Below are 72,089 nucleotides of genomic sequence, written 5' to 3' on the forward strand. Positions count from 1 at the left end.
ACGAGTGTGTGGCCTATGAGTGGTATAGAGCGAAATCGATTACATGTACGTTTTCGTGAGAGTCCCAGATTTCCATAGAGGGGTCACAGTAGTTTCTAGCTCTAACCATTCAGTCTATACAGATGTTTTTGTTAGAAGTGTTAAAGCCCAACACTGCAAACGTATAGTTAGTACCAATGCTCCACGTTTTTTCAAACGTCCACCACACCAGCTCCTCGTTAGTATAGTGGTGAGTATCCCCACCTGTCACGCGGGAGACCGGGGTTCAATTCCCCGATGGGGAGAAAGGACTGCTTTTTTTTTAGGGTGAACAATGTAGCTGAGCCCACTATGCGAAAAATATGCTTGGAGATAAAGCTTTATGATACGATTTCCAGCATTATCTCAGTATTCCAAGGCATTGGTTGTTCAGTGGTAGAATTCTCGCCTGCCACGCGGGAGGCCTGGGTTCGATTCCCGGCCAATGCAGGATGTTTTGAACATGTAATTTCGAGAAACCCCTGAGGAAGAAATCTGTGCTCGATTGCCAGGCCAACAGAAATCTCAACTGACTCTTGAAAAATCTGACTTTGCTTTCATTTTCAGTTTGGACATTTACTCATTCTCAGAAGACTTTGGTGAATCCATTGTAGATGTCCAGTGTGTGAGGTGATTTACTTTGTGCAAGGCTTTAGTTGTTAAATGGGAAACGAGTAACCAACTAGTCATCGACAACTGTCTTGAGTTTGGCATTTGTGACAATGTCCTGGGACATCCCACAAACGCGTCACCTTCTAACTACGAGTGTGTGGCCTGTGAGTGGTATAGAGCGGAATCGATTACATGTACGTTTTCGTGAGAGTCCCAGCTTTCCATAGAGGGGTCACAGTAGTTTCTAGCTCTAACCATTCAGTCTATACAGATGTTTTTGTTAGAAGTATTAAAGCCCAACACTGCAAACGTATAGTTAGTACCAATGCTCCACGTTTTTTCAAACGTCCACCACACCAGCTCCTCGTTAGTATAGTGGTGAGTATCCCCACCTGTCACGCGGGAGACCGGGGTTCAATTCCCCGATGGGGAGAAAGGACTGCTTTTTTTTTAGGGTGAACAATGTAGCTGAGCCCACTATGCGAAAAATATGCTTGGAGATAAAGCTTTATGATACGATTTCCAGCATTATCTCAGTATTCCAAGGCATTGGTTGTTCAGTGGTAGAATTCTCGCCTGCCACGCGGGAGGCCTGGGTTCGATTCCCGGCCAATGCAGGATGTTTTGAACATGTAATTTCGAGAAACCCCTGAGGAAGAAATCTGTGCTCGATTGCCAGGCCAACAGAAATCTCAACTGACTCTTGAAAAATCTGACTTTGCTTTCATTTTCAGTTTGGACATTTACTCATTCTCAGAAGACTTTGATGAATCCATTGTAGATGTCCAGTGTGTGAGGTGATTTACTTTGTGCAAGGCTTTAGTTGTTAAATGGGAAACGAGTAACCAACTAGTCATCGACAACTGTCTTGAGTTTGGCATTTGTGACAATGTCCTGGGACATCCCACAAACGCGTCACCTTCTAACTACGAGTGTGTGGCCTATGAGTGGTATAGAGCGAAATCGATTACATGTACGTTTTCGTGAGAGTCCCAGATTTCCATAGAGGGGTCACAGTAGTTTCTAGCTCTAACCATTCAGTCTATACAGATGTTTTTGTTAGAAGTGTTAAAGCCCAACACTGCAAACGTATAGTTAGTACCAATGCTCCACGTTTTTTCAAACGTCCACCACACCAGCTCCTCGTTAGTATAGTGGTGAGTATCCCCACCTGTCACGCGGGAGACCGGGGTTCAATTCCCCGATGGGGAGAAAGGACTGCTTTTTTTTTAGGGTGAACAATGTAGCTGAGCCCACTATGCGAAAAATATGCTTGGAGATAAAGCTTTATGATACGATTTCCAGCATTATCTCAGTATTCCAAGGCATTGGTTGTTCAGTGGTAGAATTCTCGCCTGCCACGCGGGAGGCCTGGGTTCGATTCCCGGCCAATGCAGGATGTTTTGAACATGTAATTTCGAGAAACCCCTGAGGAAGAAATCTGTGCTCGATTGCCAGGCCAACAGAAATCTCAACTGACTCTTGAAAAATCTGACTTTGCTTTCATTTTCAGTTTGGACATTTACTCATTCTCAGAAGACTTTGGTGAATCCATTGTAGATGTCCAGTGTGTGAGGTGATTTACTTTGTGCAAGGCTTTAGTTGTTAAATGGGAAACGAGTAACCAACTAGTCATCGACAACTGTCTTGAGTTTGGCATTTGTGACAATGTCCTGGGACATCCCACAAACGCGTCACCTTCTAACTACGAGTGTGTGGCCTGTGAGTGGTATAGAGCGGAATCGATTACATGTACGTTTTCGTGAGAGTCCCAGCTTTCCATAGAGGGGTCACAGTAGTTTCTAGCTCTAACCATTCAGTCTATACAGATGTTTTTGTTAGAAGTATTAAAGCCCAACACTGCAAACGTATAGTTAGTACCAATGCTCCACGTTTTTTCAAACGTCCACCACACCAGCTCCTCGTTAGTATAGTGGTGAGTATCCCCACCTGTCACGCGGGAGACCGGGGTTCAATTCCCCGATGGGGAGAAAGGACTGCTTTTTTTTTAGGGTGAACAATGTAGCTGAGCCCACTATGCGAAAAATATGCTTGGAGATAAAGCTTTATGATACGATTTCCAGCATTATCTCAGTATTCCAAGGCATTGGTTGTTCAGTGGTAGAATTCTCGCCTGCCACGCGGGAGGCCTGGGTTCGATTCCCGGCCAATGCAGGATGTTTTGAACATGTAATTTCGAGAAACCCCTGAGGAAGAAATCTGTGCTCGATTGCCAGGCCAACAGAAATCTCAACTGACTCTTGAAAAATCTGACTTTGCTTTCATTTTCAGTTTGGACATTTACTCATTCTCAGAAGACTTTGGTGAATCCATTGTAGATGTCCAGTGTGTGAGGTGATTTACTTTGTGCAAGGCTTTAGTTGTTAAATGGGAAACGAGTAACCAACTAGTCATCGACAACTGTCTTGAGTTTGGCATTTGTGACAATGTCCTGGGACATCCCACAAACGCGTCACCTTCTAACTACGAGTGTGTGGCCTGTGAGTGGTATAGAGCGGAATCGATTACATGTACGTTTTCGTGAGAGTCCCAGCTTTCCATAGAGGGGTCACAGTAGTTTCTAGCTCTAACCATTCAGTCTATACAGATGTTTTTGTTAGAAGTATTAAAGCCCAACACTGCAAACGTATAGTTAGTACCAATGCTCCACGTTTTTTCAAACGTCCACCACACCAGCTCCTCGTTAGTATAGTGGTGAGTATCCCCACCTGTCACGCGGGAGACCGGGGTTCAATTCCCCGATGGGGAGAAAGGACTGCTTTTTTTTTAGGGTGAACAATGTAGCTGAGCCCACTATGCGAAAAATATGCTTGGAGATAAAGCTTTATGATACGATTTCCAGCATTATCTCAGTATTCCAAGGCATTGGTTGTTCAGTGGTAGAATTCTCGCCTGCCACGCGGGAGGCCTGGGTTCGATTCCCGGCCAATGCAGGATGTTTTGAACATGTAATTTCGAGAAACCCCTGAGGAAGAAATCTGTGCTCGATTGCCAGGCCAACAGAAATCTCAACTGACTCTTGAAAAATCTGACTTTGCTTTCATTTTCAGTTTGGACATTTACTCATTCTCAGAAGACTTTGGTGAATCCATTGTAGATGTCCAGTGTGTGAGGTGATTTACTTTGTGCAAGGCTTTAGTTGTTAAATGGGAAACGAGTAACCAACTAGTCATCGACAACTGTCTTGAGTTTGGCATTTGTGACAATGTCCTGGGACATCCCACAAACGCGTCACCTTCTAACTACGAGTGTGTGGCCTGTGAGTGGTATAGAGCGGAATCGATTACATGTACGTTTTCGTGAGAGTCCCAGCTTTCCATAGAGGGGTCACAGTAGTTTCTAGCTCTAACCATTCAGTCTATACAGATGTTTTTGTTAGAAGTATTAAAGCCCAACACTGCAAACGTATAGTTAGTACCAATGCTCCACGTTTTTTCAAACGTCCACCACACCAGCTCCTCGTTAGTATAGTGGTGAGTATCCCCACCTGTCACGCGGGAGACCGGGGTTCAATTCCCCGATGGGGAGAAAGGACTGCTTTTTTTTTAGGGTGAACAATGTAGCTGAGCCCACTATGCGAAAAATATGCTTGGAGATAAAGCTTTATGATACGATTTCCAGCATTATCTCAGTATTCCAAGGCATTGGTTGTTCAGTGGTAGAATTCTCGCCTGCCACGCGGGAGGCCTGGGTTCGATTCCCGGCCAATGCAGGATGTTTTGAACATGTAATTTCGAGAAACCCCTGAGGAAGAAATCTGTGCTCGATTGCCAGGCCAACAGAAATCTCAACTGACTCTTGAAAAATCTGACTTTGCTTTCATTTTCAGTTTGGACATTTACTCATTCTCAGAAGACTTTGGTGAATCCATTGTAGATGTCCAGTGTGTGAGGTGATTTACTTTGTGCAAGGCTTTAGTTGTTAAATGGGAAACGAGTAACCAACTAGTCATCGACAACTGTCTTGAGTTTGGCATTTGTGACAATGTCCTGGGACATCCCACAAACGCGTCACCTTCTAACTACGAGTGTGTGGCCTGTGAGTGGTATAGAGCGGAATCGATTACATGTACGTTTTCGTGAGAGTCCCAGCTTTCCATAGAGGGGTCACAGTAGTTTCTAGCTCTAACCATTCAGTCTATACAGATGTTTTTGTTAGAAGTATTAAAGCCCAACACTGCAAACGTATAGTTAGTACCAATGCTCCACGTTTTTTCAAACGTCCACCACACCAGCTCCTCGTTAGTATAGTGGTGAGTATCCCCACCTGTCACGCGGGAGACCGGGGTTCAATTCCCCGATGGGGAGAAAGGACTGCTTTTTTTTTAGGGTGAACAATGTAGCTGAGCCCACTATGCGAAAAATATGCTTGGAGATAAAGCTTTATGATACGATTTCCAGCATTATCTCAGTATTCCAAGGCATTGGTTGTTCAGTGGTAGAATTCTCGCCTGCCACGCGGGAGGCCTGGGTTCGATTCCCGGCCAATGCAGGATGTTTTGAACATGTAATTTCGAGAAACCCCTGAGGAAGAAATCTGTGCTCGATTGCCAGGCCAACAGAAATCTCAACTGACTCTTGAAAAATCTGACTTTGCTTTCATTTTCAGTTTGGACATTTACTCATTCTCAGAAGACTTTGGTGAATCCATTGTAGATGTCCAGTGTGTGAGGTGATTTACTTTGTGCAAGGCTTTAGTTGTTAAATGGGAAACGAGTAACCAACTAGTCATCGACAACTGTCTTGAGTTTGGCATTTGTGACAATGTCCTGGGACATCCCACAAACGCGTCACCTTCTAACTACGAGTGTGTGGCCTGTGAGTGGTATAGAGCGGAATCGATTACATGTACGTTTTCGTGAGAGTCCCAGCTTTCCATAGAGGGGTCACAGTAGTTTCTAGCTCTAACCATTCAGTCTATACAGATGTTTTTGTTAGAAGTATTAAAGCCCAACACTGCAAACGTATAGTTAGTACCAATGCTCCACGTTTTTTCAAACGTCCACCACACCAGCTCCTCGTTAGTATAGTGGTGAGTATCCCCACCTGTCACGCGGGAGACCGGGGTTCAATTCCCCGATGGGGAGAAAGGACTGCTTTTTTTTTAGGGTGAACAATGTAGCTGAGCCCACTATGCGAAAAATATGCTTGGAGATAAAGCTTTATGATACGATTTCCAGCATTATCTCAGTATTCCAAGGCATTGGTTGTTCAGTGGTAGAATTCTCGCCTGCCACGCGGGAGGCCTGGGTTCGATTCCCGGCCAATGCAGGATGTTTTGAACATGTAATTTCGAGAAACCCCTGAGGAAGAAATCTGTGCTCGATTGCCAGGCCAACAGAAATCTCAACTGACTCTTGAAAAATCTGACTTTGCTTTCATTTTCAGTTTGGACATTTACTCATTCTCAGAAGACTTTGGTGAATCCATTGTAGATGTCCAGTGTGTGAGGTGATTTACTTTGTGCAAGGCTTTAGTTGTTAAATGGGAAACGAGTAACCAACTAGTCATCGACAACTGTCTTGAGTTTGGCATTTGTGACAATGTCCTGGGACATCCCACAAACGCGTCACCTTCTAACTACGAGTGTGTGGCCTGTGAGTGGTATAGAGCGGAATCGATTACATGTACGTTTTCGTGAGAGTCCCAGCTTTCCATAGAGGGGTCACAGTAGTTTCTAGCTCTAACCATTCAGTCTATACAGATGTTTTTGTTAGAAGTATTAAAGCCCAACACTGCAAACGTATAGTTAGTACCAATGCTCCACGTTTTTTCAAACGTCCACCACACCAGCTCCTCGTTAGTATAGTGGTGAGTATCCCCACCTGTCACGCGGGAGACCGGGGTTCAATTCCCCGATGGGGAGAAAGGACTGCTTTTTTTTTAGGGTGAACAATGTAGCTGAGCCCACTATGCGAAAAATATGCTTGGAGATAAAGCTTTATGATACGATTTCCAGCATTATCTCAGTATTCCAAGGCATTGGTTGTTCAGTGGTAGAATTCTCGCCTGCCACGCGGGAGTCCTGGGTTCGATTCCCGGCCAATGCAGGATGTTTTGAACATGTAATTTCGAGAAACCCCTGAGGAAGAAATCTGTGCTCGATTGCCAGGCCAACAGAAATCTCAACTGACTCTTGAAAAATCTGACTTTGCTTTCATTTTCAGTTTGGACATTTACTCATTCTCAGAAGACTTTGATGAATCCATTGTAGATGTCCAGTGTGTGAGGTGATTTACTTTGTGCAAGGCTTTAGTTGTTAAATGGGAAACGAGTAACCAACTAGTCATCGACAACTGTCTTGAGTTTGGCATTTGTGACAATGTCCTGGGACATCCCACAAACGCGTCACCTTCTAACTACGAGTGTGTGGCCTGTGAGTGGTATAGAGCGGAATCGATTACATGTACGTTTTCGTGAGAGTCCCAGCTTTCCATAGAGGGGTCACAGTAGTTTCTAGCTCTAACCATTCAGTCTATACAGATGTTTTTGTTAGAAGTATTAAAGCCCAACACTGCAAACGTATAGTTAGTACCAATGCTCCACGTTTTTTCAAACGTCCACCACACCAGCTCCTCGTTAGTATAGTGGTGAGTATCCCCACCTGTCACGCGGGAGACCGGGGTTCAATTCCCCGATGGGGAGAAAGGACTGCTTTTTTTTTAGGGTGAACAATGTAGCTGAGCCCACTATGCGAAAAATATGCTTGGAGATAAAGCTTTATGATACGATTTCCAGCATTATCTCAGTATTCCAAGGCATTGGTTGTTCAGTGGTAGAATTCTCGCCTGCCACGCGGGAGGCCTGGGTTCGATTCCCGGCCAATGCAGGATGTTTTGAACATGTAATTTCGAGAAACCCCTGAGGAAGAAATCTGTGCTCGATTGCCAGGCCAACAGAAATCTCAACTGACTCTTGAAAAATCTGACTTTGCTTTCATTTTCAGTTTGGACATTTACTCATTCTCAGAAGACTTTGGTGAATCCATTGTAGATGTCCAGTGTGTGAGGTGATTTACTTTGTGCAAGGCTTTAGTTGTTAAATGGGAAACGAGTAACCAACTAGTCATCGACAACTGTCTTGAGTTTGGCATTTGTGACAATGTCCTGGGACATCCCACAAACGCGTCACCTTCTAACTACGAGTGTGTGGCCTGTGAGTGGTATAGAGCGGAATCGATTACATGTACGTTTTCGTGAGAGTCCCAGCTTTCCATAGAGGGGTCACAGTAGTTTCTAGCTCTAACCATTCAGTCTATACAGATGTTTTTGTTAGAAGTATTAAAGCCCAACACTGCAAACGTATAGTTAGTACCAATGCTCCACGTTTTTTCAAACGTCCACCACACCAGCTCCTCGTTAGTATAGTGGTGAGTATCCCCACCTGTCACGCGGGAGACCGGGGTTCAATTCCCCGATGGGGAGAAAGGACTGCTTTTTTTTTAGGGTGAACAATGTAGCTGAGCCCACTATGCGAAAAATATGCTTGGAGATAAAGCTTTATGATACGATTTCCAGCATTATCTCAGTATTCCAAGGCATTGGTTGTTCAGTGGTAGAATTCTCGCCTGCCACGCGGGAGGCCTGGGTTCGATTCCCGGCCAATGCAGGATGTTTTGAACATGTAATTTCGAGAAACCCCTGAGGAAGAAATCTGTGCTCGATTGCCAGGCCAACAGAAATCTCAACTGACTCTTGAAAAATCTGACTTTGCTTTCATTTTCAGTTTGGACATTTACTCATTCTCAGAAGACTTTGGTGAATCCATTGTAGATGTCCAGTGTGTGAGGTGATTTACTTTGTGCAAGGCTTTAGTTGTTAAATGGGAAACGAGTAACCAACTAGTCATCGACAACTGTCTTGAGTTTGGCATTTGTGACAATGTCCTGGGACATCCCACAAACGCGTCACCTTCTAACTACGAGTGTGTGGCCTGTGAGTGGTATAGAGCGGAATCGATTACATGTACGTTTTCGTGAGAGTCCCAGCTTTCCATAGAGGGGTCACAGTAGTTTCTAGCTCTAACCATTCAGTCTATACAGATGTTTTTGTTAGAAGTATTAAAGCCCAACACTGCAAACGTATAGTTAGTACCAATGCTCCACGTTTTTTCAAACGTCCACCACACCAGCTCCTCGTTAGTATAGTGGTGAGTATCCCCACCTGTCACGCGGGAGACCGGGGTTCAATTCCCCGATGGGGAGAAAGGACTGCTTTTTTTTTAGGGTGAACAATGTAGCTGAGCCCACTATGCGAAAAATATGCTTGGAGATAAAGCTTTATGATACGATTTCCAGCATTATCTCAGTATTCCAAGGCATTGGTTGTTCAGTGGTAGAATTCTCGCCTGCCACGCGGGAGGCCTGGGTTCGATTCCCGGCCAATGCAGGATGTTTTGAACATGTAATTTCGAGAAACCCCTGAGGAAGAAATCTGTGCTCGATTGCCAGGCCAACAGAAATCTCAACTGACTCTTGAAAAATCTGACTTTGCTTTCATTTTCAGTTTGGACATTTACTCATTCTCAGAAGACTTTGGTGAATCCATTGTAGATGTCCAGTGTGTGAGGTGATTTACTTTGTGCAAGGCTTTAGTTGTTAAATGGGAAACGAGTAACCAACTAGTCATCGACAACTGTCTTGAGTTTGGCATTTGTGACAATGTCCTGGGACATCCCACAAACGCGTCACCTTCTAACTACGAGTGTGTGGCCTGTGAGTGGTATAGAGCGGAATCGATTACATGTACGTTTTCGTGAGAGTCCCAGCTTTCCATAGAGGGGTCACAGTAGTTTCTAGCTCTAACCATTCAGTCTATACAGATGTTTTTGTTAGAAGTATTAAAGCCCAACACTGCAAACGTATAGTTAGTACCAATGCTCCACGTTTTTTCAAACGTCCACCACACCAGCTCCTCGTTAGTATAGTGGTGAGTATCCCCACCTGTCACGCGGGAGACCGGGGTTCAATTCCCCGATGGGGAGAAAGGACTGCTTTTTTTTTAGGGTGAACAATGTAGCTGAGCCCACTATGCGAAAAATATGCTTGGAGATAAAGCTTTATGATACGATTTCCAGCATTATCTCAGTATTCCAAGGCATTGGTTGTTCAGTGGTAGAATTCTCGCCTGCCACGCGGGAGGCCTGGGTTCGATTCCCGGCCAATGCAGGATGTTTTGAACATGTAATTTCGAGAAACCCCTGAGGAAGAAATCTGTGCTCGATTGCCAGGCCAACAGAAATCTCAACTGACTCTTGAAAAATCTGACTTTGCTTTCATTTTCAGTTTGGACATTTACTCATTCTCAGAAGACTTTGGTGAATCCATTGTAGATGTCCAGTGTGTGAGGTGATTTACTTTGTGCAAGGCTTTAGTTGTTAAATGGGAAACGAGTAACCAACTAGTCATCGACAACTGTCTTGAGTTTGGCATTTGTGACAATGTCCTGGGACATCCCACAAACGCGTCACCTTCTAACTACGAGTGTGTGGCCTGTGAGTGGTATAGAGCGGAATCGATTACATGTACGTTTTCGTGAGAGTCCCAGCTTTCCATAGAGGGGTCACAGTAGTTTCTAGCTCTAACCATTCAGTCTATACAGATGTTTTTGTTAGAAGTATTAAAGCCCAACACTGCAAACGTATAGTTAGTACCAATGCTCCACGTTTTTTCAAACGTCCACCACACCAGCTCCTCGTTAGTATAGTGGTGAGTATCCCCACCTGTCACGCGGGAGACCGGGGTTCAATTCCCCGATGGGGAGAAAGGACTGCTTTTTTTTTAGGGTGAACAATGTAGCTGAGCCCACTATGCGAAAAATATGCTTGGAGATAAAGCTTTATGATACGATTTCCAGCATTATCTCAGTATTCCAAGGCATTGGTTGTTCAGTGGTAGAATTCTCGCCTGCCACGCGGGAGGCCTGGGTTCGATTCCCGGCCAATGCAGGATGTTTTGAACATGTAATTTCGAGAAACCCCTGAGGAAGAAATCTGTGCTCGATTGCCAGGCCAACAGAAATCTCAACTGACTCTTGAAAAATCTGACTTTGCTTTCATTTTCAGTTTGGACATTTACTCATTCTCAGAAGACTTTGGTGAATCCATTGTAGATGTCCAGTGTGTGAGGTGATTTACTTTGTGCAAGGCTTTAGTTGTTAAATGGGAAACGAGTAACCAACTAGTCATCGACAACTGTCTTGAGTTTGGCATTTGTGACAATGTCCTGGGACATCCCACAAACGCGTCACCTTCTAACTACGAGTGTGTGGCCTGTGAGTGGTATAGAGCGGAATCGATTACATGTACGTTTTCGTGAGAGTCCCAGCTTTCCATAGAGGGGTCACAGTAGTTTCTAGCTCTAACCATTCAGTCTATACAGATGTTTTTGTTAGAAGTATTAAAGCCCAACACTGCAAACGTATAGTTAGTACCAATGCTCCACGTTTTTTCAAACGTCCACCACACCAGCTCCTCGTTAGTATAGTGGTGAGTATCCCCACCTGTCACGCGGGAGACCGGGGTTCAATTCCCCGATGGGGAGAAAGGACTGCTTTTTTTTTAGGGTGAACAATGTAGCTGAGCCCACTATGCGAAAAATATGCTTGGAGATAAAGCTTTATGATACGATTTCCAGCATTATCTCAGTATTCCAAGGCATTGGTTGTTCAGTGGTAGAATTCTCGCCTGCCACGCGGGAGTCCTGGGTTCGATTCCCGGCCAATGCAGGATGTTTTGAACATGTAATTTCGAGAAACCCCTGAGGAAGAAATCTGTGCTCGATTGCCAGGCCAACAGAAATCTCAACTGACTCTTGAAAAATCTGACTTTGCTTTCATTTTCAGTTTGGACATTTACTCATTCTCAGAAGACTTTGATGAATCCATTGTAGATGTCCAGTGTGTGAGGTGATTTACTTTGTGCAAGGCTTTAGTTGTTAAATGGGAAACGAGTAACCAACTAGTCATCGACAACTGTCTTGAGTTTGGCATTTGTGACAATGTCCTGGGACATCCCACAAACGCGTCACCTTCTAACTACGAGTGTGTGGCCTGTGAGTGGTATAGAGCGAAATCGATTACATGTACGTTTTCGTGAGAGTCCCAGATTTCCATAGAGGGGTCACAGTAGTTTCTAGCTCTAACCATTCAGTCTATACAGATGTTTTTGTTAGAAGTGTTAAAGCCCAACACTGCAAACGTATAGTTAGTACCAATGCTCCACGTTTTTTCAAACGTCCACCACACCAGCTCCTCGTTAGTATAGTGGTGAGTATCCCCACCTGTCACGCGGGAGACCGGGGTTCAATTCCCCGATGGGGAGAAAGGACTGCTTTTTTTTTAGGGTGAACAATGTAGCTGAGCCCACTATGCGAAAAATATGCTTGGAGATAAAGCTTTATGATACGATTTCCAGCATTATCTCAGTATTCCAAGGCATTGGTTGTTCAGTGGTAGAATTCTCGCCTGCCACGCGGGAGTCCCGGGTTCGATTCCCGGCCAATGCAGGATGTTTTGAACATGTAATTTCGAGAAGTATGCAAACCCCTGAAGAAGAAATCTGTGCTCGATTGCCAGGCCAACAGAAATCTCAACTGACTCTTGAAAAATCTGACTTTGCTTTCATTTTCAGTTTGGACATTTACTCATTCTCAGAAGACTTTGGTGAATCCATTGTAGATGTCCAGTGTGTGAGGTGATTTACTTTGTGCAAGGCTTTAGTTGTTAAATGGGAAACGAGTAACCAACTAGTCATCGACAACTGTCTTGAGTTTGGCATTTGTGACAATGTCCTGGGACATCCCACAAACGCGTCACCTTCTAACTGCGAGTGTGTGGCCTGTGAGTGGTATAGAGCGAAATCGATTACATGTACGTTTTCGTGAGTCCCAGCTTTCCATAGAGGGGTCACAGTAGTTTCTAGCTCTAACCATTCAGTCTATACAGATGTTTTTGTTAGAAGTGTTAAAGCCCAACACTGCAAACGTATAGTTAGTACCAAAGCTCCACGTTTTTTCAAAAGTCCAACACACCAGCTCCTCGTTAGTATAGTGGTGAGTATCCCCGCCTGTCACGCGGGAGACCGGGGTTCAATTCCCCGACGGGGAGAAAGGACTGCTTTTTTTTTAGGGTGAACAATGTAGCTGAGCCCACTATGCGAAAAATATGCTTGGAGATAAAGCTTTATGATACGATTTCCAGCATTATCTCAGTATTCCAAGGCATTGGTTGTTCAGTGGTAGAATTCTCGCCTGCCACGCGGGAGTCCCGGGTTCGATTCCCGGCCAATGCAGGATGTTTTGAACATGTAATTTCGAGAAGTATGCAAACCCCTGAAGAAGAAATCTGTGCTCGATTGCCAGGCCAACAGAAATCTCAACTGACTCTTGAAAAATCTGACTTTGCTTTCATTTTCAGTTTGGACATTTACTCATTCTCAGAAGACTTTGGTGAATCCATTGTAGATGACCAGTGTGTGAGGTGATTTACTTTGTGCAAGGCTTTAGTTGTTAAATGGGAAACGAGTAACCAACTAGTCATCGACAACTGTCTTGAGTTTGGCATTTGTGACAATGTCCTGGGACATCCCACAAACGCGTCACCTTCTAACTACGAGTGTGTGGCCTGTGAGTGGTATAGAGCGAAATTGATTACATGTACGTTTTCGTGAGAGTCCCAGCTTTCCATAGAGGGGTCACAGTAGTTTCTAGCTCTAACCATTCAGTCTATACAGATGTTTTTGTTAGAAGTATTAAAGCCCAACACTGCAAACGTATAGTTAGTACCAAAGCTCCACGTTTTTTCAAACGTCCACCACACCAGCTCCTCGTTAGTATAGTGGTGAGTATCCCCGCCTGTCACGCGGGAGACCGGGGTTCAATTCCCCGACGGGGAGAAAGGACTGCTTTTTTTTTAGGGTGAACAATGTAGCTGAGCCCACTATGCAAAAAATATGCTTGGAGATAAAGCTTTATGATACGATTTCCAGCATTATCTCAGTATTCCAAGGCATTGGTTGTTCAGTGGTAGAATTCTCGCCTGCCACGCGGGAGTCCCGGGTTCGATTCCCGGCCAATGCAGGATGTTTTGAACATGTAATTTCGAGAAGTATGCAAACCCCTGAAGAAGAAATCTGTGCTCGATTGCCAGGCCAACAGAAATCTCAACTGACTCTTGAAAAATCTGACTTTGCTTTCATTTTCAGTTTGGACATTTACTCATTCTCAGAAGACTTTGGTGAATCCATTGTAGATGTCCAGTGTGTGAGGTGATTTACTTTGTGCAAGGCTTTAGTTGTTAAATGGGAAACGAGTAACCAACTAGTCATCGACAACTGTCTTGAGTTTGGCATTTGTGACAATGTCCTGGGACATCCCACAAACGCGTCACCTTCTAACTGCGAGTGTGTGGCCTGTGAGTGGTATAGAGCGAAATCGATTACATGTACGTTTTCGTGAGTCCCAGCTTTCCATAGAGGGGTCACAGTAGTTTCTAGCTCTAACCATTCAGTCTATACAGATGTTTTTGTTAGAAGTGTTAAAGCCCAACACTGCAAACGTATAGTTAGTACCAAAGCTCCACGTTTTTTCAAAAGTCCAACACACCAGCTCCTCGTTAGTATAGTGGTGAGTATCCCCGCCTGTCACGCGGGAGACCGGGGTTCAATTCCCCGACGGGGAGAAAGGACTGCTTTTTTTTTAGGGTGAACAATGTAGCTGAGCCCACTATGCGAAAAATATGCTTGGAGATAAAGCTTTATGATACGATTTCCAGCATTATCTCAGTATTCCAAGGCATTGGTTGTTCAGTGGTAGAATTCTCGCCTGCCACGCGGGAGTCCCGGGTTCGATTCCCGGCCAATGCAGGATGTTTTGAACATGTAATTTCGAGAAGTATGCAAACCCCTGAAGAAGAAATCTGTGCTCGATTGCCAGGCCAACAGAAATCTCAACTGACTCTTGAAAAATCTGACTTTGCTTTCATTTTCAGTTTGGACATTTACTCATTCTCAGAAGACTTTGGTGAATCCATTGTAGATGACCAGTGTGTGAGGTGATTTACTTTGTGCAAGGCTTTAGTTGTTAAATGGGAAACGAGTAACCAACTAGTCATCGACAACTGTCTTGAGTTTGGCATTTGTGACAATGTCCTGGGACATCCCACAAACGCGTCACCTTCTAACTACGAGTGTGTGGCCTGTGAGTGGTATAGAGCGAAATTGATTACATGTACGTTTTCGTGAGAGTCCCAGCTTTCCATAGAGGGGTCACAGTAGTTTCTAGCTCTAACCATTCAGTCTATACAGATGTTTTTGTTAGAAGTATTAAAGCCCAACACTGCAAACGTATAGTTAGTACCAAAGCTCCACGTTTTTTCAAACGTCCACCACACCAGCTCCTCGTTAGTATAGTGGTGAGTATCCCCGCCTGTCACGCGGGAGACCGGGGTTCAATTCCCCGACGGGGAGAAAGGACTGCTTTTTTTTTAGGGTGAACAATGTAGCTGAGCCCACTATGCAAAAAATATGCTTGGAGATAAAGCTTTATGATACGATTTCCAGCATTATCTCAGTATTCCAAGGCATTGGTTGTTCAGTGGTAGAATTCTCGCCTGCCACGCGGGAGTCCCGGGTTCGATTCCCGGCCAATGCAGGATGTTTTGAACATGTAATTTCGAGAAGTATGCAAACCCCTGAAGAAGAAATCTGTGCTCGATTGCCAGGCCAACAGAAATCTCAACTGACTCTTGAAAAATCTGACTTTGCTTTCATTTTCAGTTTGGACATTTACTCATTCTCAGAAGACTTTGGTGAATCCATTGTAGATGTCCAGTGTGTGAGGTGATTTACTTTGTGCAAGGCTTTAGTTGTTAAATGGGAAACGAGTAACCAACTAGTCATCGACAACTGTCTTGAGTTTGGCATTTGTGACAATGTCCTGGGACATCCCACAAACGCGTCACCTTCTAACTGCGAGTGTGTGGCCTGTGAGTGGTATAGAGCGAAATCGATTACATGTACGTTTTCGTGAGTCCCAGCTTTCCATAGAGGGGTCACAGTAGTTTCTAGCTCTAACCATTCAGTCTATACAGATGTTTTTGTTAGAAGTGTTAAAGCCCAACACTGCAAACGTATAGTTAGTACCAAAGCTCCACGTTTTTTCAAAAGTCCAACACACCAGCTCCTCGTTAGTATAGTGGTGAGTATCCCCGCCTGTCACGCGGGAGACCGGGGTTCAATTCCCCGACGGGGAGAAAGGACTGCTTTTTTTTTAGGGTGAACAATGTAGCTGAGCCCACTATGCGAAAAATATGCTTGGAGATAAAGCTTTATGATACGATTTCCAGCATTATCTCAGTATTCCAAGGCATTGGTTGGTGGTAGAATTCTCGCCTGCCACGCGGGAGGCCTGGGTTCGATTCCCGGCCAATGCAGGATGTTTTGAACATGTAATTTCGAGAAGTATGCAAACCCCTGAGGAAGAAATCTGTGCTCAATTGCCAGGCCAACAGAAATCTCTGGTCTTGGTCGAAATCTCAACTGACTTGAAAAATCTGACTTTGTTTTAATTTTCAGTTTGGACATTTACTCATTCTCAGAAGACTTTGGTGAATCCATTGTAGATGTCCAGTGTGTGAGGTGATTTACTTTGTGCAAGGCTTTAGTTGTTAAATGGGAAACGAGTAACCAACTAGTCATCGACAACTGTCTTGAGTTTGGCATTTGTGACAATGTCCTGGGACATCCCACAAACGCGTCACCTTCTAACTGCGAGTGTGTGGCCTGTGAGTGGTATAGAGCGAAATCGATTACATGTACGTTTTCGTGAGTCCCAGTTTTCCATAGAGGGGTCACAGTAGTTTCTAGCTCTAACCATTCAGTCTATACAGATGTTTTTGTTAGAAGTATTAAAGCCCAACACTGCAAACGTATAGTTAGTACCAATGCTCCACGTTTTTTCAAACGTCCACCACACCAGCTCCTCGTTAGTATAGTGGTGAGTATCCCCGCCTGTCACGCGGGAGACCGGGGTTCAATTCCCCGACGGGGAGAAAGGACTGCTTTTTTTTTAGGGTGAACAATGTAGCTGAGCCCACTATGCGAAAAATATGCTTGGAGATAAAGCTTTATGATACGATTTCCAGCATTATCTCAGTATTCCAAGGCATTGGTTGTTCAGTGGTAGAATTCTCGCCTGCCACGCGGGAGTCCCGGGTTCGATTCCCGGCCAATGCAGGATGTTTTGAACATGTAATTTCGAGAAGTATGCAAACCCCTGAAGAAGAAATCTGTGCTCGATTGCCAGGCCAACAGAAATCTCAACTGACTCTTGAAAAATCTGACTTTGCTTTCATTTTCAGTTTGGACATTTACTCATTCTCAGAAGACTTTGGTGAATCCATTGTAGATGTCCAGTGTGTGAGGTGATTTACTTTGTGCAAGGCTTTAGTTGTTAAATGGGAAACGAGTAACCAACTAGTCATCGACAACTGTCTTGAGTTTGGCATTTGTGACAATGTCCTGGGACATCCCACAAACGCGTCACCTTCTAACTGCGAGTGTGTGGCCTGTGAGTGGTATAGAGCGAAATCGATTACATGTACGTTTTCGTGAGTCCCAGCTTTCCATAGAGGGGTCACAGTAGTTTCTAGCTCTAACCATTCAGTCTATACAGATGTTTTTGTTAGAAGTGTTAAAGCCCAACACTGCAAACGTATAGTTAGTACCAAAGCTCCACGTTTTTTCAAAAGTCCAACACACCAGCTCCTCGTTAGTATAGTGGTGAGTATCCCCGCCTGTCACGCGGGAGACCGGGGTTCAATTCCCCGACGGGGAGAAAGGACTGCTTTTTTTTTAGGGTGAACAATGTAGCTGAGCCCACTATGCGAAAAATATGCTTGGAGATAAAGCTTTATGATACGATTTCCAGCATTATCTCAGTATTCCAAGGCATTGGTTGGTGGTAGAATTCTCGCCTGCCACGCGGGAGGCCTGGGTTCGATTCCCGGCCAATGCAGGATGTTTTGAACATGTAATTTCGAGAAGTATGCAAACCCCTGAGGAAGAAATCTGTGCTCAATTGCCAGGCCAACAGAAATCTCTGGTCTTGGTCGAAATCTCAACTGACTTGAAAAATCTGACTTTGCTTTAATTTTCAGTTTGGACATTTACTCATTCTCAGAAGACTTTGGTGAATCCATTGTAGATGTCCAGTGTGTGAGGTGATTTACTTTGTGCAAGGCTTTAGTTGTTAAATGGGAAACGAGTAACCAACTAGTCATCGACAACTGTCTTGAGTTTGGCATTTGTGACAATGTCCTGGGACATCCCACAAACGCGTCACCTTCTAACTGCGAGTGTGTGGCCTGTGAGTGGTATAGAGCGAAATCGATTACATGTACGTTTTCGTGAGTCCCAGCTTTCCATAGAGGGGTCACAGTAGTTTCTAGCTCTAACCATTCAGTCTATACAGATGTTTTTGTTAGAAGTGTTAAAGCCCAACACTGCAAACGTATAGTTAGTACCAAAGCTCCACGTTTTTTCAAAAGTCCAACACACCAGCTCCTCGTTAGTATAGTGGTGAGTATCCCCGCCTGTCACGCGGGAGACCGGGGTTCAATTCCCCGACGGGGAGAAAGGACTGCTTTTTTTTTAGGGTGAACAATGTAGCTGAGCCCACTATGCGAAAAATATGCTTGGAGATAAAGCTTTATGATACGATTTCCAGCATTATCTCAGTATTCCAAGGCATTGGTTGTTCAGTGGTAGAATTCTCGCCTGCCACGCGGGAGGCCCGGGTTCGATTCCCGGCCAATGCAGGATGTTTTGAACATGTAATTTCGAGAAGTATGCAAACCCCTGAGGAAGAAATCTGTGCTCGATTGCCAGGCCAACAGAAATCTCTGGTCTTGGTCGAAATCTCAACTGACTTGAAAAATCTGACTTTGCTTTAATTTTCAGTTTGGACATTTACTCATTCTCAGAAGACTTTGGTGAATCCATTGTAGATGTCCAGTGTGTGAGGTGATTTACTTTGTGCAAGGCTTTAGTTGTTAAATGGGAAACGAGTAACCAACTAGTCATCGACAACTGTCTTGAGTTTGGCATTTGTGACAATGTCCTGGGACATCCCACAAACGCGTCACCTTCTAACTACGAGTGTGTGGCCTGTGAGTGGTATAGAGCGAAATCGATTACATGTACGTTTTCGTGAGAGTCCCAGCTTTCCATAGAGGGGTCACAGTAGTTTCTAGTAGTTTCTCTAACCATTCAGTCTATACAGATGTTTTTGTTAGAAGTGTTAAAGCCCAACACTGCAAACGTATAGTTAGTACCAATGCTCCACGTTTTTTCAAACGTCCACCACACCAGCTCCTCTTTAGTATAGTGGTGAGTATCCCCGCCTGTCACGCGGGAGACCGGGGTTCAATTCCCCGACGGGGAGAAAGGACTGCTTTTTTTTTAGGGTGAACAATGTAGCTGAGCCCACTATGCGAAAAATATGCTTGGAGATAAAGCTTTATGATACGATTTCCAGCATTATCTCAGTATTCCAAGGCATTGGTTGTTCAGTGGTAGAATTCTTGCCTGCCACGCGGGAGGCCCGGGTTCGATTCCCGGCCAATGCAGGTTGTTTTGAACATGTAATTTCGAGAAGTATGCAAACCCCTGAGGAAGAAATCTGTGCTCGATTGCCAGGCCAACAGAAATCTCTGGTCTTGGTCGAAATCTCAACTGACTTGAAAAATCTGACTTTGCTTTCATTTTCAGTTTGGACATTTACTCATTCTCAGAAGACTTTGGTGAATCCATTGTAGATGTCCAGTGTGTGAGGTGATTTACTTTGTGCAAGGCTTTAGTTGTTAAATGGGAAACGAGTAACCAACTAGTCATCGACAACTGTCTTGAGTTTGGCATTTGTGACAATGTCCTGGGACATCCCACAAACGCGTCACCTTCTAACTGCGAGTGTGTGGCCTGTGAGTGGTATAGAGCGAAATCGATTACATGTACGTTTTCGTGAGTCCCAGCTTTCCATAGAGGGGTCACAGTAGTTTCTAGCTCTAACCATTCAGTCTATACAGATGTTTTTGTTAGAAGTGTTAAAGCCCAACACTGCAAACGTATAGTTAGTACCAAAGCTCCACGTTTTTTCAAAAGTCCAACACACCAGCTCCTCGTTAGTATAGTGGTGAGTATCCCCGCCTGTCACGCGGGAGACCGGGGTTCAATTCCCCGACGGGGAGAAAGGACTGCTTTTTTTTTAGGGTGAACAATGTAGCTGAGCCCACTATGCGAAAAATATGCTTGGAGATAAAGCTTTATGATACGATTTCCAGCATTATCTCAGTATTCCAAGGCATTGGTTGGTGGTAGAATTCTCGCCTGCCACGCGGGAGGCCTGGGTTCGATTCCCGGCCAATGCAGGATGTTTTGAACATGTAATTTCGAGAAGTATGCAAACCCCTGAGGAAGAAATCTGTGCTCAATTGCCAGGCCAACAGAAATCTCTGGTCTTGGTCGAAATCTCAACTGACTTGAAAAATCTGACTTTGTTTTAATTTTCAGTTTGGACATTTACTCATTCTCAGAAGACTTTGGTGAATCCATTGTAGATGTCCAGTGTGTGAGGTGATTTACTTTGTGCAAGGCTTTAGTTGTTAAATGGGAAACGAGTAACCAACTAGTCATCGACAACTGTCTTGAGTTTGGCATTTGTGACAATGTCCTGGGACATCCCACAAACGCGTCACCTTCTAACTGCGAGTGTGTGGCCTGTGAGTGGTATAGAGCGAAATCGATTACATGTACGTTTTCGTGAGTCCCAGTTTTCCATAGAGGGGTCACAGTAGTTTCTAGCTCTAACCATTCAGTCTATACAGATGTTTTTGTTAGAAGTATTAAAGCCCAACACTGCAAACGTATAGTTAGTACCAATGCTCCACGTTTTTTCAAACGTCCACCACACCAGCTCCTCGTTAGTATAGTGGTGAGTATCCCCGCCTGTCACGCGGGAGACCGGGGTTCAATTCCCCGACGGGGAGAAAGGACTGCTTTTTTTTTAGGGTGAACAATGTAGCTGAGCCCACTATGCGAAAAATATGCTTGGAGATAAAGCTTTATGATACGATTTCCAGCATTATCTCAGTATTCCAAGGCATTGGTTGTTCAGTGGTAGAATTCTCGCCTGCCACGCGGGAGTCCCGGGTTCGATTCCCGGCCAATGCAGGATGTTTTGAACATGTAATTTCGAGAAGTATGCAAACCCCTGAAGAAGAAATCTGTGCTCGATTGCCAGGCCAACAGAAATCTCAACTGACTCTTGAAAAATCTGACTTTGCTTTCATTTTCAGTTTGGACATTTACTCATTCTCAGAAGACTTTGGTGAATCCATTGTAGATGTCCAGTGTGTGAGGTGATTTACTTTGTGCAAGGCTTTAGTTGTTAAATGGGAAACGAGTAACCAACTAGTCATCGACAACTGTCTTGAGTTTGGCATTTGTGACAATGTCCTGGGACATCCCACAAACGCGTCACCTTCTAACTGCGAGTGTGTGGCCTGTGAGTGGTATAGAGCGAAATCGATTACATGTACGTTTTCGTGAGTCCCAGCTTTCCATAGAGGGGTCACAGTAGTTTCTAGCTCTAACCATTCAGTCTATACAGATGTTTTTGTTAGAAGTGTTAAAGCCCAACACTGCAAACGTATAGTTAGTACCAAAGCTCCACGTTTTTTCAAAAGTCCAACACACCAGCTCCTCGTTAGTATAGTGGTGAGTATCCCCGCCTGTCACGCGGGAGACCGGGGTTCAATTCCCCGACGGGGAGAAAGGACTGCTTTTTTTTTAGGGTGAACAATGTAGCTGAGCCCACTATGCGAAAAATATGCTTGGAGATAAAGCTTTATGATACGATTTCCAGCATTATCTCAGTATTCCAAGGCATTGGTTGTTCAGTGGTAGAATTCTCGCCTGCCACGCGGGAGGCCCGGGTTCGATTCCCGGCCAATGCAGGATGTTTTGAACATGTAATTTCGAGAAGTATGCAAACCCCTGAGGAAGAAATCTGTGCTCGATTGCCAGGCCAACAGAAATCTCTGGTCTTGGTCGAAATCTCAACTGACTTGAAAAATCTGACTTTGCTTTAATTTTCAGTTTGGACATTTACTCATTCTCAGAAGACTTTGGTGAATCCATTGTAGATGTCCAGTGTGTGAGGTGATTTACTTTGTGCAAGGCTTTAGTTGTTAAATGGGAAACGAGTAACCAACTAGTCATCGACAACTGTCTTGAGTTTGGCATTTGTGACAATGTCCTGGGACATCCCACAAACGCGTCACCTTCTAACTACGAGTGTGTGGCCTGTGAGTGGTATAGAGCGAAATCGATTACATGTACGTTTTCGTGAGAGTCCCAGCTTTCCATAGAGGGGTCACAGTAGTTTCTAGTAGTTTCTCTAACCATTCAGTCTATACAGATGTTTTTGTTAGAAGTGTTAAAGCCCAACACTGCAAACGTATAGTTAGTACCAATGCTCCACGTTTTTTCAAACGTCCACCACACCAGCTCCTCTTTAGTATAGTGGTGAGTATCCCCGCCTGTCACGCGGGAGACCGGGGTTCAATTCCCCGACGGGGAGAAAGGACTGCTTTTTTTTTAGGGTGAACAATGTAGCTGAGCCCACTATGCGAAAAATATGCTTGGAGATAAAGCTTTATGATACGATTTCCAGCATTATCTCAGTATTCCAAGGCATTGGTTGTTCAGTGGTAGAATTCTTGCCTGCCACGCGGGAGGCCCGGGTTCGATTCCCGGCCAATGCAGGTTGTTTTGAACATGTAATTTCGAGAAGTATGCAAACCCCTGAGGAAGAAATCTGTGCTCGATTGCCAGGCCAACAGAAATCTCTGGTCTTGGTCGAAATCTCAACTGACTTGAAAAATCTGACTTTGCTTTCATTTTCAGTTTGGACATTTACTCATTCTCAGAAGACTTTGGTGAATCCATTGTAGATGTCCAGTGTGTGAGGTGATTTACTTTGTGCAAGGCTTTAGTTGTTAAATGGGAAACGAGTAACCAACTAGTCATCGACAACTGTCTTGAGTTTGGCATTTGTGACAATGTCCTGGGACATCCCACAAACGCGTCACCTTCTAACTGCGAGTGTGTGGCCTGTGAGTGGTATAGAGCGAAATCGATTACATGTACGTTTTCGTGAGTCCCAGCTTTCCATAGAGGGGTCACAGTAGTTTCTAGCTCTAACCATTCAGTCTATACAGATGTTTTTGTTAGAAGTGTTAAAGCCCAACACTGCAAACGTATAGTTAGTACCAAAGCTCCACGTTTTTTCAAACGTCCACCACACCAGCTCCTCGTTAGTATAGTGGTGAGTATCCCTCCTGTCACGCGGGAGACCGGGGTTCAATTCCCCGACGGGGAGAAAGGACTGCTTTTTTTTTAGGGTGAACAATGTAGCTGAGCCCACTATGCGAAAAATATGCTTGGAGATAAAGCTTTATGATACGATTTCCAGCATTATCTCAGTATTCCAAGGCATTGGTTGGTGGTAGAATTCTCGCCTGCCACGCGGGAGGCCCAGGTTCGATTCCCGGCCAATGCAGGATGTTTTGAACATGTAATTTCGAGAAGTATGCAAACCCCTGAGGAAGAAATCTGTGCTCGATTGCCAGGCCAACAGAAATCTCTGGTCTTGGTCGAAATCTCAACTGACTTGAAAAATCTGACTTTGCTTTAATTTTCAGTTTGGACATCTACTCATTCTCAGAAGACTTTGGTGAATCCATTGTAGATGTCCCGTGTGTGAGGTGATTTACTTTGTGCAAGGCTTTAGTTGTTAAATGGGAAACGAGTAACCAACTAGTCATCGACAACTGTCTTGAGTTTGGCATTTGTGACAATGTCCTGGGACATCCCACAAACGCGTCACCTTCTAACTACGAGTGTGTGGCCTGTGAGTGGTATAGAGCGAAATCGATTACATGTACGTTTTCGTGACAGTCCCAGCTTTCCATAGAGGGGTCACAGTAGTTTCTAGTAGTTTCTCTAACCATTCAGTCTATACAGATGTTTTTGTTAGAAGTGTTAAAGCCCAACACTGCAAACGTATAGTTAGTACCAATGCTCCACGTTTTCTCAAAGGTCCAAATCACCAGCTCCTCACTAGTATAGTGGTGAGTATGCCTGCCTGTCATGCGGGAGTCTGGGTTTCAATTCCCTGACGGGGAACAATGTAGCTGACCCCACAAAGCAAAAAAATGCTTGGAGATAAAGCTTTATGATATGATTTCCAGCCTTATCTCAGTATTCTAAGGCATTGGTTGTTTGGTGGTAGAATTCTTGCCTGCCATGCGGGAGTCCTGTGTTTGATTCCCGGGTAATTAATGCAGGATGTTTTGAACATGTAATTTCGAGAAGTATGCAAACCCCTGAGGAAGAAATCTGTGTTCGATTGCCAGGCTAACAGAAATCTTTTTTTATGGTGAACAATGTACAATGCGAAAAATATGCTTGGAGATAAAGCTTTATGATACGATTTCCAGCCTTATCTCAGTATTCCAAGGCATTGGTTGTTCAGTGGTATAATGTCAGTTGTGTCAGTTTGTATCAGTTTGGTGTCAGAATGACATCTAATTGACTGATGGACGGTGACTTGCTGGAAGACTTTTGTCCATTTGCAATATGATTCAACAGTGAAAAACATCACCAAATGGACATGATGAAATCAACACAATGAGCGATGGAGAGGAACCACTATCACTGCCTGGCCATCCCGAGTTCATCAGACCAGTCAATTTTGCATTTGTGCAGTATTTTTGAGCATGCCAAATTTGTGATGGTAAATGCCCATTGAAACATATTGCAAATGCACGTGCATTTGCAATATGATTCCACAGTGAAAAACATCACCAAATGGACATGATGAAATCAACACAACGAGAGATGGAGAGGAATCACTATCACTGCCCGGCCATCCCGAGTGCATCAGGCCAGTCAATTTTGCATTTGTGCAGTATTTTTGAGCATGTCAAATTCGTGATGGGACATGGCAAATGGACATGACATCCTGATTTTGCACTTTCAAATCTTTCATATTGCATTTGGACATTTCTTATGGCATTTTGCCCCCAAAAATAGTGACTTTGACTTTTGACTTCCTTTGAAATCATATTGCAAAACATATGCCTTATGCACAAGTAAAAAAATAAATAATAATTTGACAAACGTATATTCATACAGTTCTTACACATGTGTAATTGACAGAAGAAATCGAAATAATTTCGAAAAACAGTCCAGAAAGCACTTTTTTAAGTTTTAGAATTTTTTTTCACATTTTCGACTTTTGACTTCGTATGAAATCATATTGCAAATGGACAAAACATATGCCTTACTCACAAGTTTTTTTTAAATGATGATAATAAAATATGACTCAAGTATTTTGAAACAGTTCTTATACATGTGTAATTGACACAAAAATCGAAAGAATTTCAAAAAACGGTCCAGAAAGCACTTTTTTAAGGGGGTGATACGTTTTTTCAATTTCTTTGCTATTTTGGACTTTTGACTTTTGACTTCCTATGAAATCATATTGCAAATGGACAAAACATATGCCTTATGCACAAGTAAAAATAAAATAAAAATGATGATAATAAAATATGACTAAAGTATGTTGATACAGTTCTTATACCTGTGCAATTGACACAAAAATATAAAGAATTTCGAAAAACGGTGCAGAAAGCACTTTTTTAACCTGTCTTGGACACAGGTTCAGCTAACGGAACCCCTCCCAACATTCCGCTAAAAAGGCAGTGCGGGAAATTCAAAAATATTTTTTAGAAATATTTAACTTTCACACATTAACAAGTCCAATACAGTAAATTAAAGCTAAACATCTTGTTAATCTACCCATCGTGTCCGATTTTTTACATGTTTTACAGTGAAAACACAACATATATTTATGTACAAAAATGAATGGGAAGTCATTGGCACTGTACAAACCATATACACGGTGTCCAATACCACTCAATTTGACGTCGTTTTATTCAAAGTTGATTACAAATGCCATATGGCAAATGCCAAGTGTAACACTGCAAAAATCCAACAGATGGCGAGTGCGCTCCACTGTGATTTTTCATATTGCAAATGTAACACAAGTCAAGACCCAAAAGTAAAATTTTGAAAAACTGAACACCCCCTTAAAAGAGTGCTTTCTGGACCGTTTTTCAAAATTATTTCGATTTTTTTTGTCAATTACACATGTGTAAGAACTGTATGAATATACTTTTGTCCAATTTTATTATCATTATTATTAATTGTTTTTACTTGTGCATAAGGCAAGTCCATTTGGTTTTGCCCATTTGCAATATGATTTCATAAGTCAAAAGTCAAAAATAGCAAAACATTTGAAAAAACTTATCACCCCCTTAATGCAACCGCTGTGTCATATTTTGAAAAAGCTTTACGGAAAAGCAAACCATGCAATAATCTGAGTACGGCGCTCAGAGACCAAACAAGCCAAAAAGTTATTTTGTGCAGTCAACAGAAGTCAGAAATAACATAATAAATATTCACTTACTTTTGATGATCTTCATCAGAATGCACTCCCAGGAATCCCAGTTCCACAATAAATGTTTGTTTTGTTCGATAATGTCCATCATTTATGTCCAAATAGCTACTTTTGTTAGCGCGTTTTGTAAACAAATCCAAACTCATGAAGCGCGTTCACTAGGAGCAGACAAAATGTCAAAAAGTTCCGTTACAGTCCGTAGAAACATGTCGAACAATGTATAGAATCAATCTTTAGGATGTTTTTAACATAAATCTTCAATAATGTTCCAACCGGAGAATTCCTTTGTCTTCGGAAATGCAATGGAACGCGAGCTACCTCTCACGTGAACGAGCGTCACGAGCTTGTGGCACTCTGCCAGACCACTGACTCAAAGAGACCTTATTTTGTATTTTTTTATTTCACCTTTATTTAACCAGGTAGGAAGTTGAGAACAAGTTCTCATTTACAATTGTGACCTGGCCAAGATAAAGCAAAGCAGTTCGACACATACAACAACACAGAGTTACACATGGAGTAAAACAAACATACAGTCAATAATACAGAAGAAAAATAAGTCTATATACAATGTGAGCAAATGAGGTGAGATAAGGGAGGTAAAGATAAACATGAAAGAAACGGAAAGGCTCTGGAGCAACAAACCGCCTCTGCCTGGCCGGTTCCCCTCTTTCCACTGGGATTCTCTGCCTCTAACCCTATTACAGGGGCTGAGTCACTGGCTTACTGGGGCTCTTTCATACCGTCCCTGGGAGGGGTGTGTCACCTGAGTGTGTTGAATCACTGATGTGATCTTCCTGTCCCTTGGGTTGTGCCGTGACGGAGATCTTTGTGGGCTATACTCGGCCTTGTCTCAGGATGGTAAGTTGGTGGTTGAAGATATCCCTCTAGTGGTGTGGGGGCTGTGCTTTGGCAAAGTGGGTGGGGTTATATCCTTCCTGTTTGGCCCTGTCCGGAGGTGTCCTCGGATGGGGCCACAGTGTCTCCTGACCCTTCCTGTCTCAGCCTCCAGTGTTTATGCTGCAGTAGTTTATGTGTCGGAGGGCTAGGGTCAGTTTGTTACATCTGGAGTACTTCTCCTGTCCTATTCGGTGTCCTGTGTGAATTTAAGTGTGCTCTCTCTAATTCTCTCTTTCTCTCTTTCTTTCTCTCTCTCGGAGGACCTGAGCCCTAGGACCATGCCTCAGGACTACCTGACATGATGACTCCTTGCTGTCCCCAGTCCACCTGGCCATGCTGCTGCTCCAGTTTCAACTGTTCTGCCTTATTATTATTGGACCATGCTGGTCATTTATGAACATTTGAACATCTTGGCCATGTTCTGTTATAATCTCCACCCGGCACAGCCAGAAGAGGACTGGCCACCCCACATAGCCTGGTTCCTCTCTAGGTTTCTTCCTATGTTTTGGCCTTTCTAGGGAGTTTTTCCTAGCCACCGTGCTTCTACACCTGCATTGCTTTCTCTTTGGGGTTTTAGGCTGGGTTTCTGTACAGCACTTTGAGATATCAGCTGATGTACGAAGGGCTATATAAATACATTTGATCTGATTTGATTTAAAGGCAAAAAAAGGCCATGGTGGCGAAGTAAATACAATATAGCAAGTAAAACACTGGAATGGTAAATTTGCAGTGGAAGAATGTGCAAAGTAGAGATAGAATAAATGGGGTGCAAAGGAGCAAAATAAATAAATAAATACAGAGGGGGGAGAGGTAGTTGTTTGGGCTAAATTATAGATGGGCTATGTACAGGTGCAGTAATATGTGAGCTGCTCTGACAGCTGGTGCTTAAAGCTAGTGAGGGAGATAAGTGTTTCCAGTTTCAGAGATTTTTGTAGTTGTGGCAGCAGAGAACTGGAAGGAGAGGCGGCCAAAGGAAGAATTGATTTTGGGGGTGACCAGAGAGATATACCTGCTGGAGCGCGTGCTACAGGTGGGTGCTGCTATGTTGACCAGCGAGCTGAGATAAGGGGGGACTTTACCTAGTAGGGTCTTGTAGATGACCTGGAGCCAGTGGGTTTGGCAACGAGTATGAAGCGATGGCCATAGTTTTGGCCATAGATGGCCATAGTTTTACTTTTATTTAAGAGCAATTGGAGGCCACGAAAGGAGAGTTGTATGGCATTGAAGCTCGTCTGGAGGGTTGTTAACCTCTCTGATCTCCCAAACCCGGATCCGGTATCGTGACTACAGCCTCAAGCTCATTACCATAACGCAACGTTAACTATTCATGAAAATCGCAAATGAAATGAAATAAATATGCCATCTCGCAAGCTTAGCCTTTTGTAAACAACACTGTCATCTCAGATTTTCAAAATATGCTTCTCAACCATAGGAAAACAATCATTTGTGTAAAAGTAGCTAGCCAGCAAAGCATTTAGCGTTAGCATTAGCGTTAGCATCCAGCACGCAACATTTCAACAAAAACCTATAAGCCTTCAAATAAAATAATTTACCTTTGAAGAACTTCTGATGTTTTCAATGAGGATACTCTCAGTTAGATAGCAGATGCTCAGTTTTTCCAAAAAGATTATTTGTGTATTAGAAATAGCTCCGTTTTATACATCACATTTGGCTACCAAAAAAAAAACGAAAATTCAGTCCTCAAAACGCGAACTTTTTTCCAAATTAACTCCATAATATCGACTGAAAACATGGCAAACGTTGTTTAGAATCAATCATCAAGGTGTTTTTCACATATCTCTTCATTGATACATCGTTCTTGGACACATGGTTTCTCCCCTGAATCAAATGGTAAAGTACAAGCAGCTGGCAATTGCGCACCGAATTCCACGCAGGACACCAGGCGGACACTTGGAAAATGTAGTCTCTTATGGTCAATCTTCCAATGATATGCCTACAAATACGTCACAATGCTGCTAAGACCTTGGGCGAACGACAGAAAGTGTAGGCTCATTCCTTGCGCAATCACAGCCATATAAGGAGACAATGGAAAACAGAGCTTCAGAAATTCTGCTAATTCCTGGTTGATGCATCATCTTGGTTTCGCCTGTAGAATGAGTTCTGGGGCACTTACAGACAAAATCTTTGCATATTCTGAAACTTCAGAGTGTTTTCTTTCCAAAACGGTCAATAATATGCATAGTCGAGCATCTTTTCGTGACAAAATATTGCGCTTAAAACGGGAACGTTTTTTATCCAAAAATGAAATAGCGCCCCTAGAGATCTAACAGTGTCCAAAGAAGGGCCAGAAGTATACAGAATGGTGTCGTCTGCGTAGAGGTGGATCAGAGACTCACCAGCAGCAAGAGCGACATCATTGATGTATACAGAGAAAAGAGTCGGTCCAAGAATTGAACCCTGAGGCACCCCCATAGAGACTGCCAGAGGCCCGGACAACAGGTTTGACACACTGAACTCAATCAGAGAAGTAGTTGGTGAACCAGGCGAGGCAATCATTTGAGAAACCAAGGCTATCGAGTCTGCCGATGAGGATGTGGTGATTGACAGAGTCAAAAGCCTTGGCCAGATCAATGAATACAGCTGCACAGTATTGTTTCTTATCGATGGCGGTTAAGATATCGTTTAGGACCATGAACGTGGCTGAGGTGCACCCATGACCAGATTGCATAGCGGAGAAGGTATGGTGGGATTCGAAATGGTCGGTAATCTGTTTGTTGACTTGGCTTTCAAAGACCTTAGAATGGCAGGGTAGGATAGATATAGGTCTGTAGCAGTTTGGGTCAAGAGTCCCTACCCTTTGAAGAGGAGGAGGACCGCAGCTGTTTTCCAATCTTTGGGAATCTCAGACGACACAAAAGAGAGGTTGAACAGGCTAGTAATAGGGGTTGGAACAATTTCGGCAGATCATTTTAGAAAGAAAGGGTCCAGATTGTCTAACCCGGCTGATTTGTAGGGGTCCAGATTTTGCAGCTCTTTCAGAACATCAGCTGGCTGGATTTGGGAGAAGGAGAAATGGGGCAGGCTTGGGCGAGTTGCTGTGGGGGGTGCAGTGCTGTTGACTGGGGTAGTGGTAGCCAGGTGGAAAGCATGGACAGCCATAGAAAAATGCTTATTGAGGAGTTGTTCTTATTCTCCATGGACTTTACAGTGTCCCAGAACTTTTTTGAGTTTGTGTTGCAGGAAGCAAATTTCTGCTTGACAAAGCTAGCCTTGGCTTTCTAACTGCCTGTGTATATTGGTTTCTAGCCTCCCTGAAAAGTTGCATATCTGCATATCACGGGGGCTGTTCAATGCTAATGCAGAACGCCATAGGATGTTTTTGTGTTGGTTAAGGGCAGTCAGGTCTGGAGAGAACCAAGGGCTATATCTGTTCCTGGTTCTACATTTCTTGAATGGGGCATGCTGTCACGTTCGTTGTATGGATGAGACCAAGGCGCAGCGTGAGATGAATACATCTTCTTATTTAATGAAACGAAGAACACAAACAAACTTACAAAACAACAAAACCAACGTGAAGCTAGACAAGAACAAAAACACATACATCACCCATGTCACACCCTGACCAAACCAAAATAATAAAGAAAACAAAGAATACTAAGTTCAGGGCATGCTTATTTAAGATGGTGAGGAAGGCATTTAAAAAAAATAACCAGACATCCTCTACTGACGGGATGAGGTCAATATCCTTCCAGGATACCCCGGCCAGGTCGATTAGAAAGGCCTGCTCGCTGAAGTGTTTCAGGGAGTGTTTGATAGTGATGAGTGGAGATAGTACGGATGCAGGCAATGAGGCAGTGATCGCTGAGATCTTGGTTGAAAACAGCAGAGGTGTATTTAGAGGGCAAGTTGGTTAGGATGATATCTATGAGGGTGCCCGTGTTTATGGCTTTGGGGTGGTACCTGGTAGGTTCATCGATAATGTGTGTGAGATTGAGGGCATCAAGCTTAGATTGTAGGATGGCTGGCGTGTTAAGCATGTTCCAGTTTAGGTTGCCTAGCAGCACAAACTCTGAAGATAGATAGGGGGCAATCAGTTCACATATGGTCTCCAGAGAACAGCTGGGGGCAGAGGGTGGTCTATAGCAGGCGGCAACGGTGAGAGACTTGTTTTTAGAGAGGTGGATTTTTAAAAGTAGAAGTTCAAATTGTTTGGGTACAGACCTGGATAGTAGGACAGAACTCTACAGGCTATCTCTGCAGTAGATTCCAACACTATCTTGTCTGAAAATGTTGTAGTTAGGGATGAAGATTTCAGAATTTTTGGTGGTCTTCCTAAGCCAGGATTCAGACACGGCTAGAACATTATAAGTCCCTCCTTTACAGTAGAAGCATCAAACAAGGTTCTAAAGACTGTTGACATCTAGTGGAAGCCTTAGGAAGTGCAACATGACCAATATCCCACTGTATCTTCAATAGGGAATGAGTTGAAAAACGACCAACCTTAGATTTCCCACTTCCTTGTTGGAGTTTTTTTCTATCCAAATATACTAATAATATGCATATATTACTGGGACTGAGTAGCAGGCAGTTTACTCTGGGCACCTCTGGGCACCTTATTCATCCAAGCTACTCAATACTGTCATAAGCCACAAGCCCAGCCATAAAAAGTTAATTTAAGAAGTTATTTATGTAATTTTAGTTGTGATACAAATGTTCTGCTATATGTTTAGATTTTAATACATTCTAAGCCTGCATGATGTGACTCTAATGATGATTTGAAAAAAGTTGCATTAAAGGCATGAGCTCTGCTTTGTTTTTTTGAGCAGGCTGTACACACTTCATCAGTCTCTCATTCACAATTTGACAAGCACTTGATAATGCCTCGAATTTCCCGGCTGAATCTCTTTTGTGTGGCTGTAATGCCCCCTGAAAAAATATGCCTTTTGTGGCCAGTGGTCATATAATAACTATAATTCCCTACTCCCGGTTGTGTGCCGAAGCATCTCTCACTCACATGGCTAAAAGTCACCTGATCAGGCCAGTAATCGAAAGGTCGCTGGTTCAAATCGAATAGGTGAAAAATAAACTCAGCAAGAAAAGTAACGTCCCTTTTTCAGGATCCTGTCTTCAAAGATAATTAGTAAAAATCCAAATACCTTCACAGATCTTCATTGTAAAGGGTTTAAACACTGTTTCCCATGCTTGTTCAATGAAACATAAACAATGAATGAACATGCACCTGTGGAATGGTCGTTAAGACACTAACAGCTTAAAGACGGTAGGCAATTAAGGTCAGAGTTATGAAAACCTAGGACACTAAAGAGGCCTTTCTACTGACTCTGAAAAACACCCAAATAAAGATGCCCAGGGTCCCTGCTCATCTGCGTGAACGTGCCTTAGGCATGCTGCATGGAGGCATGAGGACTGCAGCTGTGGCCAGGGCAATAAATTGTAATGTCCATCCTGTGAGAGACATCTAAGACGGAGCTACAGGGAGACAGGACAGACAGCTGATCGTCCTTGCAGTGGCAGACCACGTGTAACAACACCTGCACAGGGTCGGTACATCCAAACATCACACCTGCGGGACAAGTACAGGATGGCAACAACAACTGCCCGAGTTACACTAGGAACGCACAATCCCTACATCAGTGCTCAGACTGTCCGCAATAGGCTGAGAGAGGCTGGACTGAGGGCTTGTAGGCCTTTTGTAAGGCAGGTCCTCACCAGACATCACCGGCAACAACGTTGCCTATGGGCGCAAACCCACCGTCGCTGGACCAGATAGGACTGGCAAAAAGTGCTCTACGCTTACGAGTCACAGTTTTGTCTCACAAGGGTGATGGTCGGATTCGCATTTATCGTCTGAGCATTACAACGAGGCCTGTACTCTGGAGCGGGATCAATTTGGAGGTGGAGGGTCCGTCATGGTCTGGGGCGGTGTGTCACAGCATCATCGGACTGAGCTTGTTGTCATTGCAGGCAATCTCAACGCTGTGCGTTACAGGGAAGACATCCTCCTCCCTCATGTGGTACCCTTCCTGCAGGCTCATCCAGACATGACCCTCCAGCATGACAATGCCACCAGCCATACTGCTCGTTCTGTGCGTGATTTCCAAGACAGGAATGTCAGTGTACTGCCATGGCCAGCGAAGAGCCCGGATCTCAATCCCCCCAGAAATATCTGGGAACCTGCAGGTGCCTTGGTGGAAGAGTGGGTAACATCTCACAGCAAGAACCGGAAAATCTGGTACAGTCCATGAGGAGAAGATGCACTGCAGTACTTAATGCAACTGGTGGCCACACCAGATACTGACTGTTACTTTGATTTTGACTCCCCCCTTTGTTCAGGGACACATTATTCCAATTCTGTTAGTCACATGTCTGTGGAACTTGTTCAGTTTATGTCTCAGTTGTTGAATCTTGTTATGTTCATACAAATATTTACACATGTTAAGCTGCTGAAAATAAACGCAGTTGACAGTGAGAGGACGTTTCTTTTTTTGTTGAGTTCATGTTGATGTTCCCTTGAGCGAGGCAATTATCCCTAATTGCTCCTATAAATTGCTCTGGATATGAACGTCTATATTACTAAAATGTCATGTTTGACCAATGCGAACTTGACCAAAGACTTGATTGAAACAGGAAGCAATTTGCAGTGATTTATGTGTGCAGTGGATATACTGTATACACATTAAGATGATATTTGAGGCCTTCTCTCAATAATTGATTCTACAATGTGTACACACGTACTATTATATTATGATTTCAGTTTGAGTATGTGATATGGGGGTTAGATACATGTTCATTTCGACATTATAAAGAACATATTTTATAAACAATGGCAACACTGCCGTGTTGACCTGAGCCTTTCTGTTGGAAAACCATATTAGTATCCGACTTTCAGCTGTCGCAGAGGCACCTTCCCCGACTTCACGTCTCGACTTTCAGCTGTCGCAGAGGCACCTTCCCCGACTTCACGTCTCGACTTTCAGCTGTCGCAGAGGCACCTTCCCCGACTTCACGTCTCGACTTTCAGCTGTCGCAGAGGCACCTTCCCCGACTTCACGTCTCGACTTTCAGCTGTCGCAGAGGCACCTTCCCCGACTTCACGTCTCGACTTTCAGCTGTCGCAGAGGCACCTTCCCCGACTTCACGTCTCGACTTTCAGCTGTCGCAGAGGCACCTTCCCCGACTTCACGTCTCGACTTTCAGCTGTCGCAGAGGCACCTTCCCCGACTTCACGTCTCGACTTTTAGTCTACCTTTTAATTATAAAGTAAATCTCAATGTGATCTGTGAGATTCAGAAGCCATTTGATTTTTGCCTCCAAAAACACTCAAACTGAACATAAGTATGATGGTTTTAATTACCTTTTTGTTTGTTTTGGAGTCAAAGATAAAAGTTTTAGTTTTTCAAAAGGGTTTTTCATTATTTTATCTCAGTTAAAGGGACATTTCACTGTATTTGTCCATTAAGATGTTATTAACGTATAATATGTGTCATAAATATTGATAATTTCGTCACTAAATACAAATACGAGCCTTTCTACAATTCATAGCGATTTCAGGATGTAGTACCACCGCTGTCTAGGTTGATCCATTTGAGAATGGGTGTCAACAGGTAGCTAACGTTACTCACTGGACCAGCAACTCATTCATCGAACATCAGCGTGCAAATAACTATTTATTTTTATTTTTTGTGTTGACAACAACTGTACTGTTTAGTCATGGTATTGTGCCTGAATGTGCAAACTACAAGCAAGCACAGGCTGCTGGTGTAACATTGCATCGGTTACCTTATTAAGATGTCAAGCATAGGTAACATATCAAACCTAGCTAGCTAACTAGTTATTGAACTACATTTCCATTCATAATATGCTACCTAGACATTTCAAAGCAAATCAATGTAATTAGCCAGCCGCTATCTGTTGATGTGATTTGTAACTTTGCAAGTTAACTTTAGCAATGTTAGCTACAGCCTACCGGACTAACTACTAACTAACTACTGCAGAGGCTAAGATGACTGGCCTATGTGTTCTATTTACAGAGTTTGAACCCATCAACGTCTGCAGCGGAATCAACATCAAGCTCAACACCAGGAGCTTGTCACCTAAATCTTTCCATGACTCCATGATGAGCAAATACATATACTGGAGCTAGGCATAAACAAGGTCCGTGTCTTGTCATCAGAGTTGGTAGGCTACAGCTTCTACTGCACACTGAGTGTACAAAACATTAAGGACACTTGCTCTTTCCATGACATAGACTGTCCAGGTGAATCCAAGTGATGTCACTTGTTGAATCCACTTAAATCAGGGTAGATGAAGGGGAGGAGACAGGTTAAAGAAGGATTTTTAAGCCTTGAGACAATTTCACGCTCAACAGTTTCCCTCGTGTGTCAATAATGGTCCACCACTCAAAGGACTTGACACAACTGTGAGAAACATTGGAGTCAACATTTTTATTTTATTTTTTTATTTTACCTTTATTTAACTAGGCAAGTCAGTTAAGAACAAATTATTATTTTCAATGACGGCCCAGGAACAGTGGGTTAACTGCCTGTTCAGGGGCAGAACGACAGATTTGTACCTTGTCAGCTCGGGGATTTGAACTTGGGCCAGCATCCCTGTGGAACACAATATGACTTTCACCAGCTGAAGAACATTCAGGACCCTGCCTGGAACATTCAGCCTACACAACATCTATATTCAGTTAGACTGATGTTGTAGTATAATATAGAATGCCTAGTATACTCACAACTGGATTGTAGTATAGATATTGCTAGCTGTTGTACATATGTACTGTATATAATGGAGTTTGATATAAAATGTTTTATATAATAGTTGTTAAAAGTATACTGACATGTGACTAAATGATTACAGCTACATCAGAAAGAAATAAAATGTTGACTTCAACTTCTGGATCCATTCCTTGTGATATTCATGAAATGGATTTGGAAGTAACTAGCTACAATCTTACAGCTAAAAGAAATAATGAAGGGAGTTGGTGTATTATTTCAACTTTAATTTGTTGGCAAGTAAACATGTTTTAATGAAACAATAGATTAATCTGTCAATGTTGCAAATAGCTAGACATATTCAAGACAAAGTTTATTTGCTCTGGAGACCGAGCTGAGTTTACACAACAGTGTGCATGAACAGTTATGGCAATGTATGACATACTATATATACAGTAGAATAAAAATATACTGCTAACACCTATGATAAATACTGCAGTTCTACAAAGGGAATACTTGCATATGGTGTGTTTTGGGGGTGCAGTCGGGTGTTCGTAGTCACTATGATACAAGGGCAGATTGTTGTTATGGAACTTTCACATCTCCTCGTGAATTGATCAAAGGGCCCCAGCAAGACACACAGGCAAGGGGACTTTGAGGGGCAAATATATTGGAGAAAGAATGCCAATTAAATACTGTTATCAGTTAAAATAATATCTAACACTCAGCCTCTCTCTCGCACACACACACACACACACACACACACACACACACACACACACACACACACACACACTGTATATTATTCCGATCCAACATCCCACCCGTATCCCATCTGCCACTCTTAACTGTCTCTCCACCCTGCTCAGTACTGTCTCTGCTCTCTCTGACTGTAATGTATGAAGTTAACCTTGGAGGCACCCTGTGGCGCTCCAGCTAAGGAGAGCAGCGCTGGCATTGATGTTTGCTGTGCATCCTCCTCTGATTTGCAGGGTATTTAAAGAGAGAGAAAAGAAAAGAGGCAGCCACCAAAACTCTAACTGCTTTCAGATAGAGAATGGGGGTTAGGAGAAGTGGGCCCATATTGGAGAGAATAGTGATTGTGTGCGCATATTGTTTTCATTTGATTTAATTTGTCGCCAGTGGCAACTACAAGTCTCATTGGGGTCTGACACAACAAAAATACATTACAGACAAAAGACTGAACATGTAGTGTGTGTGTGTGTGTGTCTGTGTGCATCTATCAGTAACACATACATGTCAGTACATACACACAACAAGTAGGTCAGATGTGGGAGAGGCGATGTGCGGTGAGGTGTTGCTCTATTAGTGTTTTAAAGCTAGATTTGATCTTCACTTGCGCTCTATAAGATGGAATGGAGTTCCATGCACTCATGGCTCTATTATACTGTATATAAGATGGAAGGGAGTTCCATGCACTCATGGCTCTGTATTATACTGTGTATGAGATGGAAGGGATTCCCATGCTCTCATGGCTCTGTATTATACTGTATATGAGATGGAAGGGAGTTACATGCACTCATGGCTCTGTGTCATACTGAATATAAGATGGAAGGGAGTTTCATGCACTCATTGTTCTGTATTATACTGTACATAAGATGAAAGGGAATTCCAGATGGAAGGCAGTTCTATGCACTCATGGCTCTGTATTACACTGAATGTAAGTCTGTATTATACTGTAAATAAGATTGAATGGAGTTCCATGTACTCATGGCTCTGTATTATACTGTATATGAGATGGAAGGGAGTTCCATGGACTCATGGCTCTGTATTATACTGTATATAAGAAAGAAGGGAGTTCCATGCACTCATGGCTCTGTATTATACTGTATATAAGAAAGAAGGGAGTTCCATGCACTCATGGCTCTGTATTATACTGTATATAAGAAAGAAGGGAGTTCCATGCACTCATGGCTCTGTATTATACTGTATATAAGAAAGAAGGGAGTTCCATGCACTCATGGCTCTGTATTATACTGTATACAGTATAAGATGGAAGGGAGTTCCATGCACTCGTGGCTCTGTATTATACTGTATATAAGATGGAAGGGAGTTCCATGCCCTCGTGGCTCTGTATTATACTGTATATAAGTCTGTATTATACTGTATATAAGATTGAATGGAGTTCCATGTACTCATGGCTCTGTATTATACTGTATAATAGATGGAAGGGAGTTCCATGGACTCATGGCTCTATATTATACTGTATGTAAGATGGAAGGGAGTTCCATGCACTCATGGCTCTGTATTATACTGTGTATGAGATGGAAGGGATTCCCATGCTCTCATGGCTCTGTATTATACTGTATATGAGATGGAAGGGAGTTCCATGCACTCATGGCTCTGAATTACACTGTATATACGTCTGTATTATACTGTATAAAAGATTGAATGGAGTTCCATGCACTCATGGCTCTGTATTATACTGTATATGAGATGGAAGGCAGTTCCACACACTCATGGCTCTGTATTATACTGTATATGAGATGGAAGGCAGTTCCATGCACTCATGGCTCTGTATTATACTGTTTATACGTCTGTATTATACTGTATATGAGATAGAAGGGCGCTCCATGCACTCATGGCTCTGTATTATACTGTATAGAAGATGGAAGGGAGTTCCATGCACTCATGGCTCTGTATTATACTGTATAGAAGATGGAAGGGAGTTCCATGCACTCATGGCTCTGTATTATACTGTATATAAGATAGAAGGGAGTTCCATGCACTCATGCCTCTGTATTATACTGTGTATGAGATGGAAGGGATTCCCATGCTCTCATGGCTCTGTATTATACTGTATATGAGATGGAAGGGAGTTCCATGCACTCATGGCTCTGTATTATACTGTATATAAGATGGAAGGGAGTTCCATGCCCTTGTGGCTCTGTATTATACTGTATATAAGATAGAAGGGAGTTCCATGCACTCATGGCTCTGTATTATACTGTATATGAGATGGAAGGGAGTTCCATGCACTCATTGCTCTGTATTATACTGTACATAAGATGAAAGGGAATTCCAGATGGAAGGCAGTTCCATGCACTCATGGCTCTGTATTACACTGAATGTAAGTCTGTATTATACTGTATATAAGATCGAATGGAGTTCCATGCACTCATGGCTCTGTATTACACTGTATAATAGATGGAAGGGAGTTCCATGCACTCATGGCTCTGTATTATACTGTATATAAGATGGAAGGGAGTTCCATGCACACATGGCTCTGAATTACACTGTATATACGTCTGTATTATACTGTATAAAAGATTGAATGGAGTTCCATGCACTCATGGCTCTGTATTATACTGTATATGTTACGGTGAGTGAATGAGGACCCAAAAGCGAACTAACTTAAACAGAGCTTCTTTAATAACCAAACATAGGTAGGCTCAGATAGACCGGCAGATTCGGACAGGACAGGACAAGGTTACAGCAAACATGACGATAGTCTGGCTCAGGCATGAAACACAACAAACAAGAATCCGACAAGGACAGGAACAAAAACAGAGAGAGATATAGGGGACTAATCAGAGGGAAAAGGGGAACAGGTGGGAGAAGGGGTGACGAGGTAGTCAAGAGGAGACAAGGAACAGCTGGGGGAAAGCGGGGGAGAAAAGGTAACCTAATACGACCAGCAGAGGGAGACAGGGTGAAAGGAAAGGACAGAAAGACACAACATGACAATACATGACAGTATATGAGATGGAAGGCAGTTCCATGCACTCATGGCTCTGTATTATACTGTATATGAGATGGAAGGCAGTTCCATGCACTCATGGCTCTGTATTATACTGTTTATACGTCTGTATTATACTGTATATGAGATAGAAGGGCGCTCCATGCACTCATGGCTCTGTATTATACTGTATAGAAGATGGAAGGGAGTTCCATGCACTCATGGCTCTGTATTATACTGTATATAAGATGGAAGGGAGTTCCATGCCCTTGTGGCTCTGTATTATACTGTATATAAGATAGAAGGGAGTTCCATGCACTCATGGCTCTGTATTATACTGTGTATGAGATGGAAGGGATTCCCATGCTCTCATGGCTCTGTATTATACTGTATATGAGATGGAAGGGAGTTCCATGCACTCATGGCTCTGTGTCATACTGAATATAAGATGGAAGGGAGTTTCATGCACTCATTGCTCTGTATTATACTGTACATAAGATGAAAGGGAATTCCAGATGGAAGGCAGTTCCATGCACTCATGGCTCTGTATTACACTGAATGTAAGTCTGTATTATACTGTATATAAGATTGAATGGAGTTCCATGCACTCATTGCTCTGTATTATACTGTATAATAGATGGAAGGGAGTTCCATGCACTCATGGCTCTGTATTATACTGTATATAAGATGGAAGGGAGTTCCATGCACACATGGCTCTGAAATACACTGTATATACGTCTGTATTATACTGTATAAAAGATTGAATGGAGTTCCATGCACTCATGGCTCTGTATTATACTGTATATGAGATGGAAGGCAGTTCCATGCACTCATGGCTCTGTATTATACTGTATATGAGATGGAAGGCAGTTCCATGCACTCATGGCTCTGTATTATACTGTTTATACGTCTGTATTATACTGTATATGAGATAGAAGGGCGCTCCATGCACTCATGGCTCTGTATTATACTGTATATAAGATGGAAGGGAGTTCCGTGCACTCATGGCTCTGTATTATACTGTATACAAGATAGGAGTTCCATGCACTCATTGCTCTGTATTATACTGTATATGAGATGGAAGCGAGTTCCGTGCACTCATGGCTCTGTATTATACTGTATATAAGATGGAAGGGAGTTCCATGCACTCATGGCTCTGTATTATACTGTATATAAGATGGAAGGGAGTTCCATGCCCTCGTGGCTCTGTATTATACTGTATAATAGATGGAAGGGAGTTCCATGCACTCATGGCTCTGTATTATACTGTATATAAGATGGAAGGCAGTTCCATGCACTCATGGCTCTGTATTATACTGTTTATACGTCTGTATTATACTGTATATGAGATAGAAGGGCGCTCCATGCACTCATGGCTCTGTATTATACTGTATAGAAGATGGAAGGGAGTTCCATGCACTCATGGCTCTGTATTATACTGTATATAAGATGGAAGGGAGTTCCATGCACTCATGGCTCTGTATTATACTGTGTATGAGATGGAAGGGAGTTCCATGCACTCATGGCTCTGTATTACACTGTATATACGTCTAAATATACTGTCTATAAGATGGAAGGGAGTTCCATGCACTCATGGCTCTGTATTATACTGTATATAAGATGGAAGGGAGTTCCATGCAGACATGGTTCTGAATTACACTGTATATACGTCTGTATTATACTGTATATAAGATGGAAGGGAGTTCCATGCACTCATGGCTCTGTATTATACTGTATATAAGATGGAAGGGAGTTCCATGCACTCATGGCTCTGTATTATACTGTATATAAGATAGAAGGGAGTTCCATGCACTCATGGCTCTGTATTATACTGTATATAAGATGGGAGTTCCATGCCCTCGTGGCTCTATATTATACTGTATATAAGATGGAATGGAGTTCCATGCCCTCGTGGCTCTGTATTATACTGTATATAAGATGGAAGGGAGTTCCATGCACTCATGGCTCTGTATTATACTGTATATAAGATGGAAGGCAGTTCTATGCACTCATGGCTCTGTATTATACTGTGTATGAGATGGAAGGGAGTTCCATGCACTCATTGCTCTGTATTACACTGTATATACGTCTAAATTGTACTGTATATAAGATGGAAGGGAGTTCCATGCACTCATGGCTCTGTATTATACTGTATATAAGATGGAAGGGAGTTCCATGCACTCATGGCTCTGTATTATACTGTATATAAGATGGAAGGGAGTTCCATGCACTCATGGCTCTGTATTATACTGTATATAAGATAGAAGGGAGTTCCATGCACTCATGGCTCTGTATTATACTGTATATAAGATGGGAGTTCCATGCCCTCGTGGCTCTATATTATACTGTATATAAGATGGAATGGAGTTCCATGCCCTCGTGGCTCTGTATTATACTGTATATAAGATGGAAGGGAGTTCCATGCACTCATGGCTCTGTATTATACTGTATATAAGATGGAAGGCAGTTCTATGCACTCATGGCTCTGTATTATACTGTGTATGAGATGGAAGGGAGTTCCATGCACTCATTGCTCTGTATTACACTGTATATACGTCTAAATTGTACTGTATATAAGATGGAAGGGAGTTCCATGCACTCATGGCTCTGTATTATACTGTATATAAGATGGAAGGGAGTTCCATGCACTCATGGCTCTGTATTATACTGTATATAAGATGGAAGGGAGTTCCATGCACTCATGGCTCTGTATTATACTGTCTATAAGATAGAAGGGGATTTTATGCCCTCATGGCTCTGTATTATACTGTATATAAGATAGAAGGGAGTTCCATGCACTCATGGCTCTGTATTATACTGTATATAAGATGGAAGGGAGTTCCATGCCCTCGTGGCTCTGTATTATACTGTATATAAGATGGAAGGGAGTTACATGCACTCATGGCTCTGTATTATACTGTTTATAAGATGGAAGGGAGTTCCATGCCCTCGTGGCTCTGTATTATACTGTATATAAGATGGAAGGGAGTTCCATGCACTCATGGCTCTGTATTATACTGTATATAAGATGGAAGGGAGTTCCATGCACTCATGGCTCTGTATTATACTGTATATAAGATGGAAGGGAGTTCCATGCACTCATGGCTCTGTATTATACTGTATATAAGATGGAAGGGAGTTCCATGCACTCATGGCTCTGTATTATACTGTATATAAGATGGAAGGGAGTTCCATGCCCTTGTGGCTCTGTATTATACTGTATATAAGATAGAAGGGAGTTCCATGCACTCATGGCTCTGTATTATACTGTGTATGAGATGGAAGGGATTCCCATGCTCTCATGGCTCTGTATTATACTATATATGAGATGGAAGGGAGTTCCATGCACTCATGGCTCTGTGTCATACTGAATATAAGATGGAAGGGAGTTTCATGCACTCAATGCTCTGTATTACACTGTACATAAGATGAAAGGGAATTCCAGATGGAAGGCAGTTCCATGCACTCATGGCTCTGTATTTCACTGAATGTAAGTCTGTATTATACTGTATATAAGATTGAATGGAGTTCCATGCACTCATGGCTCTGTATTACACTGAATGTAAGTCTGTATTATACTGTATATAAGATCGAATGGAGTTCCATGCACTCATGGCTCTGTATTATACTGTATATAAGATGGAAGGGAGTTCCATGCACACATGGCTCTGAATTACACTGTATATATGTCTGTATTATACTGTATATAAGATGGAAGGGAGTTCCATGCACTCATGGCTCTGTATTATACTGTATATAAGAAAGAAGGGAGTTTTATGCCCTCATGGCTCTGTATTATACTGTATATAAGATAGAAGGGAGTTCCATTCACTCATGGCTCTGTATTATACTGTATATGAGATGGAAGGCAGTTCTATGCACTCATGGCTCTGTATTATACTGTGTATGAGATGGAAAGGAGTTCCATGCACTCATGGCTCTGTATTACACTGTATATACGTCTAAATTGTACTGTATATAAGATGGAAGGGAGTTCCATGCACTCATGGCTCTGTATTATACTGTATATAAGATGGAAGGGAGTTCCATGCACTCATGGCTCTGTATTATACTGTATATAAGATGGAAGGCAGTTCTATGCACTCATGGCTCTGTATTATACTGTGTATGAGATGGAAGGGAGTTCCATGCACTCATGGCTCTGTATTACACTGTATATACGTCTAAATATACTGTCTATAAGATGGAAGGGGGTTCCATGCACTCATGGCTCTGTATTATACTGTATATAAGATGGAAGGGAGTTCCATGCACTCATGGCTCTGTATTATACTGTATATAAGATAGAATGGAGTTCCATGCACTCATGGCTCTGTATTATACTGTATATAAGATGGGAGTTCCATGCCCTCGTGGCTCTGTATTATACTGTATATAAGATGGAATGGAGTTCCATGCCCTCGTGGCTCTGTATTATACTGTATATAAGATGGAAGGGAGTTCCATGCACTCATGACTCTGTATTATACTGTATATAAGATGGAAGGCAGTTCTATGCACTCATGGCTCTGTATTATACTGTGTATGAGATGGAAGGGAGTTCCATGCACTCATTGCTCTGTATTACACTGTATATACGTCTAAATTGTACTGTATATAAGATGGAAGGGAGTTCCATGCACTCATGGCTCTGTATTATACTGTATATAAGATGGAAGGGAGTTCCATGCACTCATGGCTCTGTATTATACTGTATATAAGATGGAAGGGAGTTCCATGCACTCATGGCTCTGTATTATACTGTCTATAAGATAGAAGTGTTAAGGTGCGTGAATGAGGACCCAAAAGCGAACTAACGTAAACAGGGCTTCTTTAATAACAAAACATACGTAGGCTCAGATGGACCGGCAGATTCCGACAGGACAGGACAAGGTTGCAGCAAACATGACGATAGTCTGGTTCAGGCATGAATAACACAAACAAGAATCCGACAAAGACAGAAACAAAAACAGAGAGAGATATAGAGGACTAATCAGAGGGAAAAAGGGAACAGGTGGGAAAAGGGGTGACGAGGTAGTTAGGAGGAGACAAGGAACAGCTGGGGGAAAGAGGGGGAGAAAAGGTAACCTAATAACGACCAGCAGAGGGAGACAGGGTGAAGGGAAAGGACAGAAACAAGACACAACATGACAATACATGACAGTACCCCCCCACTCACCGAGCGCCTCCTGGAGCACTCGAGGAGGAAACCTGGCGGCAACGGAGGAAATCATCGATCAGCGCACGGTCCAGCACGTCCCGAGAGGGAACCCAACTCCTCTCCTCAGGACCGTACCCCTCCCAATCTACTAGGTACTGATGACCACGGGCCCGAGGACGCATGTCCAAAATCCTACGGACCCTGTAGATGGGTGCGCCCTCGACAAGGATGGGGGGGGGGGGGGAGACGAGCGGGGGCGCGAAGAACGGGCTTGACACAGGAGACATGGAAGACCGGGTGGACGCGACGAAGATATCGCGGAAGAAGAAGTCGGACTGCGACAGGATTAATGATCTGAGCAATACGGAACGGACCAATGAACCGCGGGGTCAACTTGCGAGAAGCGGTCTTAAGGGGAAGGTTCTGAGTGGAGAGCCAAACTCTCTGACCGCGACAATATCTAGGACTCTTAGTTCTGCGCTTATTAGCAGCACTCACAGTCTGCGCCCTATAACGGCAAAGTGCAGACCTGACCCTCTTCCAGGTGCGCTCGCAACGTTGGACAAAAGCCTGAGCGGAGGGGACGCTGGACTCGGCGAACTGAGATGAGAACAGCGGAGGCTGATACCCGAGGCTACTCTGAAAAGGAGATAGCCCGGTCGCAGACGAAGGAAGCGAGTTGTGGGCGTATTCTGCCCAGGGGAGCTGTTCTGACCAAGACGCAGGGTTGCGAAAAGAAAGACTGCGTAAGATGCGACCAATAGTCTGATTGGCCCGTTCTGCTTGACCGTTAGACTGGGGGTGAAAGCCGGAAGAGAGACTGACGGAAGCCCCAATCAAACGGCAAAACTCCCTCCAAAATTGAGACGTGAATTGCGGACCTCTGTCCGAAACGACGTCTGATGGAAGGCCATGAATTCTGAAAACATTCTCGATGATGATTTGTGCCGTCTCTTTAGCAGAAGGAAGCTTAGCAAGGGGAATAAAATGAGCCGCCTTAGAGAACCTGTCGACAACCGTAAGAATAACAGTCTTCCCCGCTGACGAAGGCAGTCCGGTGACAAAATCTAAGGCGATGTGAGACCACGGTCGAGAGGGAATGGGAAGCGGCCTGAGACGGCCGGCAGGAGGGGAGTTACCGGACTTAGTCTGCGCGCAGACCGAACAAGCAGCCACGAAGCGACGCGTGTCATGCTCCCGGGTGGGCCACCAAAAACGCTGGCGAATGGAAGCAAGCGTACCCCGAACGCCAGGATGGCCGGCTAACTTGGCAGAGTGAGCCCACTGAAGAACGGCCAGACGAGTAGGAACGGGAACGAAAAGAAGGTTCCTAGGACAAGCGCGCGGCGACGGAGTTTGAGTGAGTGCTTGCTTTACCTGCCTCTCAATTCCCCAGACAGTCAACCCGACAACACGCCCCTCAGGGAGAATCCCCTCGGGGTCAGTGGAGGCTACTGAAGAACTGAAGAGACGAGATAAAGCATCAGGCTTGGTGTTCTTAGAGCCCGGACGATAAGAAATCACGAACTCGAAACGAGCGAAAAACAGCGCCCAGTGCGCCTGACGCGCATTAAGTCGTTTGGCAGAACGGATGTACTCAAGGTTCCTATGGTCAGTCCAAACGACAAAAGGAACGGTTGCCCCCTCCAACCACTGTCGCCATTCGCCTAGGGCTAAGCGGATGGCGAGCAGTTCGCGGTTTCCCACATCATAGTTACGTTCCGACGGCGACAGGCGATGAGAAAAATACGCGCAAGGGTGGACCTTGTCGTCAGAGAGGGAGCGCTGAGAAAGAATGGCTCCCACGCCCACCTCTGACGCGTCAACCTCGACAACGAACTGTCTAGTGACGTCAGGTGTAACAAGGATAGGTGCGGATGTAAAACGATTCTTGAGGAGATCAAAAGCTCCCTGGGCGGAAACGGACCACTTAAAGCATGTCTTGACAGAAGTAAGGGCTGTGAGAGGAGCTGCCACCTGACCGAAATTACGGATGAAACGACGATAGAAGTTCGCGAAGCCGAGAAAGCGCTGCAGCTCGACGCGTGACTTAGGGACGGGCCAATCAATGACAGCTTGGACCTTAGCGGGATCCATCTTAATGCCTTCAGCGGAAATAACAGAACCGAGAAATGTGACGGAGGAGGCATGAAAAGAGCACTTCTCAGCCTTCACAAAAAGACAATTCTCTAAAAGGCGCTGGAGGACACGTCGAACGTGCTGAACATGAATCTGGAGTGACGGTGAAAAAATCAGGATATCGTCAAGGTAAACGAAAACAAAGATGTTCAGCATGTCTCTCAGGACATCATTGACTAATGCCTGAAAGACAGCTGGAGCGTTAGCGAGGCCGAAAGGAAGAACCCGGTATTCAAAGTGCCCTAACGGAGTGTTAAACGCCGTCTTCCACTCGTCCCCCTCCCTGATGCGCACGAGATGGTAAGCGTTACGAAGGTCCAACTTAGTGAAAAACCTGGCTCCCTGCAGGATCTCGAAGGCTGAAGACATAAGAGGAAGCGGATAACGATTCTTCACTGTTATGTCATTCAGCCCTCGATAATCTATGCAGGGGCGCAGGGACCCGTCCTTCTTCTTAACAAAAAAAAACCCCGCTCCGGCGGGAGAGGAGGAGGGGACTATGGTACCGGCGGCAAGAGCTACAGACAAATAATCTTCGAGAGCCTTACGTTCGGGAGCCGACAGAGAGTATAGTCTACCCCGGGGGGGAGTGGTTCCCGGAAGGAGATCAATACTACAATCATACGACCGGTGTGGAGGAAGAGAGGTGGCCCTGGACCGACTGAACACCGTGCGCAGATCGTGATATTCCTCCGGCACCCCTGTCAAATCACCAGGCTCCTCCTGTGAAGAAGAGACAGAGGAAACAGGAGGGATAGCAGACATTAAACATTTCACATGACAAGAGACGTTCCAGGAGAGGATAGAATTACTAGACCAATTAATGGAAGGATTATGACAAACTAGCCAGGGATGGCCCAAAACAACAGGTGTAAAAAGTGAACGAAAAATAAAAAAATAAATGGTTTCGCTATGATTACCAGAAACAGTGAGGGTTAAAGGTAGCGTCTCACGCTGAATCCTGGGGAGAGGACTACCATCCAGGGCGAACAAGGCCGTGGACTCCCTTAACTGTCTGAGAGGAATGTCATGTTCCCGAGCCCAGGTCTCGTCCATAAAACAGCCCTCCGCCCCAGAGTCTATTAAGGCACTGCAGGAAGCTGACGAACCGGTCCAGCGTAGATGGACCGACAAGGTAGTGCAGGATCTTGAAGGAGAGACAGGAGTAGTAGCGCTCACCAGTAGCCCTCCGCTTACTGATGAGCTCTGGCTTTTACTGGACATGAAGTGACAAAATGACCAGCAGAACCGCAATAGAGACAGAGGCGGTTGGTGATTCTCCGTTCCCTCTCCTTAGTCGAGATGCGGATACCTCCCAGCTGCATAGGCTCAGCACCCGAGCCGGCAGAGGAAGATGGTAGTGATGCGGAGAGGGGGGCAACGGAGAACGCAAGCTCCTTTCCACGAGCTCGGTGACGAAGATCAACCCGTCGCTCAATGCGAACAGCGAGTTCAATCAAGGAATCCACGCTGGAAGGAACCTCCCGGGAGAGAATCTCATCCTTTACCTCTGCGCGGAGACCCTCCAGAAAACGAGCGAGCAAAGCCGGCTCGTTCCAGCCACTGGAGGCAGCAAGAGTGCGAAACTCAATAGAGTAGTCTGTTATGGATCGATTACCTTGACATAGGGAAGACAGGACCCTGGAAGCCTCCTCCCCAAAAACAGATCGATCAAAAACCCGTATCATCTCCTCCTTAAAGTCCTGATACTGGTTAGTACACTCAGCCCTTGCCTCCCAGATTGCCGTGCCCCACTCACGAGCCCGTCCAGTAAGGAGAGATATGACGTAGGCGACACGAGCAGTGCTCCTGGAGTAAGTGTTGGGCTGGAGAGAAAACACAATATCACACTGGGTGAGGAACGAGCGGCATTCAGTGGGCTCCCCAGAGTAACACGGCGGGTTATTGATTCTGGGCTCCGGAGATTCGAAAGCCCTGGAAGTGGCCGGTGGATCGAGGCGGAGATGGTGAACCTGTTCTGTGAGGTTGGAGACTTGGGTGGCCAGGGTCTCAACGGCATGTCGAGCAGCAGACAATTCCTGCTCGTGTCTGCCTAGCATCGCTCCCTGGATCTCGACGGCTGAGTGGAGAGGATCCGAAGTCGCTGGGTCCATTCTTGGTCGGATTCTTCTGTTAAGGTGCGTGAATGAGGACCCAAAAGCGAACTAACGTAAACAGGGCTTCTTTAATAACAAAACATACGTAGGCTCAGATGGACCGGCAGATTCCGACAGGACAGGACAAGGTTGCAGCAAACATGACGATAGTCTGGTTCAGGCATGAATAACACAAACAAGAATCCGACAAAGACAGAAACAAAAACAGAGAGAGATATAGAGGACTAATCAGAGGGAAAAAGGGAACAGGTGGGAAAAGGGGTGACGAGGTAGTTAGGAGGAGACAAGGAACAGCTGGGGGAAAGAGGGGGAGAAAAGGTAACCTAATAACGACCAGCAGAGGGAGACAGGGTGAAGGGAAAGGACAGAAACAAGACACAACATGACAATACATGACAAGAAGGGGATTTTATGCCCTCATGGCTCTGTATTATACTGTATATAAGATAGAAGGGAGTTCCATGCACTCATGGCTCTGTATTATACTGTATATAAGATGGAAGGGAGTTCCATGCCCTCGTGGCTCTGTATTATACTGTATATAAGATGGAAGGGAGTTACATGCACTCATGGCTCTGTATTATACTGTTTATAAGATGGAAGGGAGTTCCATGCCCTCGTGGCTCTGTATTATACTGTATATAAGATGGAAGGGAGTTCCATGCACTCATGGCTCTGTATTATACTGTATATAAGATGGAAGGGAGTTCCATGCACTCATGGCTCTGTATTATACTGTATATGAGATGGAAGGGAGTTCCATGCATTCATGGCTCTGTATTATACTGTATACAAGATGGAAGGGAGTTCTATGCACTCATGGCTCTGTATTATACTGCACGTTTCCTTGAATTTTTGTGTGTGTGTATGTGTGTGTGTACACTCCTGTCTGCGTGCGTGTGTGTGTATCAAGGTAGTTAGTTACATTATAAAGCCAGAGAACTGCCTGATCGGCTATGTAAAGAAATGCAAATATGAGAGGTGGGTTGGGACAGGGGGCTGCCCTCTGCGACTGTAGAAAGGGCTGTGGTGGGCCCTGTGGATAGGTCGGGGGGAAGTGGGGGGTCAATGACAAGTGTTCAGTGATTTCCTTTTCATGGCAGAAATATTGTGCTTGTTAATCCATTTCAGTCGTTGTGTCATGGTGGCTGGGAGGAGGCGTTGGGAGAGAGGAGGGAGGAGGGAGAGAAGAGAGTGGGTGGCTAAAATGGGTAGGTGGAGAGGGGATGAGGTGGGGGAAGGTGGGGAGAGTGCAGGTCAATGCTGACGGGATACGAATAAGCCTGCGCTAATCCATGTGTGCTTAATCAGACATTCAGCACGGTGCGGCTAGGGGAGGAGAGGGACTGGGATGGAGGGATGGGGTGAGGAAGAGGGAGTAGAGAGGAGAAGTTCATGAGAATTCAGTATGAGTAATTCTTGTCTTTGTTGAGAATGTTCGTTCCTCAAGCCCCCACAGAGCCCCTTCCCTCTCCCGCTTGCCCGTGAGTGCAGGTTTCTTATGACTTGATGATAGATTGATTGATGACTCATCCCATTAGTGATACTCTAGGCCAGGCTTTCCCAAACTCAGTCCTGGAGCACCCTTGGGTGCACGTTTTGGTTTTTAACCTAGAACTACACAGCTGTTTCAAATGAACAAAGCTTGATAATGAGTTGGTTATTTGAATCAGCTCTTTAGTGCTAGGTCAAAGCACAACCAAAACATGCGTTCAGGGGGGACCTCAGGACAGAGTTCTAAGTGGCACCCTATTCCCTATATACTGCTTTACTTTTGACCAGGGCCCATGTAGGGTCATAGGGCGCCATTTGGGAGAGATCCCTATTGAAACTAATGCAATCCGACATAATTGACTAATGACGTCATTATTGGTCAATAAACATGTAAATCAATAGTCATTAAACAATAGATTGTCTGGGCCAGCATAAATTAAGAGTTGAGTGATGTTTTTGAAAAAAGGTAACACACACCTCCGTCTCTGCGATTCCTCCTCTCTCCCATTCAGTCGTTTCCCTCTATTCCATGGCTTTATCTCCTGAACGTCCCATTTAGGAGGCTGAAAAAGCTAAGCCAATAGATGAATGGAGGGCTCCAGTGATAAAGTCGTATCTTAATCATATGTCACCCAGTATCTGGCACTGGTGCCTTATGGGGGGACTTGAGTGAGTGTGAGTTTAGTCCTGGCAGACACCGTTTCAGTTAAATGTGGGTTGGAGTGATGTGTAGAAGGCTGCATCGAACTTGTCGCTCTTTGTCCCTGTCTAATCAGATCTTCCTCGAGGTACAGCAACGCAATTGCGCAATATAGTCATCATTAACCTTCAAGTTAATTGGTATTTGCAAAATCAGTAATTTAAAAGACCTTTTTTAAAGTTATTTTCGACATGAAAGAAACAACTCTGTATCACTTCTCATCAGTTTTTTGGGGGTTAATCTTTGACACACACACACACACACACACACACACACACACACACACACACAGTAAAGGGTACACACAATACATCAGACTCCTGACCTATTCTAAAGTAACTCCTTTTGTTTATAAACTATTCTTATTTGTTTTGCCTGTAGGGCCTGTTTTACCCCGCTGTATTGTCCTGGGGGTTCTGGGGGTTGTACATTAATCCCGTTTTTACCCATTCAGAAAAAGGCCACAACTCAATCAGTCTCCTGTCCTCAGGAACAGCGACCTGTAAAAAATGACTACGAACCCAGAGTTGACAGCCTAGAGATGGGAAGAGAGGAATGAATCTTGCAGAAAGATCTCTAAGATTAAAAAATAATAATAAACTAAAAACCAAAAGGGGGACAGCCATACTGCTATGTGTATCAAGTGCTACTATGTGTTTCAAATACACACCCGCATGCGTTCGCATGCACATACGCATAAACATGTGCATACACACACAAACATGTGCATACACGCACGCACACACAAACATACACAGTGACAGACACACTCATACACAGTCTTGCACACTCTCTCTCTCTCTCTCACACACACACACACACACACACACACACACACACACACACACACACTCACGCACACACAAACATACACAGTGACAGACACACTCATACACAATATTGCACACTCTCTCTCTCTCGCTCACACACACACACACACAAACATACAGTGACAGACACACTCATACACAGTCTTGCACTCTCTCTCTCTCTCTCTCTCTCTCTCACACACACACACACACACACCGGTAACCCTGTGTGTGTGGAGATGAGTGCACTGCAGTGAGCAGTAGGGTTCTATCACGGCCGGGCCTGTGAGGGAGAGAGTGGAGATCAGTCCACATTACGTTCTAATCTGTTATCGCCCCGGGAAACCAGAGAACAGGGGGCAGGGAAGTTTATGATCCCAGGACAGCCGTATAAATACTCCTGGTGTGTTCAGGTGTTAATATTCTATAGCTGGTAAACATACCGTTTTTTACAATCACTTTGGCACTAATTTTAGAACCTTGTGGTCATTTTTCAAAACTCTAGACACAAAACTCAAAATGGTCATCACTTGTAACACAGGCTGTCCAATGTTCAAAACATTGGATTGTGCATTCATATCTTTAAAGAAACCTTGCACTTGCAGAATCATTGGTTCAAATAACTCATTTATCATGAAGTACCATAGGAACATTCATTTAGATCACCCACACACAAGATACCGATAGTTTCACTGTGTAGTTGTTTGAACTGTCACGAACCTCGCCGAAGATGGTGCCTCTTCCTGTTCGGGCGGTGCTCGGCGGTCGTCGTCTATTAGCTGCCATCGATTCCCTTTCCGTTTGTTTTGGGTTATTGGGTAATTGGGTACACCTGTTTTGTAATTAGGATTTGTTTGTAGGTTATTTAAGGGCACTAGGCCCGCTGGGTATTTGTGCGGGCTTGTTTCTTGTTACTCTGTGTTGGATGGTGTTATATGTTTGTGTCTTTATTCTCCGGACTATTTTTGTCCTGTTGTTTGGACTGGTAACTTGTATACGCCCTGTGTGTTGGCGTGACCGTTTTTGTTGCGCCGGTGAATAAATTTGACAAACGACTGAACCCTGCGCCTGATTCCACCCACCACTCCTAGTCTATCGTAACATGAACAATCATTACTTTTTTCCAAACACAAGTTTTCAAAACTGTCTCCTTTTTTCAAAACTCTACACACAATTCCCCAAACTGCACACACAAAATGCAAAATGCCTCACATCTCCTTCAAAATGTAACACCGCATTCAAAATGCCATGAACACATGTCAGAATGAAGCCTTTGCATCAAATGGCAAACACTGCTTTCATAATAGTACATTTCTGGATATACCATGTAAACACTGTTGTTCTAAATCTAAAGCTCTTTCATAGGCTTATATCTACATTTCAATACAATGTTCTACAGTGAAAGTAATCTGCTGTGAGGGGTAACAAGTACACTGTAAACACCAATACAATGTTCTACAGTCAAAGTAATCTGCTGAGAGGGGTAACAAGTACACTGTAAACACCAATACAATGTTCTACAGTGAAAGTAATCTGCTGAGAGGGGTAACAAGTACACTGTAAACACCAATACAATGTTCTACAGTGAAAGTAATCTGCTGAGAGGGGTAACAAGTACACTGTAAACACAATGCAATGTAGAAAGAGAAAATATTTATTAGGCCAAACATTACTGTTGTATACAGTAGCATACAACAAAACCATAAACATATGTAAACCAAAAATATATTATTTAGAATACAGAAAATAACACAATTGTGTGTGGGAGGTCCCGGGGGGGCAGGGGCAATCACCAGTGCTAAGCTACGCTTCATCTCTTCTCCGGCCTGGGTCTGGCCACAATACTTCGTCTACATCACAAGATACGTTTTCTCTTGCCAAACATCGAGGAAAGTATCTCCTAGCATGGCGTATCCAACCTTGGGCAGAGGCAACCTCTGTGTCCCCACATGGAGGGAAGTATCTCCTAGCATGGTGTATCCAACCTTGGACAGAGGCAACCTCTATGTCCCCACATGCGTCCACATTCGTCCTCCATTGCCTGGAGAAGCGGCATGAGGGCATAGGGTTGGCGATCATACACTTTCCAGCGCCAGGCTGAGAAGAATTCCTCTATGGGATTTAGAAAAGGTGAATATGGGGGTAGGTACAAAACTACAAATTGTGGATGGGTGGAAAACCAGTTTTGGACCAGAACAGCCTGGTGAAAACTAACATTGTCACATAAGACCACAAATCTAGCAGGCTCCTGATCTGGATCAGGGACAAGCATTGTGTAAATTGCATCCAGAAAAGTGAGCATATGGCCGGTGTTGTACGGACCCAGTGTGACATTGTGATGGAGGACTCCGTTTTGAGTGATGGCAGCACACATAGTTATATTACCCCCACGCTGTCCAGGGACATTGGTAATGGCCCTCTGTCCTATTACATTTCTTCCGCTGCGCCTGGTTTTGGTGAGGTTGAAGTCAACCTCTTCCACATAAATACATTAATGGCGAATTACATGGGCATCCAGCTCCAATACTCTCTGTAACAGACAAAAGGATATACAGATGTATGGTATGTCTGAAGTACTGGAAGTAGTGTTGCATACATACCTCTACAAAGTCATGTCGCATATTCTTGACTGTCAGAGTTTCTCTCAAATGACACCTTGTAAAGTTGTTTCATCGTCACTCGGTGCCGTTGGAGGATGTGTTGTGTGGTCGACAGGCTTACAGCATTGATGTTGTTAAATATGGTGTCATTATTCATGATATGCTCTCTTATCTCTCGAATCCTAATTGCATTGTTGGCCAAAACCATATTTATAATTGCCGTCTCTTGTACATCTGTAAACAAGCGTCCTCGTCCTCCATGATGTCTTTGCCTTTCCACTCTGTACAGAATTCAAACACAGTATGTGTTCAGCATAGGAACTGTAAACAATGTACAAAAAAATGTAGTACAGCATGATAACCAACCTCATTCATTCAATGCAGTGCAGTAAATGGATGGCTTAGAGTTACAAATCGTTATGCAATACTATGCACTCATTCGTATTTTACAGTACTTTACTGTAATGCTAAAAGAGTCATTAGATAGTTGCATACCTTTCTCATTTCTGAAGGTTCGAAATATGGACGCCACTGTAAATCTACACAAGTTGGGCTGGCCTCTCTCATGGTCAAACCGTGGTTGATCACATGATCAACAAGTGTTGCCCTAATCTCACCAGAGATGGCTCTCCTTCCTTTTCTTCTTTGCCCTCATCCTCTTCTTCCTCTTCCTCTCCCTCCTACTCCCCTTGCTCTCTGTCCATTGTTGGAATCCATTGTACAAAACATGTAATCTGACATTGGACCTATTTATAGGCCTATACTACAGCAAAGCAGTGATTGGTTAGTGATCAGTTAAGCCATTAGTGTTTGCACATGTGAGGAGTGTGTGTGTGACCTGGTGAATAAGTGTAGCATTTTGATTAGTTGTGTTTGGAAAAGGAAAGCAAGTCACTTCCTGTTAGATTTTTGTGTTTTAGGTAGAGAATTGTCAGACACTGAATAGTGTTTTGAATAGTGTTTTGAAAAAAGTGTTTTATGCAATTGACAACTGAGTCAAAGGCTGAGAAATAGCTTATGGTTTTGGATATTTGGTGTGTAGTTTTGCACTTTGAGTGAGAGGTTTCAAAAATGGTGTGACATGAAAAGATTTTGTGTGTAAGCAGTTGGAGAAAACTGTAAATATTGTAGTACAAAATATGTGACACATGTTTCATTATGCCACTACATGTAAATACATCACTGTAAAAGGACTAGTAGAGAGAATACTACAGACACAGTGGAATCATTGAACAAAATATTAAATGTATTGATGAAATTCAATAAAATCACAACAGGTTTCTTTGAATCAAAGCAAAAATAATTAGCCACAAAAAAAGAAAAAAACTACAGTAAAACTTCAACTGCAGTGTTCCGCACCTGGCTTACTGTAAAACATCACTGCAGTGTTCCTCACCTGGCTTACTGTAAAACATCACTGCAGTGTTCCTCACCTGGCTTACTGTAAAACATCACTGCAGTGTTCCTCACCTGGCTTACTGTAAAACATCACTGCAGTGTTCCTCACCTGGTTTACTGTAAAACATCACTGCAGTGTTCCTCACCTGGCTTACTGTAAAACATCACTGCAGTGTTCCTCACCTGGCTTACTGTAAAACATCACTGCAGTGTTCCTCACCTGGCTTACTGTAAAACATCACTGCAGTGTTCCTCACCTGGCTTACTGTAAAACATCACTGCAGTGTTCCTCACCTGGCTTACTGTAAAACATCACTGCAGTGTTCCGCACCTGGCTTACTGTAAAAAGCAAAACAAAGGATTGATTACTGTACTTCTATGTTTCCCTCAACCCTGTCATGTGGATTTGGCCACAGCTTCTCATCCGCATCACAATGGATGTTTTCATTAGCCAAACATCTTGGGAAGAATCTTTGGGCATGGCGAATCCAGGCCCGACACTGGTCTGCCGTGATGTCATTGCATGGCGAATCCAGGCCCGACACTGGTCTGCCGTGATGTCATTGCATGCATCATCCATGGCCTCGAGAAGGGCGGCTTGTTCGTGAGGGCGCCTTTCATATACCTTCCACCTCCACGTGGAGAAAAATTCCTCAATCGGGTTAAGGAAAGGAAGGAATGGGGGTAAGTATAGGGTGGTAAATTGTGGTTGGGCCTGAAACCATGCTTGCACCAATTGAGCATGGTGGAACCTGACATTATCCCACGAAATGACATAGGTCATGCTATCAGCTCTACAGACATGATTTAGCTCATCAAGGAAGGTTACATTCGAACAGCGAATCATGTGGCTGCCTCCAACTCAATATATAGAGTATATAGAGTAGAAGAGCTTTAGATGTTGTTCGACCAAACATTAGAACGGGCAAGATGAGTAGTCTAAGCAACTTTGACCGTGGTCTGATTGTTGATGCCACACATGGTGATTCGAGCATCTCAGAAACAGCTGCCCTCCTGGGATTTTTACGCACTACAGTCTCTAGAGTTTACAGAGAATGGTGCGATAAACAAAACACATTCAGTGAGCGGCAGTTCTGTGGGCAAAAACACCTTGTTAATGAGAGACGTCAGAGAAGAATGTCCAGACTCATTCAAGCTAACAGAAAGGCCACACATGCTCAAATAACAGCTGTTTAAAACAGTGGTGTGCAGAAGGGCATATCTTAACGTACAACACCGTGAATAATTCAGGCTGTTGTTGAGGCAAAAGGCGGTCCTACCCAGTACTAGATAGGTGTACCTAATAAAGTGTGTACAGTAATGTCAAATCTGAAAACATGGTCTGGAAAAGTGGTACATGGGACCATAGAAAACAGTGTCTGATAAAGAATGATGATGAAATATTACATCCATAGATAATGTAGTCCAATTGGTTCATGTTCCACGGTAATTGGTGTCAATGGATCTTATTATCCTGAAACGTTCATGATCTGAAATATTCTTTGTCAGTTACCATAAAACTATGCATTAAGAGTAACGCAACAGTTTCTTATCATTTTGAGCAGTTGTATCAATTGATAGTTAGATAATTGTAATGAAATGAATAGACAGTCATCTCAGATGTAATGTGTTAATTGCATTTTGAAATGGTAATACTTTGATGTCAAGTTGTGTCATTTTGAACAGGTGATTTTAGTTCAATGAACAAATGATCTTAGCTTTATGTGTTTTGTATCCAAGCAATTGGAAAGTGTTAGAGTTTGGAAAAAATGGCGTTTTGATCACTGGTTGTGAGTTTTGTGTCTAGAGTTTTGAAAAATGACATCAAGGTTCCAAAATGAGTGCCAAGGTGATTGTAAAAAACTGTAATCACCTTAATGAAGGTGAGTGGTTCAACATTGATACATTTGTAATGGAATCCATTATTTGGTACCTCGATCTCCCCTGCTTAATTGGAGATGACCTGGAGTGATGGTGGAGAGCAAAAGCTGTGGGTGGGGTTGGTGGCCAGTGTGTGTGTGTGTGTGTGTGTGTGTGTGTGTGTGTGTGTGTGTGTGTGTGTGTGTGTGTGTGTGTGTGTGTGTGTGTGTGTGTGTGTGTGTGTTTCTGTGTGTTTCTGTGTGTCCATTGTGAATCATGAATGACAATAAAACTATTAACTCATAGCCGTCAATGCTGCAATGTCAATTTGTTACTCATTAAACATATATCACATACACACAGAACCCCTAAATAAACACTCACACCAGTCTATCATCATTTGGATCTTTAATCATTTCACACTATGGATCTTTAATCATTTCCTCACATAACACCACATAATGTTGTGACATTTGTCATGTCCATTGTCTCTAACTAAGCCCTGCCTGATTAAAATATCAAACACTCTATTTGTGTTAAGAACATCTGATGAGAGAACATCGTTAATGAGGGACTGACGGCTGTGTGAAGTACTAAAGGAGCCAAGCTCTGGGGTGTTTTGGAGAAAGAGAGAGAGCCTGCCTAACCATTAACAAATGTCCATACACACACACACAGGCATACACACACGCACGCACGCACACAAACACACTCACACACACATTCTGACACACCAGGATAAAAGCGCACACACTGACACACGTCAGGATACATAAACTCAGTAAAAAAAAGAAACGTTAACATAACAAGATTCAACAACAGACAAAAACTGAACAAGTTCCACAGACTAACAGAAATTGAAAAATGTGTCCCTGAACAAAGGGGGGGGGTTAAAAGTAAAAGTAACAGTCAGTATCTGGTGTGGCCACCAGCTGCATTAAATACTGCAGTGCATCTTCTCATGGACTGTACCAGATTTGCCAGTTCTTGCTGTGAGATGTTACCCCGCTCTTCCACCAAGGCACCTGCAAGTTCCCGGACATTTCTGGGGGAAATGACCCTAGCCCTCACCCTCCGATCCAACAGGTACCAGATGTGCTCAATGGGATTGAGATCCGGGCTTTTCGCTGGCCGTGGCAGAACACTGACATTTCTGTCTTGCACGAAATCACGCACAGAACGAGCAGTATGGCTGGTGGCAGTGTCTTGCTGGAGGGTCATGTCAGGATGAGCCTGCAGGAAGAGTACCACATGAGGGAGGAGGATGTCTTCCCTGTAACACACAGCGTTGAGATGGCCTGCAATGACAACAAGCTCAGTCCGATGATGCCCCAGACCATGACGGACCCTCCACCTCCAAATCGATCCCGCTCCAGAGTACAGGCCTCGGTGTAACGCTCATTCCTTCGACGAAGGAGGTGTGTAGGTGTTGATACATGTGGTCTGCCACTGCGAGGACAATCAGCTGTCCATCCTGTCTCCCTGTAGCACTGTCTTAGGCGTCTCTCACAGGACGGACATTGCAATTTATTGCCCTGGCCACATCTGCAGTCCTCATGCCTCCGTGCAGCATGCCTAAGGCACGTTCACGCAGATGAGCAGGGACTCTGGGCATCTTTCTTTTGGTGTTTTTCAGAGTCAGTAGAAAGGCCTCTTTAGTGTCCTTAGTTTTCATAACTGTGACCTTAATTGCCTACCGTCTGTAAGCTGTTAGTGTCTTAACGACCATTCCACAGGTGCATGTTCATTCATTGTTTATGTTTCATTGAACAAGCATGGGAAACAGTGTTTAAACCCTTTACAATGAAGATCTGTGAAGTTATTTGGATTTATATAAATTATCTTTGAAAGACATTGTCCTGAAAAAGGGACATTTCTTTTTTTGCTGAGTTTTCATACACTCACACACATGCACACACACACACACACGCTGACACATGCACATACACGACTCCTTCCTCTAATGACACTTTCTGTCCAGGCTACACACACACACACACACACACACACACACACACACACACACACACACACACACACACACACACACACACACACACACACACACACACACACACAAACTGCCTGAGTCATTTGAAGACCAAGAAAAAATATATTTGAATGAGTGTATGGAGTGTTTGAAGGAGGATTTGAGGTCCTGTGTGGCTCAGTTGGGACGTGTCTCGGAATCTGAACAAAGGGGAACGCATTAAATATTCCTTTTGAGTGGAACTCCAGCCACATATTTTCAGATAGAGGGATTTTGCTTTGCTACATTTAACTCAATGTGCTGTACACAAGGACTTTGAATGTTCATTTGGAGCAGTCGCAGAGATTAAAGACTAGGACAGTTTGGCCTGTGAATTGGGAAACTGTGGGGCCATTTACGTTTATTTATCACTTACGGCTACCATTTTGGCTCCATATTTAATCCCCCCTGCTCTCTCTGTGAGGCTGCCATTTTGGGGAATGCCTGCAGTAGTGGCACTGTCTGGTTGCAGTGAGTGTTTTCATTGATTCAATGTCCAATTTGATGGGATGCTGGGCTGGACATTAAGAGTTGACCCACCTTTTGGGGCCACAAAAAACTCAGTTGCTGGCACTCACCATCCTGACTGGGTGAGACTGGTGAAACCGTAGTGGGTATTGACTGTGGTGGGTTATTTGTATATTGCTGTAAAGTTGGGTTGACTTACAGTGAAGTGTGTTAAAAGATGAAAATATGGATGCTCCCACTGTGAAGATATGCATATAGTCCAGTGGTACAAGCAACTGTGGTCCTAGAGTGTTTCTGCCGTAAGTTCCAACCAGTTTCAGGAATAAATCAATATCAGAGAATAACTAAACTACACTAGAGCCCCTGGTCTAAAACAAATCATGACCAACTCAGAAACATACGCTTTGTGTTGAGTACTACTGATATAGTCTATGCATGTACTGTATGTACATACAGTAACTGTCACCCTGTTGTCTCCTTTGCTGAACACCCCAGAAATATCACAACTCCCACTGTATTATTTGTAGACTTACCAAGATGATTCAAAATACCGGCATTACGATTACTGCACATTTATATTCCAGCTGTTCATCCTTCTCTATTCCTGTTTTCTATCACTCCTGGTGATAATCTGCCTTTGTTCCAGTGGGTGGATGGAGTGTTCATCGGATTAATGCTAGATTACTTTTAACCTCTGCTACTATCTAGTTTCGACTCATTCTGTAATACCCTTTTCACACTATTGTGTTGACCTGAACCATACTGTGCTGGCTCGGATCATTTATCTTGACATAAAGAACCAGGCCAGCGCAGCCCAGCTCGGCTTGACTCAGTAGTGTGAAGAGTACATGAGAGCATTCGTATGACCACAGGAATGCAGGCATGAAGCAACAGGTCATGTTTTTTTAAATGTGTCAACAACACACACAATGTCCCAGGGCTGTGACCTCAATCTAAGTAAACCGCAAACATACACACACAAGCTAGCACAGATCTGTCTTCAGCCCTGGACTTTGGGCTATTTATGACAGTTTTTTTTAGAGACGGAGACAGAAAGAGACAGAGCCTCTGATGTCTACCAGTATGTGTGTGTTTGTCCATGAGTATCGCTTTGGTTGGATCCCCTGTTTCATGTTTCTTATAGCAGGATTTGTTTTTGACAGTTTTACAAACAACAGTATCCAGTTCAATACCTTGGCTGTTACGTGAAACATTGGGGCCTTTCTCCTACAGAGTGTGAACTGGGTTACTCCGTGTGCATACAAAAAACCTGGGGGGTTCACACTAGAACATCACAGTGAAAAAGCTGCCCAAATGACACCGTGGTTGTCACAGTCTGTCATGGCTCAACAGATGTACCTTCCATTGCAAAATCCGCTCCTGGAAAGTTGTCAACACAGCGCTGCCTGCCAGACTGACTCCTACTGTTCCAGAGTGACAAATGCCTCCTGAGTGGAGCAGAGGTCTAAAGCACTGCATCACAGAGCTATAGGTGTCATTACAGACCTGGGTTTGATTCTGGGCTGTATCACAACCGGCCGTGATCGGGATTCCCATATGGTGGCACACAATTGGCCCAGTGTCGTCCGGGTTAGAGGAGGGTTTGGCCGGGGTGGCATTACAAGTAGAACGTCATTGTAAATAAGAATTTGCTCTTAACGGACTTTTCTAGTTTTTAAAAAAGTTTAACAAAAACAAATGTACTGTTTGTGTCCCCTGGAGTTTGGTGTCTCTGGTGGGTGTGTGTGTGTGTCAGCTCGACATTAATAATGGCCTGCCAGTGTGTGTTTTTGCCCGGCAGTGAGAGCGATTAGGTCTGACTTGCTCTGCATGTGACAGTCTGAGCAACACATGATATACGTCAAAGAAAAGGCTCTGCTTTCATTTTTCCACCGTAACACGTAATTCACTCATAAATGCACTCATCCACAGCAGGACCATTTTTCCACCGTAACACGTAATTCACTCATAAATGCACTCATCCACAGCAGGACCATTTTTCCACCGTAACACGTAATTCACTCATAAATGCACTCATCCACAGCAGGACCATTTTTCCACCGTAACACGTAATTCACTCATAAATGCACTCATCCACAGCAGGACCATTTTTCCACCGTAACACTTAATTCACTCATAAATGCACTCATCCACAGCAGGACCATTTTTCCACCGTAACACGTAATTCACTCATAAATGCACTCATCCACAGCAGGACCATTTTTCCACCGTAACACGTAATTCACTCATAAATGCACTCATCCACAGCAGGACCATTTTTCCACCGTAACACGTAATTCACTCATAAATGCACTCATCCACAGCAGGACCATTTTTCCAACGTAACACGTAATTCACTCATAAATGCACTCATCCACAGCAGGACCATTTTTCCACCGTAACACTTAATTCACTCATAAATGCACTCATCCACAGCAGGACCATTTTTCCACCGTAACACGTAATTCACTCATAAATGCACTCATCCACAGCAGGACCATTTTTCCACCGTAACACGTAATTCACTCATAAATGCACTCATCCACAGCAGGACCATTTTTCCACCGTAACACGTAATTCACTCATAAATGCACTCATCCACAGCAGGACCATTTTTCCACCGTAACACTTAATTCACTCATAAATGCACTCATCCACAGCAGGACCATTTTTCCACCGTAACACGTAATTCACTCATAAATGCACTCATCCACAGCAGGACCATTTTTCCACCGTAACACGTAATTCACTCATAAATGCACTCATCCACAGCAGGACCATTTTTCCACCGTAACACGTAATTCACTCATAAATGCACTCATCCACAGCAGGACCATTTTTCCACCTTAACACGTAATTCACTCATAAATGCACTCATCCACAGCAGGACCATTTTTCCACCGTAACACGTAATTCACTCATAAATGCACTCATCCACAGCAGGACCATTTTTCCACCGTAACACGTAATTCACTCATAAATGCACTCATCCACAGCAGGACCATTTTTCCACCGTAACACGTAATTCACTCATAAATGCACTCATCCACAGCAGGACCATTTTTCCACCGTAACACGTAATTCACTCATAAATGCACTCATCCACAGCAGGACCATTTTTCCACCGTAACACGTAATTCACTCATAAATGCACTCATCCACAGCAGGACCATTTTTCCACCGTAACACGTAATTCACTCATAAATGCACTCATCCACAGCAGGACCATTTTTCCACCGTAACACGTAATTCACTCATAAATGCACTCATCCACAGCAGGACCATTTTTCCACCGTAACACGTAATTCACTCATAAATGCACTCATCCACAGCAGGACCATTTTTCCACCGTAACACGTAATTCACTCATAAATGCACTCATCCACAGCAGGACCATTTTTCCACCGTAACACGTAATTCACTCATAAATGCACTCATCCACAGCAGGACCATTTTTCCACCGTAACACTTAATTCACTCATAAATGCACTCATCCACAGCAGGACCATTTTTCCACCGTAACACGTAATTCACTCATAAATGCACTCATCCACAGCAGGACCATTTTTCCACCGTAACACGTAATTCACTCATAAATGCACTCATCCACAGCAGGACCATTTTTCCACCGTAACACGTAATTCACTCATAAATGCACTCATCCACAGCAGGACCATTTTTCCAACGTAACACGTAATTCACTCATAAATGCACTCATCCACAGCAGGACCATTTTTCCACCGTAACACTTAATTCACTCATAAATGCACTCATCCACAGCAGGACCATTTTTCCACCGTAACACGTAATTCACTCATAAATGCACTCATCCACAGCAGGACCATTTTTCCACCGTAACACGTAATTCACTCATAAATGCACTCATCCACAGCAGGACCATTTTTCCACCGTAACACGTAATTCACTCATAAATGCACTCATCCACAGCAGGACCATTTTTCCACCGTAACACTTAATTCACTCATAAATGCACTCATCCACAGCAGGACCATTTTTCCACCGTAACACGTAATTCACTCATAAATGCACTCATCCACAGCAGGACCATTTTTCCACCGTAACACGTAATTCACTCATAAATGCACTCATCCACAGCAGGACCATTTTTCCACCGTAACACGTAATTCACTCATAAATGCACTCATCCACAGCAGGACCATTTTTCCACCTTAACACGTAATTCACTCATAAATGCACTCATCCACAGCAGGACCATTTTTCCACCGTAACACGTAATTCACTCATAAATGCACTCATCCACAGCAGGACCATTTTTCCACCGTAACACGTAATTCACTCATAAATGCACTCATCCACAGCAGGACCATTTTTCCACCGTAACACGTAATTCACTCATAAATGCACTCATCCACAGCAGGACCATTTTTCCACCGTAACACGTAATTCACTCATAAATGCACTCATCCACAGCAGGACCATTTTTCCACCGTAACACGTAATTCACTCATAAATGCACTCATCCACAGCAGGACCATTTTTCCACCGTAACACGTAATTCACTCATAAATGCACTCATCCACAGCAGGACCATTTTTCCACCGTAACACGTAATTCACTCATAAATGCACTCATCCACAGCAGGACCATTTTTCCACCGTAACACGTAATTCACTCATAAATGCACTCATCCACAGCAGGACCATTTTTCCACCGTAACACGTAATTCACTCATAAATGCACTCATCCACAGCAGGACCATTTTTCCACCGTAACACGTAATTCACTCATAAATGCACTCATCCACAGCAGGACCATTTTTCCACCGTAACACGTAATTCACTCATAAATGCACTCATCCACAGCAGGACCATTTTTCCACCGTAACACGTAATTCACTCATAAATGCACTCATCCACAGCAGGACCATTTTTCCACCGTAACACGTAATTCACTCATAAATGCACTCATCCACAGCAGGACCATTTTTCCACCGTAACACGTAATTCACTCATAAATGCACTCATCCACAGCAGGACCATTTTTCCACCGTAACACGTAATTCACTCATAAATGCACTCATCCACAGCAGGACCATTTTTCCACCGTAACACGTAATTCACTCATAAATGCACTCATCCACAGCAGGACCATTTTTCCACCGTAACACGTAATTCACTCATAAATGCACTCATCCACAGCAGGACCATTTTTCCACCGTAACACGTAATTCACTCATAAATGCACTCATCCACAGCAGGACCATTTTTCCACCGTAACACGTAATTCACTCATAAATGCACTCATCCACAGCAGGACCATTTTTCCACCGTAACACGTAATTCACTCATAAATGCACTCATCCACAGCAGGACCATTTTTCCACCGTAACACGTAATTCACTCATAAATGCACTCATCCACAGCAGGACCATTTTTCCACCGTAACACGTAATTCACTCATAAATGCACTCATCCACAGCAGGACCATTTTTCCACCGTAACACGTAATTCACTCATAAATGCACTCATCCACAGCAGGACCATTTTTCCACCGTAACACGTAATTCACTCATAAATGCACTCATCCACAGCAGGACCATTTCTCCACCGTAACACGTAATTCACTCATAAATGCACTCATCCACAGCAGGACCATTTTTCCACCGTAACACGTAATTCACTCATAAATGCACTCATCCACAGCAGGACCATTGCTTAGCTTAGGATCTTCACCTTTTGCAAAATCGTTGAATAAACCACCACCTTCCCCAGACTCACAGACCCCCCTTCCCTACAGACTGTAGTTTCACCACCTGCCCCTGTAAAAGAAAACACTGTTTTTGGAAAGCAATGCAACCTGGTGTGCTAGCTGTTTTATACCATTGTCACTCACCCAAAGCATATCGTTTCATTGAGTTCCAAACAACAACTCTCTCTGTTGTATGAATAATACAGCTCTACATGTTGTGTTAATTAATACCAATGGATGTTACATTATTACCATGAATCTGATACTGCAGGAGCTGTGGTCACCTAGGGGGGTGTACAGTAGGGCAGAGGTTGCTTTTAGATTAGATGAGTTTATTAGTCACTTGCACAGGGTTGCAGATGTAATTGCAGAGTACAGTGAAATTCTTAAGCGAGCTCCAACAGTGCAGGTCAAAACAAGAATTGAATGAAACAATAACAAAAATCATCACAATAATAATAATTATATTTACATATTTACAACTGGGGGGGTGAGGAGGCGCAGCAGACGGGGAAGAGAGAAGGGAATAAAACAATAACAAAAATAATAACATATACCTATATTCAACCGTGACAATGGGGGGGGGGGGGGGTCCTCCAGCCTGGTTCCTCCTGAAGTCCACAATCAGCTCCTTTTTTTTGCTGACGTTGAGGGAAAGGTTGTTGACCTGACACCACGCCTTCAGAGTGTCTACCTCGTCTCTGTAGGCCGTCTTGTTGCTGTTGGTAATCAGGCCTACTACTGTCGTGTTGTCAGTGAACTTGATGGAGTTGAAACTGTGTGAGGCCACGCAGTCGTGAGCATACAGGGAGTACAGGAGTGGACTGAGAATGCACCTTTGTGGATTAGTGTGGAGGAGGTAATGTTGCCTACCTTCACCACCTGGGGACAGCCCGAATGCTTCCGTTCTGCAGAGTTAAATAGAGGACAGGATGAATGGATGACATTTACTAAACAAGTGGACAGAGTTACAGTGGGGCAAAAAAGTATTTAGTCAGCCACCAATTGTGCAAGTTCTCCTACTTAAAAAGATGAGAGAGGCCTGTAATTTTCATCATAGGTACACCTCAACTATGACAGACAAAATTAGGAGAAAAAAATCCAGAAAATCACATTGTAGGATTTTTAATGAATTTATTTGCAAATTATGGTGGAAAATAAGTATTTGGTCACCTACAAACATGCAACATTTACAACATTTACCTACAAACAAGCAACACAAACCTGTAACTTCTTCTTTAAGAGGCTCCTCTGTCCTCCACTCGTACAGGTGCCACCTGTATTAATGGCACCTCTTTGAACTTGTTATCAGTATAAAATACACCTGTCCACAACCTCAAACAGTCACACTCCAAACTCCACTATGGCCAAGACCAAAGAGCTGTCAAAGGACACCAGAAACAAAATTGTAGACCTGCACCAGAATGGGAAGACTGAATCTGCAATAGGTAAGCAGCTTGGTTTGAAGAAATCAACTGTGGGAGCAATTATTAGGAAATGGAAGACATACAAGACCACTGATAATCTCCCTCGATCTGGGGCTCCACGCAAGATCTCACCCCGTGGGGTCAAAATGATCACAAGAACGGTGAGCAAAAATCCCAGAACCACACGGGGGACCTAGTGAATGACCTGCAGAGAGCTGGGACCAAAGTAACAAAGCCTACCATTAATAACACACTACGCCACCAGGGACTCAAATCCTGCAGGGCCAAACGTGTCCCCCTGCTTAAGCCAGTACATGTCCAGGCCCGTCTGAAGTTTGTTAGAGAGCATTTGGATGATCCAGAAGAAGATTGGGAGAATGTCATATGGTCATATCAAACCAAAATATCACTTTTTGGTAAAAACTCAACTCGTCGTGTTTGGAGGACAAAGAATGCTGAGTTGCATCCAAAGAACACCATACCTACTGTGAAGCATGGGGGTGGAAACTGTTTTTCTGCAAAGGGACCAGGTCGACTGATCCATGTAAAGAAAATAATGAATGGGGCCATGTATCGTGAGATTTTGAGTGAAAACCTCCTTCCATCAGCAAGGGCATTGAAGATGAAATGTGGCTGAGTCTTTCAGCATGACAATGATCCCAAACACACCGCCCGGGCAACGAAGGAGTGGCTTCGTAAGAAGCATTTCAAGGTCCTGGAGTGGCCTAGCCAGTCTCCAGATCTCAACCCCATAGAAAATCTTTGGAGGGAGTTGAAAGTCCGTGTTGCCCAGCAACAGCCCCAAAACATCACTGCCCTAGAGGAGATCTGCATGGAGGAATGGGCCAAAATACCAGCAACAGTGTGTGAAAACCTTGTGAAGACTTACAGAAAACGTTTGACCTCTGTCATTGCCAACAAAGGGTATTTAACAAAGTATTGAGATAAACTTTTGTTATTGACCAAATACTTATTTTCCATTAGAATTTGCAAATAAATTAATAAAAAATCCTACAATGTGATTTTCTGGATTTTTTTCTTCTCATTTTGTCTGTCATATTTGAAGTGTACCTATGATGAAAATTACAGGCCTCTCTCATCTTTTTAAGTGGGAGAACTTGCACAATTGGTGGCTGATTAAATACTGTTTTGCCCCACTGTAAGTGGGGGTGTAACACAGGGATGTGTCTTGGGGCCATTGCCATTCTTTTGCCATGGCCTATTCACCTCTGCCTCTTTGTCTGTATCCCACCCTATTACCCTCTGAGACTGAGGGTTCCCATGGGGCCCAGGGGCTTGGCCTGGCTGAAGATGTGAGATGGTCAGGTCTCTGGTGAGGTTGACCCCACCATTTGAACCTTCCACAGAGAGAGAAAGACAGAGAGATAAAGAGTGCAGGTGAACCCCTCTGTTTGAACCCTTCTTGAAAAAAGAGTTGGGAAGGGAGGGAGGGAGGGAGAGAATCCCCCACTGACAAAGCGATAGGACAGAGAGATCCTGAAAAGACAACTCTGCTCTCCAAAAGCCAGCCAGGGCCACCGCCCCGTAGCGCTGTAAAGATTAGCAGCACAATAATGCCTGGCTGAGCACATAAATCATTCCTGTGTGTGTGTGTGTGTGTGTGTATACAGTGCCTTGCGAAAGTGTTCGGCCCCCTTGAACTTTGCGACCTTTTGCCACATTTCAGGCTTCAAACATAAAGATATAAAACTGTATTTTTTTGTGAAAAATCAACAACAAGTGGGACACAATCATAAAGTGGAACGACATTTATTGGATATTTCAAACTTTTTTAACAAATCAAAAACTGAAAAATTGGGCGTGCAAAATTATTCAGCCCCCTTAAGGTAATACTTTGTAGCGCCACCTTTTGCTGCGATTACAGCTGTAAGTCGCTTGGGGTATGTCTCTATCAGTTTTGCACATCGAGAGACTGAAAAGTTTTTCCCATTCCTCCTTGCAAAACAGCTCGAGCTCAGTGAGGTTGGATGGAGAGCATTTGTGAACAGCAGTTTTCAGTTCTTTCCACAGATTCTCGATTGGATTCAGGTCTGGACTTTGACTTGGCCCTTCTAACACCTGGATATGTTTATTTTTGAACCATTCCATTGTAGATTTTGCTTTATGTTTTGGATCATTGTCTTGTTGGAAGACAAATCTCCGTCCCAGTCTCAGGTCTTTTGCAGACTCCATCAGGTTTTCTTCCAGAATGGTCCTGTATTTGGCTCCATCCATCTTCCCATCAATTTTAACCATCTTCCCTGTCCCTGCTGAAGAAAAGCAGGCCCAAACCATGATGCTGCCACCACCATGTTTGACAGTGGGGATGGTGTGTTCAGTTGTGTTGCTTTTACGCTTTTACGCCAAACAACGTTTTGCATTGTTGCCAAAAAGTTCAATTTTGCTTTCATCTGACCAGAGCACCTTCTTCCACATGTTTGGTGTGTCTCCCAGGTGGCTTGTGGCAAACTTTAAACAACACTTTTTATGGATATCTTTAAGAAATGGCTTTCTTCTTGCCACTCTTCCATAAAGGCCAGATTTGTGCAATATACGACTGATTGTTGTCCTATGGACAGAGTCTCCCACCTCAGCTGTAGATCTCTGCAGTTCATCCAGAGTGATCATGGGCCTCTTGGCTGCATCTCTGATCAGTCTTCTCCTTGTATGAGCTGAAAGTTTAGAGGGACGGCCAGGTCTTGGTAGATTTGCAGTGGTCTGATACTCCTTCCATTTCAATATTATCGCTTGTACAGTGCTCCTTGGGATGTTTAAAGCTTGGGAAATCTTTTTGTATCCAAATCCGGCTTTAAACTTCTTCACAACAGTATCTCGGACCTGCCTGGTGTGTTCCTTGTTCTTCATGATGCTCTCTGCGCTTTTAACGGACCTCTGAGACTATCACAGTACAGGTGCATTTATACTGAGACTTGATTACACACAGGTGGATTGTATTTAACATCATTAGTCATTTAGGTCAACATTGGATCATTCAGAGATCCTCACTGAACTTCTGGAGAGAGTTTGCTGCACTGAAAGTAAAGGGGCTGAATAATTTTGCATTTGTTAAAAAACGTTTGAAATATCCAATAAATGTCGTTCCACTTCATGATTGTGTCCCACTTGTTGTTGATTCTTCACAAAAAAAATACAGTTTTATATCTTTATGTTTGAAGCCTGAAATGTGGCAAAAGGTCGCAAAGTTCAAGGGGGCCGAATACTTTCGCAAGGCACTGTATGTAATGTATACAATAACTATCAGTGAAGGATCCTCAGAGGAGGAAGGGGAGGAGGACCATCCTCCTCAGTGAATTTCATTAAAACATATATTTTAAACATTATAAAAGTTTTATTTTTTGATAATACTATACTAAATGTAGTCACGCCACACTGTTTTGAAATTAAGGTCTATAGTAGCCTCAACAGCACTAGGGTGTAGGATGCAGCATGGTGTAGCTGGAGGACAGCTAGCTTCCATCTATGGGTACATTGACTTCAATACAAAACCTAGGAGGCGCATGGTTCTCACCCCCTTACATAGACTTACACAGTAATTATGACAGCATGGTCTAACTTATCAGAGCTCTTGCAGCATGAACTGACATGTTGTCCACCCAATCAAAGGATCAGAGAATGAATATAGTACTGAAACCATAAGCTACAGCTAGCTACCACTGCAGTGCATAAAATGTGGTGAGTAGTTGACTCAAAGAGACAGAAAGACAACTAGCTGGCTTAGCCTACTCAAATACCAGGCTCAAACAGAGGGATGCTATGTTAGCTACAGTGGCTTACGAAAGTATTCACCCCCCTTGGCATTTTTCCTATTTTGTTGCCTTACAACCGGGAATTAAAATAGATTTTGGGTGGGGTTGTATCATTTGATTTACACAACATGCCTACCACTTTGAAGATGCAAAATATGTTTTATTGTGAAGCAAATAAGAAATAAGACAAAAAACTGAAAACTTGAGCGTGCATAACTATTCACCCCCCCAAAGTTAATACTTTGTAGAGCCACCTTTTGCAGCAATTACAGCTGCAAGTCTCTTGGGGTATGTCTCTATAGCTTGGCACATCTAGCCACTGGGATTTTTCCCATTCTTCAAGGCAAAACTGCTCCAGCTCCTTCAAGTTGGATGGCTTCCCCTGGTGTACAGCAATCTTTAAGTCACACCACAGATTGAGGTCTGGGCTTTGACTAGGCCATTCCAAGACATTTGAACCACTCAAGTGTTGCTTTAGCAGTATGCTTAGGGTCATTGTCCTGCTGGAAGTCCCAGTCTTAAATCTCTGGAAGAGGAACAGATTTCCCTCAAGAATTTCCCTGTTTTTAGCGCTATCCATCATTTCTTCAATTCTGACCAGTTTCCCAGTCCCTGCTGATGAAAAACATAGTGTTGGGATGGTGTTCTCGGTTTGATGAGAGGTGTTGGGTTTATGCTAGCATAGCGTTTTTCTTTATGGCCAAAAAGCTCAATTTTAGTCTCATCTGACTTGAGTACCTTCTTCCATATGTTTGGGGAGTCTCCCACATGCCTTTTGGCGAACACCAAACGAGTTTGCACATTTTTTTCTTTAAGCAATGGCTTTTTTCTGGCCACTCTTCCATAAACCCCAGCTCTGTGGAGT

The 72,089-nt window shown here is 43.6% G+C and overlaps 13 non-coding genes across 13 annotated transcripts; all 13 read left to right on the forward strand.

Moving 5' to 3' along the window:
* The first annotated feature begins 12,682 nt into the window (after nucleotides 1–12,682).
* On the forward strand, nucleotides 12,683–12,754 carry trnad-guc (transfer RNA aspartic acid (anticodon GUC)). The gene has a single exon. It is a non-coding gene; the product is annotated as a tRNA-Asp (tRNA).
* Nucleotides 12,755–13,469: 715 nt separating this feature from the next.
* trnad-guc (transfer RNA aspartic acid (anticodon GUC)) lies at nucleotides 13,470–13,541 on the forward strand. The gene has a single exon. It is a non-coding gene; the product is annotated as a tRNA-Asp (tRNA).
* Nucleotides 13,542–14,254: 713 nt separating this feature from the next.
* Nucleotides 14,255–14,326, forward strand: trnad-guc (transfer RNA aspartic acid (anticodon GUC)). Its single transcript has one exon. It is a non-coding gene; the product is annotated as a tRNA-Asp (tRNA).
* Nucleotides 14,327–15,041: 715 nt separating this feature from the next.
* Nucleotides 15,042–15,113, forward strand: trnad-guc (transfer RNA aspartic acid (anticodon GUC)). Its single transcript has one exon. It is a non-coding gene; the product is annotated as a tRNA-Asp (tRNA).
* A 713-nt stretch (nucleotides 15,114–15,826) lies between these two features.
* On the forward strand, nucleotides 15,827–15,898 carry trnad-guc (transfer RNA aspartic acid (anticodon GUC)). Its single transcript has one exon. It is a non-coding gene; the product is annotated as a tRNA-Asp (tRNA).
* Nucleotides 15,899–16,624: 726 nt separating this feature from the next.
* Nucleotides 16,625–16,696, forward strand: trnad-guc (transfer RNA aspartic acid (anticodon GUC)). Its single transcript has one exon. It is a non-coding gene; the product is annotated as a tRNA-Asp (tRNA).
* Nucleotides 16,697–17,409: 713 nt separating this feature from the next.
* Nucleotides 17,410–17,481, forward strand: trnad-guc (transfer RNA aspartic acid (anticodon GUC)). The gene has a single exon. It is a non-coding gene; the product is annotated as a tRNA-Asp (tRNA).
* Nucleotides 17,482–18,207: 726 nt separating this feature from the next.
* Nucleotides 18,208–18,279, forward strand: trnad-guc (transfer RNA aspartic acid (anticodon GUC)). Its single transcript has one exon. It is a non-coding gene; the product is annotated as a tRNA-Asp (tRNA).
* A 113-nt stretch (nucleotides 18,280–18,392) lies between these two features.
* On the forward strand, nucleotides 18,393–18,463 carry trnag-gcc (transfer RNA glycine (anticodon GCC)). Its single transcript has one exon. It is a non-coding gene; the product is annotated as a tRNA-Gly (tRNA).
* Nucleotides 18,464–19,819: 1,356 nt separating this feature from the next.
* On the forward strand, nucleotides 19,820–19,891 carry trnad-guc (transfer RNA aspartic acid (anticodon GUC)). The gene has a single exon. It is a non-coding gene; the product is annotated as a tRNA-Asp (tRNA).
* A 726-nt stretch (nucleotides 19,892–20,617) lies between these two features.
* Nucleotides 20,618–20,689, forward strand: trnad-guc (transfer RNA aspartic acid (anticodon GUC)). The gene has a single exon. It is a non-coding gene; the product is annotated as a tRNA-Asp (tRNA).
* A 713-nt stretch (nucleotides 20,690–21,402) lies between these two features.
* Nucleotides 21,403–21,474, forward strand: trnad-guc (transfer RNA aspartic acid (anticodon GUC)). The gene has a single exon. It is a non-coding gene; the product is annotated as a tRNA-Asp (tRNA).
* A 113-nt stretch (nucleotides 21,475–21,587) lies between these two features.
* trnag-gcc (transfer RNA glycine (anticodon GCC)) lies at nucleotides 21,588–21,658 on the forward strand. The gene has a single exon. It is a non-coding gene; the product is annotated as a tRNA-Gly (tRNA).
* Nucleotides 21,659–72,089: the final 50,431 nt, after the last annotated feature.

The sequence above is a fragment of the Oncorhynchus mykiss genome, chromosome 29 (genome assembly GCF_057628025.1).
Source record: "Oncorhynchus mykiss isolate SJ-2025 chromosome 29, ASM5762802v1, whole genome shotgun sequence".
Taxonomy (NCBI): Eukaryota; Metazoa; Chordata; class Actinopteri; order Salmoniformes; family Salmonidae; genus Oncorhynchus; species Oncorhynchus mykiss.